This window comes from Protopterus annectens, chromosome 2.part0, assembly GCF_019279795.1.
Source record: "Protopterus annectens isolate FY-2018-M chromosome 2.part0, PAN1.0, whole genome shotgun sequence".
Classification (NCBI taxonomy): Eukaryota; Metazoa; Chordata; order Ceratodontiformes; family Protopteridae; genus Protopterus; species Protopterus annectens.
This window is the reverse complement of record NC_056728.1, coordinates 1,497,483,091-1,497,555,179: the sequence shown is the minus strand read 5'-3', so window position 1 is coordinate 1,497,555,179 and position 72,089 is coordinate 1,497,483,091.

The following is a 72,089-nucleotide window of genomic DNA, read 5'->3' as shown; positions in this document are numbered from 1 at the left end:
AGACTGGGAACATTACTCAAGCCCCAACACCCTAGCCCAAAGGTTCCTGGAGTTCATAAACTCAAATGCTATGGAACAACTAGTCACCATCCCCACAAGAGGAGAAAATATACTAGACCTGATCATCACAAACATGGGGACAAAATGCTCCACACCGGAAGTATATACCTCATTGGTGAGATCAGACCATAAATTAATCTCATTGGAGATCCACATCCCGCCCCCACCCCCAGCAAAAAAGACCACAGTGAAGAACTTCTCAAAAGCAAACTTTACACTTCTTAAGACTGGAGTGGTATCCTTCAAGGCCCCCCAGCCAGTGGAAACCACAACCCACACTGCTGAAACCCTTACGAATGCCTTCTACGAGCACCTCCAGGAATGTATGGATCAAGCAATCCCTAATAAAATCAAGACCCTTTCCACCAAAGGCAGGCGCCCGGTCTGGTGGACCCCAGCCATAAACAAACTCTACAACAAGAGGAGAAAGCTACTACATGACAGAGCAAAATCCCTAAAAGGGAAGGCATCTCTGATCAATACTAGCAAAAAACTACGATCACTCATAAAATCATCCAAGGCCAACTTTGAGAGAAAAATCGCTAATGACACAAAAGACAATCATAAGGCCTTCTTTAGCTATGTTGGAAACCTGGGTGGAAACTCCCAGATATGCTCAGAATTAGTCCAAAATGATAAAAAAATCACTGAACCCACAGACATTGCCAACATACTGGCAGACAGGTTCAGTGCAAATTTCTCCCTCCCTCCCCACAAAGGAGAAATATCTATCCCACGAGAGTCTAGCCTCCCAAACATGTCAGATGCCCAGGTGAGAGCTGCTCTCTCTAAAGCAAAAAACACAGCATCAATGGGACCGGACGGTGTCCCCGGCTGTGTGCTATGCGAACTCAATGAGGAACTAAACCCACACATAAGGCTGCTGTTTAATCTTAGCCTTACTACAGGATACGTACCCAAAGAATGGCGTACGGCAACTGTGGTCCCACTCCACAAAGGCGGTGCTTCTACGGACCCTGGAAATTACCGCCCCATAAGCTTGATGAGCCTTGTCTGCAAAGCTATGGAGAGGATCATAATGGAACTCATAAATAAAGACATTGGGGACCTACAGACACTGGATCCTACCCAATTTGGCTTTGTCAAGGGCAGATCCTGCCTCTTGAACTTGGTTGACTTTTTCGAAACAGTCACTAAGGCCATTGATGAGGGTAAGGCAGTACACACAGCCTACCTTGACCTAGCAAAAGCGTTCGACACAATACCCCACTTGGGCATCATAGAAAAGCTAACCAGCTTAGATGTAAACCCATATGTCACAAGATGGGTTGCAAACTGGCTCAAGGACAGAACACACCAGGTTAGAGTTGCTGGTGCCATGTCAGACTCTAAGCCGGTCATGAGCGGTGTCCCACAGGGCTCAGTCCTGGGCCCCCTCTTGTTCGGCATTTATTTTTCTGAAGTGCAGGCAAATATAGGGGGGTTGTGGCTGACAAAATTTACAGATGACTGCAAACTGGGCACCATAATTGACACTCCATCAGACACAGACATCCTCCAGAGAGGTCTCATAGAAATGGATAACTGGTGCCAGAGCCATGGCCTTAAGCTAAATGCCAAAAAATGTATAGTCATACCCTTTGGGAAAAACAAGGTAACCCCTAATTACCACATAGGTGGTAATCCATTAAACACGGAAGAAGTTATCAGGGACCTGGGGACCCAAGTTGACAGTAACCTCTCTTTTGACACTCACATTGCCAAAGTGGTTAGGAAGACCTTCTACATTGCCCACCTGATCATGAAGGGATTCACATCCAGATCAGGAGAGGTCATTGTACCCCTGTACTCTTCACTTATCAGACCAATGATTGAGTACAATGCCCCATTCGGAATGTACCTTACCCGACACCTGCAGCAGTTGGAAAGACCCCAAAAGTTCCTCACCAAAAGGATAAAGGGGCTCTATGTCATACAATGCCCGACTGAAGAAACTCCAGCTCTATTCAGTTGCATACCGTCTGCTCAGAGGTGATCTGTGCCTGACATACAAGGCCATGTCCAACCCGGAATTAATGGACATGCTCCACCTCAAAAAATCCAAATCCACCAGAGCCACGAGAGCAAGAGACTTAAACCTCAACACAGATATAAATAGGACGTGCTGGAGGGACAGATTCATCACCCAGAGACTCCCTACACTATGGAACAGAATCTCAGTCCATGTGAGGCAGAGCCCCTCACTGACTCTGTTCAAGAGAAATCTTGACGAGTGGATGGGAGATCGTAGGTTTACCCTGGGAATCATCTCTGTGTCACTGCTGAACAGAGGCACAGCAAACTAATGGGTATAGTATTCTCATCCTAAGGGGTGGTGAAAGCCACACACACTCTGGCTAGGCTTATAAATGCCCTAGGGCAGATAGCCTAGTATGAACCTATGAACCTATGAACCTATACAAATACATTTATATGTGCAGATATCCTTATGCTTTATTTTCTACTATTATAATAATTATACATGCATATTTGCAGTTACACATACTTCTTCTACCAAATAACTTCAATTATGCAACCTTATTTTAGTTTGCTTTACTAAACCTATGTTTAATACAAAAAAATAAAAAAAATAATAATGCGTAATATAAAACTCCAACCTTCTCGCTACTACCTGGTGAACTCACTCAGCCAGCTGATCTGGTCTACACTTCTGTAAGTTATTGCATCCAGCTCCTGCTAGATGTTGATGTTCTTCCAATCAGATGTTCTAACACACACCTGGATCTTATCTGGGTGTGAATTGCTCAGAAGGTAGAAAACTATTTTGGGCTTGTGCCTTCAGTGCACTGCCATCATTAAAAGAAACAGTACCAGAATGAAGAAAGCATGAACAGAGCTGTGGTTCCCAGGTTTAGAACCACCCACTGCAGGGTGAGACATTACTTTAACCAAACCCCAATTTAGCCCCATTACTGCTATTATTGGCAAGTCTGGTTTGACCAAAAATGCTTTGTCACCTACATATAAAAAATACATTCACGTTTAACTTATTTGATGGATAAAAGTAATTAATGAAATCAACATTTTTTATCTTATGTACAATTGCTTCTGTTGTTGTGTTTATGCTTTTGTCAACTTTTTGTAGTATTACACCTGAACATCATTTAAACATTCCTCATGCAATATAGCAGCTTATTTTTTTTTGGGGGGGGGGGTGCTTTCTGCAGTAATAAATATTCTTGTGAGTGTGAGTAATTACTTTTAATAAATATTGAGTGTTTTGAGGTGATAATGTGTGCAAAATGATGTTAGAGGGGCAGGAATGATATCTCATGGTTCTGCAAACTCACATGCATGACCCAATTTTAACTTTTCTATACTAATTTAGGACATTCACATTTCCCTGCAACATTTACAGGATTACCGGGGCTGCTGCAGATTCTGCCTGTCTGCAGAGGAGCATGTGAACCTGGGGTTGGGTTCATGAGTAGTCGAGACATAATTATGTGCATAAGTTGCCTATGATTCATAGAGATAAATATACCTGATCATATGTGAATAAGTTTAACACCACCAAATTAATTTGTAATTACTTGAGTTAGGCAGCAAATGACTTAGGAAACCACACACTTTTTAAAGTAAGAGAAAATAATGGAAATACTGCAAATTAATATGAAACGTTTCAAAATGACGTAAGATTAACTACAGTATTTATTTCAAGACAAATTTTCTTTACTGATATCATGGGATTATTACAATTGCTTAAGATAATATAATGAAGCTCTCATTCGTAAATGGAGAATCACTAGAACAACAGTGGAATTTATTAGTTATCACTAGGAAAAATCATTTACTTTGGTGTCTTTTAGTGATTTTGCATACACGCTAGAAATGCGGTAATTTAATTTTGAACTACTGAAGGGCAACGATGCTTTGTTGGCTCAACACACATGTCTTTAGTAGGAGATTTTTGAGTGCTAAATGAAAAATTACAATATTATGAATATAAGAAAGCGGTAGAGGCTAGGGGAATGATGGATATGGTCGATCTGCTAACAAACTGCTTGCTTTACTATTGTAAATGTAGTCATGACAGCACAAACATTACATTAGCGCAACTTTACTTGGCTGGACTGAGATTTTTCATGTGTGTATAATTATGGGGTCTGTGTCATCTACTTTTTTATGAGAATAGCAGGCATGCTTCATTGTTGTGTTGTTTGACTTATGATTGCATAAAAATGGTTTTGTGTATGACTGTGACATATTTTTTGCTGCGGAAATTATACAAATTAAGAGATCAAGACAGAGAAAGGACAATTTAAGCTATGAGGGAAACCACATACTCCTGGCATTCCTTAGGACACATGGTAAGTATCTGTTTGGTATAGGGACCCCATACAAGCTGAGAGGAAAAAAGCCAGATTCAAGTTTTAATGCACATTAAGGTAATTGGTGGTAGGAACTGCACATTAACACCATGCAAGAAAAAGACAAATTATACTGTAGGCTGTGCTAGAGCCAAGGCATAACATAATTCAGTTGCTTGTAACAATACTGGGGAGCTTCCAATACTTATACATTTAACACCAGATGAGGAATACCTCCTCTCCATTCATAGAGATGACTGTGACAGATAAGATGATGGTACTAAAATAATCAGAGGTTGTGTGGGCACTGGCTATTAGCAACATTTGCAGCAGCATCAGACATCTGCTCAGGAAGGTCATTTTAAAAAGATTAATATATATTTATATAGAGCATTAAATGCTGACATGTAATTATTATATTAAACACAAAACATTTACTATAAACAGGTAAACCCTCCATTTCTACACAGAATTACAAAGAAGGCATACTGCATAGCAAGTGTCCTCATACCTTCTTATGCAATAGTATATACTCCTTCTTTACTGTTAATGTTTTCAAATATTTTTATAGGGTAAGCAGCAGAAACAAACAGTTCTAATCTACCAATAAATTTGGAGGACATCAGCAGCAGAACAACTGTTGAGATTATGATGATAATGAAGATGGTCATGATGATAATGAAGATGACATAATTACATTTAAGAGGTTTCCTGAGGAAGGTGGCACAAAGTACCCAAGTTTAATGGCAAGATCTCACAGCAACATGTTAGTAACTGTGTAGAGAGTGACAGTGCATCACAAAGTCAAGAAAATGCTGAAGGGGACTGTGGCCAAGATGTCAAGAAGATAGCAGCAGTCTTTTGATACTCTGCCTTAAGACATTCTTTCTGACAGGATTTTATTATTTTGTTTTCAAAATATAACTAAGAATTATCTCTCAGTCAATTGTCTTAACACTGTGGATTACTTATACAAAATAAATTTTGATTTTATCGGTATTATATCAAGAAATGTACCAAGAAATTTCCTGTCAGAAGTTCTGGTTGTCTTTCATAGACTGAAACAACTATGAGCCACTCAAAAGCTTCTCTTCAGGATAGCTCCATGAAAAAGGAACTTCGGACCATAATTTCTAGTATTCAGGACCTTTCTATGAAAATGAATTATCTGGAGAAAAGTATGGAAAACATGAAGAAAGAAAGCAAGAAGCAAATAGATGACCTGAAAGAAATAATCACTAAACACTGACTAGATAGCAGCTATAGAAGAATCAGTGAATGAAATAGATGGAAGACAGATGGAAAATTACAGTCAGATAGATTTCTTATTAAAACAAAACAACCATCTCTTAGAAAAAAGTGGAAGACTTAGAATCCATGTCCAGAAGGAATAATATTAGACTTTTCGAGTTCCAGAAAAAATTGAAGTAATATGGTCCTTTTCTTAAATGAATGGTTACCAAAAATATTGAACTTACCCAAATCTCTGTCATTTTGGATCAAAAGAGCCCACATATCTCTTTCAGGTATATCTTTGTCAAAAAATCAAACATCACCGAGATCTATCATTGTAAAATTCTTGTCAACACAAGACAAAGACTTAATACTAAGAAGTGCATGGTCGGGGAATCCAATACAAGTTAATGGAAAAAAAACATAAGATTTGGCAATGATTACACATCTACAATAATAAAAAGAGAAAAACATGTGTCCCATTAATCAAAAACTTAAAGCAAGCCAACATTAAAGCCCAGATTATATTCCCAGCTAGGATAAAAAAAAACACTTACAGATGGCCAGAAAATGTTAATAACCTTGAAGATGCAACTGATTTTGTTAATAAAACTAATCTACTAGATACAGTTGAAGAAATGGACTTTTTCTTACCTAATCTGAAAAGACAAGCTACAAATGGTAAAATATTTACAAATGATAAAACTAACAAAAAGCTCAACAGCAAATAATATAGAAAATCTCAATATACTAAGAAGTCTCCGCCAGACATGGTCTCTGAACATCATGGGATTCAAACAAATAAATAAGGTGCACTTTTTCATTTTCTCTTAATATTTAAGCATATATATTTGTCTATATACATATTAACACATTTTCTTAGTTTTCTCCTTTTTGTTATATATTTCATTCTTATCTTCGTATTTCTTTCTTTCTCATTAACTTAAAGAATATGGTAGCATTCATGAATATTAATATATTAAAATATAACAACTGATATTTTGCTACACGTTTTCCTCTTTTTCTTGTCTCATGTCCTAGTGATTATTTAGAATTGCTAAGAGACAGAAATAGAACTTTCTAATAGAATAACACACAACTTCTATTTAATATAAACTCCTTTTTCTATACTTATTACTATTAAAATTTGGAATTGTACACTGAGAAACAAGCTGTGATGTTCATGAGACATGTCGTTCTTTGTTAAATATGACAGATATTCTTAACTAATTTTCAGAATGTTTTAATCGTGTCATGTTATAAAATGATACAGTTCTAACATAGATATGATCACATAGTATAATACTAATGATTTAGACCCGTGGTAGTGGTGCTGCATTAGCGTTGTCACCTCCCAGTAAGATGCTGTCTGGTTCGATTCTCAGCTAGAGCGTCTTCTGCGTGGAGACATGCATGAATGGGCGTACCTTCGTTGAAGGTTGTGCATCAGGGCTGGTAACTCGGCATGTAAAAATCAACTACCAATCATTAGTGGACTGGAATTCCGCTGTGGCAACCCCTAACCGGGAAAAGCCGAAAGACACAACAACAACTATAATACTAATGATTTATGAGGTGATATAAAAATATGGGAGTTGAGAGAGAAATTCTGAGTGCTTAGATGTTGAATTTGTAAATGGAAATAACATGGTGCTTGCATTAACATCTTTTCTGTTTTCTTTTGCTTACATGGTGACTAAGTGTATTGTTACACTTTTGCGATGTTCTTTGTGCAAGCTGAATAGTATGGTTACTTTTGTTAAATATTTTGCCACTGAAATTTCAAAAAAGCTTCACTAGAATGCTGTCTCGACTGCAGATTTCAGTTTTCCATGCTCACAGTAGTTAATCCAGTTAAACAGCAGTGCGAACGGATGCTCAGTATGACCTTTGAACTCTCACCATTCTAATATCAGCATTTGTGATAAAAACAACAAGGAAATACCTTCAGTAATGTTTCAGAATGGATTTAAAAGAAACCTGAAATTTTTTGCTACATGTAAGTCCCTTTATTTAGAGAATAAAGCTGCAAAAATGACGTTCGGCACTAAAATTGAACAAGTCTTTACTCAGGTGCAGTTTGTAAAGCAATTTAGAACAGAGTTATATTTGAATTATTAGTCAGCAAAGATCTGTTAAAGGTGCTTATAGAAGATGGTAGACAGTATCTTTATAATTTATTGGAGTCATTAGACAAGTAATATTTAGATAGAGATTATGCAATGTTTTGCTGATGCAGTGTGTTATGTTTAATCTTAGAGAATGAATATATGGAACTAGCATAATGTAGTAAGCAACATGTACACCTTTACATTGTCTGAAACAATACTTGATCTGTAAATATACCTCAAAATGTGGTTACACTTAAGATAAGGGATAGCAGCTATTTCTGAATATAGCAATAATAAGTTCTTTTTTTTCTCATAAAGTTTCTTGGAATGCTTCATAATACAAAGAGATTACATATAACATGTTATTTTAGTGAAAGTGATATTTACAAGAGAAGAACATAAGAAATATACTTATAACAAAAAGCACACAGTTTAGGCTTTGATTTATATGAAGAGAATGAGATGATACGTCCAATATGTCATCCTAAAAGTGATTTCTACAAGCAGCAGTTTTTATCAGAGACATTAAAATGATTTCACTTGTATTTCTTATAGTAAATTTAACATTTATCATCACTTGTTAATGGCATTTCAACTTGCATGTACAAAGGATACTAAAGAGTCATAAGTTATGTATAATTTAGCTGCTGGTACTTTTTATATTTATAGGTCTGTCTTACACATAGCAGTATACTTATCTTTATATTTTAATCCATAGTTATAAGTATGTAAACATATAAAGTATTGTTTAATAAATGTTGAAAAGATAAACCTTCTTACACAGCATTGCTAAGCAAGCACAAAATATTTTGATAATGCAATGACTTTAAAATAAGAATTACCATGGTAGTTAAAGATATTTTTAGGAGATCTATTTTGTGCATACCATATGCAGTCTTATATATTTACTCATATAAATAAGCTACAAATATAAATGCAAGCCCTATACTGCACATTTTTTTTTATGCATACAGAAAAGAAAAGGAATATTTTCTTCAAACAAGATTAAAATACATTGGCAGTGTTCATGATAGATGGAAAGGGCAGAAAGAGATAATAACATGGGGAGATGATATGGAATCATTTTATTATAGAGGAATTCAAAATAGTTTTCAATGATACCTCATAAAAAGTCATACTCTCCATGCCTTTTGTATATAATTATTTAACCGTAATACTGAACACATTCATGTTTGGTATAAATACAGATAATTTAATATATAGACGTTCTCATTATATATTAATATCTGAAGCATCTTTCTTTTGTTTCTCATGATGTTTATATAATGTTATATTGTTTTTAGTAAAAAATTATACAAAAAGTTGTTGGAAAATATATATTTTTTCAATGCTTTCATTTGAAATATGTATTTAATACTAGACAAGTTAAGGTTAGGAAGTAATTATACTTACTACTTTATTTGTAAGATCTTGATGTTAAGTACAATATATAGATAAATGAATATAAATATACTATGAAATTTGACAGAATCTATAATATAACATAAATGTAAATCTTTCTGGTTATTTCCTTACTAGTAATGAGTAACAAATGCTTATTAGTTAATAGATTTGGAACTCCTGTTATGTAAAAATGGAACAGCTTATATAATTGTTATTAGATACTTTGTTTGATGTTCATAGTTGTCTAACTCAAATTATTAATAGCTACTTTAATGATTCCCTAAGAGAAGGATTAGCTGTTTTATACATTTAAAGAGAACTGTCATATTTTGATTTATACTGTGCTATTCTTTAAACCTAGGCAGAAGCATTAGATGGATAATGTTTAATGACTGAGGATAGTAGAAGGTGGATTCAATGACTCGTTCATTGAACCAGGAATATCATATTCCATGTTTGGAATTGTATATAGTTATGAATGTATGTTAGTTATATTTAAAGTTATCCTTTTATCCATAACATAATTCATAATGCAAAAATGTGTCTTTAAAGATTTCTATTTATAAATGTGTTTCAATCAATTCTAATGGCCTTAATAATAACATAAAGAGATGACATTTATGTAAATTTCTCAAAACAAACAAAAGTGGACATTGCTTTTATACAAGAAACTCATTTAATAGAAAAAGATGTGAATAGAATGTCTTTTAATGGTTATGTAATACTTGCTAAATCTCATTACCAGACCAAGTGAAGTTGCACTATGATCTTGTGGAAAAAATCTCTACCTGTACCTAAAGTCATTGATTCATATTCAGACAAAAAGTGTATGTTGACTATGATAACACTGGAAATAAATGGAAAATATGTCACTTTAATTAATTTATATTGGATACCTGACATCAGTGCAGAAACAGCGAATAAATATTAAGAATTAATCTCAATTAAAGCGGAAGGCGACATTATTTGTGCAGGTGATTTCAATTGTATTCTTTCTAAGAATTATACTACTAAAAAGGGTAATTTTAGATTCTTGGCCACAGTCAAAAAGCTAATTAACTTTATTGATGCTTCAAATATGAGAGATATTTATGTCATAATAGAGTCAAACTTCCTCCAATATACAAATTACACTTATAGGTTTGGTACTCAAACTACCATAGATAAGATATATGTTACCAATGACTTAATATCCAAGATACAAGAGGTCATGATCAGTTCATGAATGCTATCTAACCACAACACTATTTTCTTTAAAGTACATATAACATCTAGGGACTTGATTTTCTGGCAGAGATTACCTGCATATATTACTAAGCTAAAGGATTTTAGAGAATGGCTATTAAAGGAAATTTATTTTTTTCTTGATACCAATGATAATAATGAAACTTCCAGTATCATACTCTGGGATACAATTAAATCATACTTATATGTTAAAATTAAAAGTTGATATCTAAATAAAAGGAAGGAATGGGACAAGGAGTTAATAAGAATACAATAATTAATTGATACATTAAAAAAGAACCTAGATATGAAAGACATTGCTAGAACTTCTGAAATTAAAAAACTGAATTTGATGTACATAGAGATTTTGAATCACAAAGTAGGAATAAGTCTAGAAAGAATAAAACTACAAACTTAGTCAACAAATTGTAAAAATGTGCTAGACTTGCAGTTAAATGCAAAAGTATAAACTCCATAATAAAGAAATTATAGATAACTCCAAGAAGAAACTAGAACATATAACTGATATAAAGAAATATTAGAGGTCTTTAGAACACATCATGAAAAAGTGAATAGGATTATCTCAGATAATATTGATAATACTCTAAAGGATAAAATTTTGAAATATAACATATACAAAACTTTCAAAAGAACAAAACACTAGACTACTTAAACCAATATCTCTAAAAGAACTTAAGGAAAGAATACAAAACATTAAGAGCAATAAGGCTCCAGGTCTTGACGGACTAATAGGAAAGATATATAAGATACTTCCAAATGGGACTCTACTGATTTGAATAGATGCTTTAGAAGAATTCAGAAAAAAGGCAGCAGTTTCCCTTCATGGAAGTATGCCATAAATTTCTCCCATTTTAAAGCATAGCAAAGATCCTAATCAAGTGACTTCTTATCACCCTATTTCTCTTTTGAATGCTGATTATAAGATTTTTACATCAATTTTGGCAGATAGGTTAAATCATTTTTTGCCAAAAATAATGTCCAATGACCAAACAGGGTTTATCTTGCATATAAAAGTCCATGATAACGTAATTAAACTTCTAACCCTATTAGACTATGCAAATAAAAAGAAAATAAATAACAATCATTAGTTTAGATCTGGATAAAGCTTTTGATTCAATAAGTTGACAATATTTATTTAAAGTATTAGAAATGTATAACTTTTCTTCAGATTTTATAAAATTGTTAAGTAAGTTACATACCTCATCTGTATCATAAGTTAAGATCGGAGCTTTTTTATCAGGACTGCTCAAAATAAGGAAAGGTACCAAGCAATGGTGTTCCCTGTCTCCTTTATTATTTGCTATATTTTGAACCCTTAGCTAATTATATTAGATATAATGATAAGATAAGTAGTTTTTACATTAATGCAAACTATAATTCCAAAATTCAGCTTTTTGCTCACGATATCTTATTAACAATTGGGGGCATGGATTCTTCAATCAAACATTATAAAATCTCTACATAATTTTGAAATTATTTCAGGCTTAAATTTTAATCATAACAAAACTGAAATTATCTTACTGAACAAAAAATAAACCCCATTTTGGAAAAATATACTAACTTTAACTGGGCGAATAATATGTCTATATATTTAGGAATATATATAAAAACAAATTGGAAAGATACTATACAAATAAATTACATAATGTTAATAAACACTGTCAAGGACCATTTAAAAAATGGAATAAAATGTTTTTTACTATGGAAGAAAGGTTGACTTTAGTTAAAATGATTATATTACCCAACATTTTGTATGTCTTCCAAACTATAATAGCTTCGCCTCCCAAAAAAATTAATGAAACAACTTAACTCCTTATTAATTAAATTCCTATGATTTTCAAAAAAACAAGAATTAGTCATGCTTGGCATTACAAAAACTGGGAAGGGGGTGGAATAGTGTTTCCACACTTAGAATTACATGCACAATAAATCATACTCAATGTCATAAGTCAATGGCTGAACTATAAATACGCATCTAATTGGAAAAATCTACATAGAATAATATTACTAGACAACAATGAGAAAATAAAAAGCAATGATATGTTTTCTGAAACAGAAACAAGTTTATTTGGTAATAAAATTGTTGTTATAATACAAATAAAAAGTACATTTCACTCCACTTGTTGTTTATATAGTCAAAAACTTTAAACAAATAATGAATAAGGACTACAGAACTAGAGATCTTCTATTTGTAATGTTACCTATACCATTTACAAATAAATGTCTGGACTCTTATAACATTAAAAAAATAGGAGAAATGAAAGAAAATGGATTAATATTTTGGTAGCAGTTTCTTGATTCTACCTATATTCAGGAAGCTAACTCCCTTATAGCAAAATTTAACATAAATCATAACAATTGACTAAACATACAAACATTTAGAAAATACATTGTAAATGAATTCACAATAAGTCAAATAGTGAAATCCACACCTAGACCCAAAATTCTATCACTTTTTTGTGAAATGAATTCACTATGTAATAATGATTGGTTCTCAGTATCAAGACTATATAGGACACTATGTATGAACATACGGATCACCTTTAAAATCCTGAAAGCTCAAAATCCTGAATCTCAAAATCCTGAACACAAAATCCTGAAAGCTCAAAATCCTGAAAACTCATAATCCTGAATCTCATAATACTGAAAAACATACAGGACACCAACACAGACTATATTGCAGCTACACTACACTGCACATACACTACTATCTATCCACTTACCCTAACCCAGACCCTAACCCTAAGGTCCGTCACTATCGCACACTCACCTCACCTGTGCCCTAACCCTAGCTCACTTAACCCGCCCCTAACCCCAAATTCTGTCACTATCGCACAATCACCTCACCCGCACCCTAACCCTAACTCACTTAACCCACCCCTAACCCTAACATCCATCGCACACTCACCTCACCTGTGCCCTAACCCTAACTCAGTTAACCCGCCCCTAACCCCAAATTCTGTCACTATCGCACAATCACCTCACCCGCACCCTAACCCTAACTCACTTAACCCGCCCCTAACCCTAACATCCATCACAATCGCACACTTACCTGACCTGCTCCCTACCCCGAATGTCTGCACAATCACACATCAGTGTTGGTGTCCTGCATGTTTTTCAGTATTATGAGATTCAGGATTATGAGTTTTCAGGATTTTGAGCTTTCAGGATTTTGTGTTCAGGATTTTGAGATTCAGGATTTTGAGCTTTCAGGATTTTAAAGGTGACCCATGAACATACACACCCCTAAAGAATCTCTATGGAATTATGCAGAAAAGGTTAATAAATCCAGATTTTCAGAAAAGGCGAAAATAATAATACTCAAATCAGTCAATAATGCTACATCATCTCTCTTTTGGAAAATCTACACATGGAAATTCATTCATGAATTTCTTTTTACTCCTCATAAAGTGTCATTAATGTCAGGAAAAACAATATCTAAATGCTGGAAATGTGAAGAAACTCTATGTGCAGACTGGGCACATATGTTTATAGAATAAAAAACTGTAATCCCTTTTTGGAAGGAATTTAAGTCTTTCATAAAAGTGTTGAGATTGGATAAATGTAAAATCACTAACTCACTGCTATTATTTAATGCTCCAATGCTAGTGTACATTCCAAGCACACAAATACACCTCCTCTGGTCCCTTCTTGATATAGCAAGAAAAAACATCACTTTGAATTGGAAAAGTAAAAAATCGTATCCTTTGTAGAATTTATATCAATGGCCAAAATTGTATGTAAAAGAGAAATGTTGATTATAACTACAAAAACTTCAGGAATAACACATAAGCAACTGGCTTGGTTAAACCTTAAAAAACTGTTAGCTAAAATGTGAATGCATTGACAAAAGCATATCTGTTATGGAATTTGTATATACTTAGATTTATTTTCATTGTTTAATACTTTTGTTACATTTTATTTATAATAATCAATAAAAATGATGTGGAAAAAAAAGAAAATGCTGATATTACACTCATGCTTTTACAGGAGCAAAAGCTGCGGACCACTACACAAGTATTTTCAAACCCAAACAAAGCCTTTCAAGATGATGGTAGAAATTCAGAGGGAACAGTGTCCACAGTGACACATTTACAAAGGTGTGATAGGCACAGTAATTTGTCACAGCTACCCCAGGAAACACATAAGGCACTGGCTGCCAAGCAGTAAATGCGCCATGGCATTGTTAGTACTCAGAGCACTGCCACAGAGAGTCAGCTGAAAATGGTCAGAGTTCTCAGGGTATACATGAGAATTTCCAGCACTACATGGGAATGGCACAGCGTAAGGATAATCCCATGATCACAAGGATGCATAACATGGCAGCCCACCAAGCATTCATGGTTGCCACAATTTCTACATTAGTTAGGACTTACCAGACTTGAGTAAGAGTCAGTTTTGTAGGGGAAGATGATAGGTTGCTGTCAGGATGCATGAAAACAGATCAAATGAGGCTACAAGTGGTTCTCATGAAAGTACTGCAATTAGTCAGGAAGAATAAGTATAAGAGATATCATGGAGGCCAAGTCATCGTTACACTACAACAAGTAGAACCTCTCATTCAAGAGGTCCTGATCAGGGTACTGTAGCACTGTCACATGATACATATACCTAGAAAAATGAGCTTCTGTCAGATCAGTGACTGCTGGATCACTTACATCAAATTGGTCATAACGTCAGACCAACTCACCATCCAGCTCTCATGACATTTCCTCTTCAAAAAAAAATTGCACCATCACCTAGTCTATATTTGGGAGATGTGTATGACACATTTGACCTTGATCTACTGTGGTTCAAATATAACATTTATGCTACTTACAATATCACCTTCACACACACATATCAATGTTTAGCTGTAAAGAGAATACATTATTTATTTATTTATTTTTGTTGTTGTTGGTGGTGGTGGTGTTGTTAAGCATGGGCTTAGGACACTCACCGTCTATATGCATTTGCTTCCTGTAATAGTACTGGTTAAAACCTCATCAAACTGTAAAATAAATCTGTATATTATAATATAAGATTTCAGTCAATAACATCATTAATAGTTACAGCTGGCAGTAACTTACAACTTAAAAGTAGTAATACACAAGTATTCAGGGACATGCCAATAAGAAATTTCCAGATTACAATGAATATCCAATTGGCTCCCTGTTGAAATGTTGGCATTTGAAATGCCAAGTGCTGAAATGCTGAAAAATAAAATGACAGAAAACAAAGGAGAAGAACAAATCTCAAAAATCACTCTTCTCCTTTAAACTTTTTTTTTCAGGGGGAGTAAGCCCCCCTTCACCAAATAGGGGAAAGCTCCCACACCCCTGAACTCCAAACCATATCGCTGTGAAAATTGAATATTTTGAGAAATGGCAATTTTTACTTAGTATATGTAAGTCCATTCTTTCAGACATTCAGTCCCTTTATTTTGGGACTCACTCTAACGGGTCCCAACATTTCAAATGGTTACCCTATCCTGCCATGTAAACAACCAATGCTACAACTTAACCCTCACCAATGCATAAATGATGATGATGTTTTTGTTTCTGAGGATACAAACTGTTCTGTATGACAAAATGAAATAGTAGGATTTGCAGTACCTTAAAAAAACAAAGTTTAAATTGAGGTAACATTGTATAATTAAAAAAAATTACACATTTTCATTCAATTGCAAGGAGTTGAACTCATGTTAAGTACTGAAGTAGCTCTTTTTACTAATTGTACAAGACCAGGACATTCATGCTTAGGTACACCACCTCAGCAGAATGTATTGTACAAATCAGTTAAAATATGATTATTCATTTTATGATGCCTTATGACTAAATAGGAGTCACTGACACTCAGGCATAACTTTTACAAACAATAATATGAATACCTGTTTTGAAATTAAAAACAAAAATAATAATTATTTAAAGATGGGCAGGAACAGGAATGTCAGATGAAGGGTGACACTAGACCATACTACATATAGAACAGCACACAGATATCACTGCATGCATTAGTTATATTATATGTAGCCCACAGATATCCCTGCATGCATCACTTATAGTCAGTGTGTTTTTTACAAGAAAGGAAACAATATCCTGAATGTCATGGGCCATAGTTTTAGACTCGACACCATTTCTTTACAACTATATGCAGTGCATGAGCCTGCCACACAGGTTTCCGTATTACTGCTTCAAGCCAGTCACCATTAGCCATTGTAGGGCCGGAACAGGGAGTCACAGTCACAGCAAAGGCCGCTTCACCAGCAGACCAGTGTATGATCATGTCATGCAGAATACAGTGTGCAGTAAACATCCTGCATGAAGTAACTGAGTCATAATGGAAGGGATCCCTCAGTCTCATCCAGATACCTAAAACAACTCTTCAAAAGGTCAAAGACCCTCTTGATGATGCTATGGTTCTGGGACAGGGCTATGTTGTAAGTCACTTTGGAAAGCTCCACTCGGATTTCTCACTGATGTCATGAGCCATGGCTGCAGTAGATGTCCAATATCACTGGAAAGAAAAAAGAAAGAGTGAGAAATAGAGAGAAGAGGAAGACACAAAAGAGGTTTAGTATTCAGCAGTACATTTTTCCATGAGTAGTTACTTAAAAAAAAAAAAAAAATATATATATATATATATATATATATTTTTTTTTTCCCACTTACAAACAAGGTATCCGCTAGACATGCTACAATGCAAGAAGAGGCAGAAGACTAAGCTAGTGTGCCAGATATGGGAATTGTGTGCACTGCTAGGATGCTGGGCAGAGACATTTGTGATGCATACCCTTGCATCACACACTTTGTGGCAACTGATGCAATGGTAGCCCTTTCTTTTGCTATACCACTCCCCCTATTTTCAGCATGGGTACAGTCTCTTAGACTGATTACCTCTTGGAAATGTAGTACCTAACTAAGGGATGTATAGTCTGGTCTTAGTCCTGAGCTGACACTGGGAACTAGATGCACTGATCCACAAGTGCCAAGAGTACATCACGGAACTACTGAAGTATCTTTGAAGTAGAAGTCTATGAGACATCCAACATGTCCCCAGTCTACCACTGAAGGTCCCTGTGGCAAGTGTATTGATGGCTATACATACCTTTTTATTCACAGGGATAAGAAGGTCACACATCCACCAAATGCCCTTGTGGAGGCCATGCATACTCACTAAGATCCTTACAATATCCCTCACCACTATAAACCTATCTTTCAAATGTCTTCTGATTGTCAAAATTATAGTTAGTTATTCTCTACCTAATATCTATGCTTTCTTGGTGGGTGCAAATGGTTTCAGCTTGGCCATGACTGGCAGCTCACACCTGGAAATAACAAGGCTAGCAACAAGTGACAGCATCACTGCAGATAGCAAAATAGATAGAAAAGATGTTACTCTGTCATTTATAATGAATCCACTGAAAGCAAGTATGGAAAACAGTGAAAATGTGACTATGAGTCACAAGTAGGTGGGAGAGTGCCTAATTAGCATACACTATTTTACAGCATTTCTCATTTGTATGCCATTATTCATTTATTTGCTTATGCTTATTTGTGGCCATTACACATTAGTATACATGGCCTCCATAAATCCCCATACTGCTGAACTCATTCACAGAAAGAGCAGATCAACTTTACATGTTTGCATAATAACTATGAATGTCATCCCTATATTAGAAAGCAAAGCAAATCATTGTTTTCCAAACTGCCATTTAAATATTGCTGTGGTTTATTTACAGGCAGACATTGTCTTAAAGCAAATATCAGCTCTCCTGTTGCCTGAAAATAAATGAATAAATGACTTCACTAAATGCAGATCTTTGTAATTTCTCTCTTTGATTTTTTTCTTTTATTGCTTTTACAATGTTTCTGTCAAGGTATTAAGTATCACAAAAGGACTTCTGAGGAGAAAAAGAGGCACTTACTTTACATTAACCTAAAAATGGTCAATGACAATCATGTGACAGCCAGCCTTTAAAGAAATATAAAGGCCACACTAGACAGAAAGGCACAAAATAGGAATACCATTAGTAGTACATAGTCAATGCAGGTAACTGACCACTGGACAGCCATAACAAATGTCTGCCTCTCTGCTATATATGAAAGTTTGACTATGCAGTATTTTGGAGAAATGTTTTTGCCATGGTTCAACAAGTGCACACCTGTTCATACCACTTGATACTGAGTTACAGCATCATGTGAATAACTAAACCAAAAAATAACTTATATTGAAAAATACATAATCAGACACAATTATTTCAAAATGTTTTACCTCACAGCTGTAGATTTCCAAGACTCAGTTTGAATAAACATGCATCTTTCAGGGTATGTTTTTGAAATGTCAGGACCTGCTAGAATGAGTCCCAAAACACAGAGATTGAATGGCTGAAAAAAATGGAATTATATATGCCAAGTTTAAGTCGGCTATTTCTCAGAATATTACCTTTTCTCCATTATATGTCAATCTCAGAAATTAGTATATATACGTTTGGTGTGTGTGTGTGTGTGTGTGTGTGTGTGTGTGTGTGTGTGTGTGTGTGTGTGTGTGTGTGTGTGTGTGTGTGTGTGGAGGGGGGTGCTCTCCTGCAAAAAAGAAGTTTAAAGGAGACGAGTGATGTATGACAGTTGGTTTTCTCCTGTATTTTTGATTCTTATTTTTAGCTTTGTTGGACTCAGCATTTTAAGTGCTGTCATTTCAATATTGAGCCCACGTTCAGTCTCTTTCTATTCTTTGTGATAATGATCTCCTGTGTACTGGACAAACCAGCAATTATTCAGATTTTCAATGCGAAGACAATGATACACTGGTATATAATAATCAACATATAATACATTAGGAAAAGTGTGTAGTGCTCGAGCTAATCTAAGATAAAAGCGGCAAGCAGGGCTAGCACAAAATATGTCAATAAGTGCTCCATATAGAACAGAAGACAAGAAGTACAAATTCTTCCATTCTAGTATACTTATACAACCAAGGGACACTCCATACACTACTTGGAAAATTAAAAATAGGGCAGTATATTTATTACGTGTACTTTTTATTTCAAAAAGGTGCTTGTGCTATTTATTCTTTTATGCTTTCAAGTCATAACCAACTCCTATAATGACCCTATAAACAGCCATTGCAAGCCACAGAGTTTACTAGGCAAAGGAGGAAACCAAAGTAGATTGAAGAGTCTTTCTTCTGTAGTAGACTACAGATTCTCCCTCTCAAAAATATTGTATTCTGGGGGCGTGGCCAAGATGGTAATCAGTTAGCAGCACTTTCTCTCAGCTCTCTTACCTCATTACTATTCCTGACAGGAATTTTATGAAATAAGGAACAATTTGAGGAAATTTCTACTATTAACTAATTCTTAATACTTTGGAGCATCTACAGAAGAAATTTTACTGTTTATTTTTGGAAAATTCCTGTCAAATAAACCACTGGAAAGACAGCACTACATTCAACTATACATCATGAGTCATCTCAAGAACTCAACTCAGGATTCTTCCATCAAAAAGGAACTGCATTCTCTTATTTCAAGTATACAGGAGCTTACAATTAAGATAGATAAGATGGATAACAAAATAGATACTTTTAAAGAAATGTGCTGTCAACAACTTGAACAACTTCAGGAAATGTTTATTCAACAGAAAGGGTAAATTTCACTTATGACATTGACTCTAGACTTCTAACAGAAGAACAACAAACAGAATTTTTGTTACAACAAAATACATACTTATTAGAAAAGCTTGATGATATGGAAAACCGAACAAGAAGAAACAACATCCAAATATATGGTTTACCAGAAAAAGCAGAAGGAGATAACATAATAAACTTTCTCACCACCTGGATACCAAACATAGTGAAATTACCTGAAGCCCTTTCATATGGTATAGAACAAGCACGCAGGTCATTAACAGCCTCTGGAAATACTTCTTCAGTCAAAAATAAGCCGAGATCCATAATTGTGAAACTTTTCTCTACACAGGACAAAGATCTTATCTTAAGAAATGCCTGGGCAAATTCACCCATCAAGTATAATGATGCTTTAATCAGATTTGATAATGACTATTCTGTTAAAGTAGTTTCCAAAAGAAAATAATTCCTACCAATAATAAAAGTTCTAAAAAAGAAGCAACTGAAAACTCATCTTCTGTTTCCAGCAAGACTGAGAATCTTCCTACCAGAGGGACTAAAATCTTTGAAACAGTGGGCTCAGCAATAAAGCATATTTCTAATAACATCTTGACACAAGAAGAATCTATGGAATGGTCAAACAGTACACCCAAAAGAAATGTAGAACCCAACAACTGGAAGACTGTTGAGCAAAAGAAGGAAAAACTAAAGGACAAATAAACATTCATATTTTACATAATCTAAATGTTCGAAAAAAAAAACAAAAAAAGAGAGTGTTTTCTTATCTTCAAACCAACATAAAACAGGTACTCCTTTACAGTTATTCATTTATTATTTTTAAAATTATTAAAATAGAACATTTTTTTTTGCTACAGTCATTTATCACTTTCATATTCATTTGGTTAAACTTATAAATAAATATATAAAGATTTCCATATAGTTAACATATAAAGCAATAACAAATAGAAATGTCCTTACATGAGCATCCACTGAAATGCAAATGTTTGATAAGTCCTTGATATGATAGATTAAATGGGTTGTAAAAAGTATTTGAACTTTTTTATTGGTTGTAATCTTAAACTAAATGATCAGTTCTGGATACTCTAAATTAATTGGATTATTTATAGAAACAGCTAGTAAATGTTGCTTTATCAATGAACATTCCTGATTATGAAATTGTCATAGAGACTGTTTCATTGCCATGTAAATGTTAGATTACTTCATGATAAAATGAACTAACATGCCCCCGGATTCACGAAACCTCCGTGTAAGACTTAATATGTCTTACTCGGAGGCTGCAGGTGAATGCTGCCCTCCCCAAAGTGTACATCACAGTATCAATGTGACCAGATGGTGTCCCAGCCTGCATCTTACACGAGCATAATGACAGACGCAACCCTCACATTACATCACTGTTCAATATTGGAGTTAACACAGGATAAGTACCCAAGGAATGGCATACAGTGACAGTGTTCCCACTCCACACAGTTGATGCCACAACGGACCACAGACAATATTGCCCTATAAGCCTAAGTAGCCTGTTCTGCAAAGCTATGGAACGTATTGTCATGGGACTCATACACATAGACATCGGGAACCTACAGACAACTGTGTCCTACACATTTCAGCGTTGATATGGGCAGATCTTGCCTCTTGAACCTGTTTGTATTCTTTAAATGGCTAACAGGTCCATCGACATAGGGACGGCTGTCCACACAGCCTACCTGAACCCTGCAAAACCCTTCAACACAATAACCCACTGGCCCATTATGCATAGGCTCACCAGCGTCGATATGGACACATATCTCACATGATGGATTGATACCCGGATCAGGGATAGCACCCACATGGTCAGAATTGCAGGTGCCATGTCTGACTATACACCAGTTACACATGGCATCCCACACGGCTCAGTCCTGGGACCTCTCTTGTTCAGTATATATTTGTCTGACGTACAGGCTACCACAGGAGGAAGATGGCTGAACATGTTTGCACTTGACTGCAAACTGGGTGGCATAATCAACTCTCCAGCTGCCACATGCATACTCAAACAGGGTCTCAAAGAGATGGATGACTGGTGCCTGAGTCATGGCCTACAGCTAAATGCCATTAGTTGCATAGTCATCCCCTTTGGGAATAACAACATGCCCACACATTACCACATAGGTAGTACTCCATTACATACGGTAGGAGTTGTTAGGGGTTTGGGGACATGACTTATTTGTACTGTCGCCTTTGACATTCACGTTGCCAAAGTGGTTGGACACACCTTCTATGTGGGCCACCTTATCCCATATGGTTTCACATCTAGATCGAGTGAGGTCATTGTGCCCCTATACTCATCACATCCATGCTTGGTTACAATGCCACATTTGGGCTGTACCTTACCCGACACCTGCAGCAACTGTACTGGCCATAGAAGTTCCTCACCAAGCAGATCTAGGGACTCACACAGATGCCCTGCACAGTTCAGATGCAGTCACTCCAGCTCTACTCAGTCGCTTACCACCTACTCAGATATGATGTGTGCCTGTTGTTTACAGATATACCCAACCCAGAATTACTGGACATGCTCCACCTCAGGATATCCGACTCCCTTGGAACTACATACTCCAGGGACGTATACCTCAGCACAGATGTTAATAGGACATTGTGGAGGGACAGATTCTTATCCCAGAGGCTGCACTGACTCCAGAATGTAATCCCAGTTTCACATAGGCAGAGCCACCCACTGACCACCTACTGGAGACATCTTGCGACTATATGGGTGATCGTATGTTTACCCCTGGGATATCTTCTGTGTCCCTGCTAGACAGAGGCACACTAGCCTAAACATACATAGGCTATCTTGTGTGACCTACTATTCACACACGCAGTGTAGTAATCTGACAGGGTTGTGAATGCCAAACACACTCTGGCTAGGCTTGTACATGCCCTAGGGCAGATAGCCTAGTATCAACCTCTGAACCTATGCTAATGTTCAAGATGCACAATGTTTATTGCTGATACTGTTTGCAGGTCTTTATCATCTTTGCTTTACCAGTTTCTATGAACAACTTCGGTATCTGTAGAACATATTTGATTATGACAGGGTTCCACTATATTATAGATGTGTCTGTTGTCATATGACTGTGTGCACAGGGTGGATTTCTGTATAGTGACAGGTTCCTGGGTTAACACATGCAACTGCCACATATGCATGGCCCACTGCTGTACTCAGACATGGCCTAAGTGTGTGAGCATGCCCAGTTCTGCCATTCCGTGTTTTGTTGCCTGACATTTGTCTAATTTATTCAAGTGTGTGAGCATGCCCAGTGTGAGCTTTCAGTATGTTGCTATCTGAGGTCCACTACATTGGTTGATGTGTGCGAACATGACCGATATTAACATTTATACTGTGTGTTGGAAGTCAGGTTCTGTTCTCACTGCAGGACTCACCTTTGTGTCATAACTCAACAAGGATTATGCTGTGCCTGCAGGGTTTCCATGAAATACTTTGCATAGACTTATCAACATTCCTTCATACAAGCTGACCACTGCAATACTGTCATGGTTTAGTGGTTCAGTACTTTGGCTATAGTGCACAGTATCCTGGGTTTGAGGCCCATCACTGCTTTATATTTTCATACTGAGCAGACCAGACTGCTGAAGGGCCCATTAAGCAAATATGAGCATGTTGGCTTTTGTTCAGCTATGCCCTACTTAGACCAGGCTTGTCCAACATTGCTCAATATTCACCAACATTGCTGGACGTTGCCCAATATTACTGAACATTGACCACAGTTATGCTAGTTGGTGTGTGCGATTTTGCTTGCATATACTACATGGTGGTAAATGCTGTTTAGCACTGCTTTATATTACTTAACACATGGCAATCATGCCTTAGGTGGTGCTGCAGGGCTGCCTATGTCGGATGCACATACTACACCCCCTGTACATATTTGAAAGCAAGTACTGTCAACTTAGGCATACTTTTTACTATATGTGCGAGTCGGAGAGAGGTATCATTTCCAGAGTTCCTACTGAGCCAGTGTATGTGCTATGCGTTGCCTCTTTGCCAATGCCAAAGCATACTGGGCATGCCTCCTTCTGCCTACTGGGGCAGGCTCAGGTTGTTCCTCCTCTGGGTCATGCTCTGCCTGTGATGGCTTTGGCAATGGGGGGGGGGGGCTGTTTGGCCCAGGCCTATGCTGGTCCTGCTGCAGCTGTTTTCACAGGATCATATTATGTAGCATAGCACATACCATGACAATTTGGGTACATGTAGTTGGTGAGTACTGCAAGGCTCTATCAGATGTGTCCAGGCACCGTAACCGTGACTTGAGCAGCCCAAACACATGCTCTATTACATTACGTGTTTGTGCGTGTGCCTCATTATGGCATTCTTGTTCAGGTGTGTGTGCGTTTCTGATAGGTGTCATTAGCCACGGCTCCAGTGCATAGCCAGCATCCCCCACTAGGTGACCATGTGGGATGTCCCCATTGGCAAGTGTCTGGTACAGCTGCATCAGATGCCAGATATTGGAATCATGGTAGCTTCCAGGGCAGCCTGCACACACATTCAGTATTATGCCTTGGGCATCACACACAACCTGGCAGTTGATGGAGGGGAAGCCCTTGCAGTTGAAGTAGACCCTACCCTGCTCACTGGCTGGTGCTTTGATCTGTATGTGCGTGCAGTCTATTGAACCCACTACCTCAGGGTATTCTGCTATTTGCTGGAAGAGACGCATATTGCTGGCCAATACCTCACGGAAATTGGGGATATATACATGATCACCGACATGTGCTGACATGGCATCCAGGAACTGGTGTAATACCCTGGATGCTGATGCCTGTGATATCCCCATCATATCACCAGTTGGTCTCTGGAAGGTACCTGTTGCTAATATTCTTAGGCCAACACATACCTTGGTTTCCACTGGGATGGGTTCCCCTCTGTTGTTTCTGTGTTTGAGGCGTGCCCTGCATAGCTCAACAATTTGCTGCAGGAGGTCTCTGTCCACTCTATAGCGCTCCACTATCTCCAGCTCATGTAGTCCCTGGTAGGTTACCCTGGGCCTGTACACTCTTCTCTCTCTCCTCACTGTTTGTTGTCCAGCAGCATTTCCATTGTCACCACCCTCAGCATGTTGCATATGTCACCTTATAACAGCAATGGCAGCCACTAACATTTCTTTGTCTCAGTAAAGCTTTTTCAGTTTTCACTCCTATTAGCTTACTGCAGTGTCTGTTGTGAGAAACATACTGGACTGTTGTTTGCAGAGTTTTAAGTGCTAGTCTGGGCTGGGCTAGTGTACTGCCTGTGTAATTACCTGATTCTGATTGTTTTCACCTGCTAGCTCTGCTAGTACTCCCTGGTAGCTTCCTACTATTTGTTGTGCTTCCTTTTCCTTTCTGTTTCCTCAGGGGGGGAGTGCCGTGCACACAAGCACAAACATGTGCGCAGCAGCTAACACATGCGCACACATGCTTACACGGACTAAGACTTGCTTATTCAGGTTAAACAACACGCACACCAGCGCAAACATGCTTACAACTCTTTAAACAGACTTATACATGCTTACTCCGGCTTAAACGTGCGCACTCATGCTTACACACGTGCACTCTGTCTTTCTCAGGTTTACACGCGCGCACATGCGCTCATACCCGTTCAGCAAGGAACTTTGGTGTTATCCACAGCATACACCTTCCATTTCTTGGCTTTCCCTAGCCTACCTGTTGACACACCTCTTTCCAAGATGTATAAATGACAGCTGACACATGCCACTCTGCTCCAATGAGCTTCACTTCTTTCATACATACCCCCCTCATGATGTCACCTACCTTCTACTCTGTTACTCCCCATATCCTACTCCTACAATCCAATGACTGTGCTCATTTGCTATGTAAACTTGCGATTCACTTTCCTAACACTCATTTACATATGATTGCCTACTGATGCTTGGTTACATCTCTGAGACTGAGCTTCCCCCCTTAGCAACCTCTACTCGGTGGCCATGTTGTCTTCAGCCTGCCATTCCCTTGTATTGTACATTAACAATTTCAATAAAATCCACATTTGTAGGTTTTAATTTTTAGTATTCTGGGTTTTAGAGCGAAGCCCGTTTGTGCGGCGCTGCGCTTTGCTTAAACATCGGAAATCGACGAAAAAATATTTTTATTTTCATATTGCATCAGGAAACATTTCACATGGCCGTATATTTGGCCATTGGCATGCTTCCTGCACTGGATGCAAACTTTATTTGGAGCTGTCACGGCTCCGTTTTGCTATTTGCAGAACAGTACTCAGTTATCAACTGAGTACATTTCTGCAAATAACACTGCTCTTACTCGGACAGGTTCGGGTTTCCTGAATCGCAAATCCACCTCATTTGCATGCCTTTCACCTGCAATTGAGGTAATTTGAATATCCCAGCCCTGTCCGTGTAAGAGCCATTTTAGGAGCTCTCTTACACGCCCCTACAGGCTGTTCCTGGATCGCTCATCGGACATGATGGCTGCATGGAGTCTTACTCTACTCTAAGACTCCATGCATGCCTTTGTGAATCCGGCCCAAGGATATTAAAATGTTTAGAATTTATTATTACTCATTTATTGCCCCCTTAAACTAGATGTTTAATTACAAGTATTGGCATTTTTTAAACTAAAACAGAACACTTGCAGGAGCGATTAATCAAACTTTCAGTTTGTGTTGTGCTTTGCAGCATTTTGTAGTTGATACAGGAGCAGTTACATTTACAAATTATACAACTCCGAACAATACATTTTAGTCGCGTGAACATTACCTTACTCAAGAAGGAGAAAAATCATATTTTCCTTCCCGCCTGTTCCTCGAGCTGTTTACATGAATTTTAAAGCATTATCCATACCAAGAACATTAAACTCGTTCTGCGACCGTTCTTTCTCCTGTGTACATCGTCTCTTAAAAGTATGTAATCACAACCTAATAATGCAGAGATGCAAAATACAGAAGCACACTTGCTTTTTACAATTTCAGTACTGCAAACCATAAGCACATGTAAATAAACACTCATTAAAACACAAATTCAGCTATTCAAATTACTTGACACATCAAATAAGAAATTGCACATTCCAGTCATCCTGTACATGTTATTAAAACAAAAAAAAATGCTAAATGAAGTGCTTTTCTGTTGAGCCCCTACCAGCTTGTCCTTCTGTAAGCAGAAATACAAAATGAGCACCTGTCACATATTACTGGAACACGTAAATAGCATTAAGTGAAATAGAAATGTTTAATGACAAGCAGCCTTTCTTGGGTATATCATATACATGGGTAAATCAGATATAAAAATAAGTAAATTCTCCCAACACAGAGACAGTTGATTGGTCTGAATACTAAAGAAGATACTATAACAGAAGTGCAGCAGAAACACTGTTAACAGATCCAATAAAACATTGCTACACCACTACATGTGTTTTGAAAATTATAGATCTGTGTACCAGCATTCTGAAATTAATGCAGATGCTGCATTTACAGTCAGGCTTACAACATTTCTTATGTGGTGAAATAGCTATAGCAGGCTGTTTGTCACATATGTAGCAAGAGGTTTGATATAGGTAAACTGAGTCACTGAATTGGGCGCTACATAAACTAGTTATGACTATACTCTAATTATAATTTTTCTTAACCTGATGTTTCAAGTCCCAGCCCTGTTTCTGATTCACTTTGACCAATATTTGACTTAGATTTTTATTTCATCTAAAAGTCATTATACAAGTATCGGTAAGGATGTCATGAACATCAGTTCCCAGAGAGTAGCGAACTGAATCTTAAGGTGTCATTTTTTGGTGGAAATCTTACTAGCAGCTGCAGCAGTCTTCAGATATCCTCTATGGTTGTTTTCAAAATTAGAAGGGCAGCTGCTGTATTCTGGTTAAGTATTTATTAGCAGCCACAGAAACATGAACTGCATTGTGACTTAGACACTTTTCCATTAAAAAAAAACTTGTTTATCACGTATATAGATATACTTGTCACACTGAAACTTGTGTCTGCTACTTAAGTACTAGCAAGATGTGGTGGCACGGACTGGTGATGGTATAAAGGAAAAGTGTCTTAAATAATTTAATATGTATGTAAACCTCAGAGGTTTAAACTCCTGTTCATTACACATTACAGCTGTGTATATGGTTACAACATTTTGTCAATCTTTCTCTATGTAGCACTTCATCATTAAACTATTTATATCTGTAATGTAATAGATGCTACTAGTTCCAGGAACATAGCCCCCTTTTCTGTAACAGACAGCTACTTGACATTTGGTTCGTGCAAACCCAGAAAGTCAGCCATTTCATTTTTTTTAACAAGCAATTATTATAGCTCTGCTTTCAGAATATACTCCATACTTATATACAAATGGAAATATTTATTCAGAAGTATATTATTATTATTAAGCTATCTTTAAAGTATAAGACAAGGCAGACACAATTAAATGTTGCTAAATGGTTTAGAAAAAATATAAAATAATGTGAAACCTGAACAAAGTACCTAATCTAAACTTCATATAAAGGTACCGGAACATCTTTAATAAGAACCAAAAACAACTTGATTGTATTAGAATGATATGTAAACGACTACATGATTTTGAAATAATACTGAATGTTAAGTTTGAAGTCTTACTTTTGAATCCTGATTGGAAACTTATATATAAAATAAGAGCATTGTTACTGTGTTAAGCATGTTATGAAATTTAGATGTGTAGATAACAATATTTTAATATACATTTTCACATATTTATTTTTACATTTTACTTTTTAGCTGATTATATTCTTCTTTTAAGCTATGTAAATAATGTTATACTGATTTAGAGGTTAAGAGAGTTTAGTCTAAACACTATTCACAAGGTTAGAAGGTTTGTCTGGGTAGTTGTACTAGTCAGGCAAAGAGGTATTTTACCTCATAGAGATAGGGATTATATTATACTATTTGAAATCATAAGATTAGCTGCTCATTTTTTCTGTTATGATGGTCTGGTGTCTACAGGAAATATACAGAATAAATATATGAAGAAAGAATCAAGCATTTCTATAAAACAAAACAAAGGTTCAAAATTGCTTCCATAAACTCTCATACAAATCAAAAATAAAGTAAAATATGAAATGTTTATCTATAAATGTCAATGGTCTGAACAATAGTAATAAGAGGAGAAGTTTATTCAAATATATAAACTTACATAAGCCACAAATACTATTTTTACTACAGACACACTTGTTAGACATAGATATAAACAATATTAATATTAACAACTACACAGTACTTGCAAGCTCTCAATATAAACAAAAGAAAAGAGGAGCAGCCATATTAATCCGTAGTGAAATCCTCTCTCCTAGAATAATTAACACCTATCATGATACAGCTGGTATGTTTTGTCTAGTGGAATTAAATAAGAAAATCTATACTTTAGTAAATTTATACTGGATACTAGGACTTGGACTAGAAACAGTTAAGCATCATTTTGAAGAAATAATCCGCTTAGCCAAAGGTAGCCTGATAATAGCAGGAGATTTTAACTGTATAATAGATGACAAGGACACAGATTCAAAAACTGCAAAAAGAAAACTACCTATTTCAAAGGCACTTTTAAAATTCAGACAAAATGTGCATAAAAGATATAAATGAATTTGCTGACTCAGACTCATTAATTTATTCCTTTTACTCACATAGGCATAGAACTAACTCTAGAATAGACAGGATATACATATCTAATGACTTAATAACAAAAACTGATAAAGTTAAAATAATACATTTTCCACTATCTGACCATAACGTGGTAGTTTTTGAGATAGAACTTAAGCATACAGATACAAACTCAACTCCATCACAAGAATGCCCTCTTACATCACAAAGCTAACAGAGTTTAAAGAATTCTTTGAAAAATAAATTAAAACATTTCTAGACTTGAACATAACAGAAGACATATATGAAATATATATTTGGGACTCATTAAAACTATATATATATATATATATATATATATATATATATATATACATACATATATATATATATATATATATATATATATATATATATATATATATAGGAAGGTTTTATCTTGGTACATTAACAAAAGGAAAACCTGGAATAAAGATTTGTTAGAATTACAAAAGAAAGCTGATAAACTGAAACTAGAAGTTCAAACATAAAATGCAGACTTAGTTCAGGAACTATTACAAATCAATATTAAATATGAAGAAATATTACATCATAAGATCATGATTATTCTGAGAAAATAAAGATAATTCTTATTCTGCAAATCCAAAGCACCAGAAACAATTAGCAAACAGAACAAAAAAAATCAAATTTAAACAAATTAAAGAAATGTATATACCTAATACTAAGAAAAAAGTAACATCTAAATAATATTTTGGAAATGTTTAGACAACAATACAACTCTGATAATTCTTTAAATTCTAAAGAAATGCCCACTAAAGATATAGAAAATTACCTTTAAAATAAAATTCTTACTAGGTTAACACAAGAACAAATAGACACTATAAGTAATTCAATTACTATGATGGAACTGAATTCACAAATTAAAAAATTTAAAGTAAATAAAGCAGCTGGCCCAGATAATATATTACCTGAAATGTATAAATTAATCCAGAATCAGGCTATATCCTTACTTTTGAAAGTATATAACATAGTAAAACAAGATATAAATATCCCACCCTCCTGGAAATATTCACTGATATCCCCTATACTTAAAGAAGGCAAACATGAGAAACAATGCCTATCATATAGACCAATATCATTAAACATAGATTATAAAATGTTCATGGCAATATATGCAGACAGAATAAAGCACTCTCTTCCCATGTTAATCCATGAAGACCAAACAGGCTTTATCAAAGGAAGAAATACATATGGCAACATTAAAAGAATTTTGACATTAATAGATTATACTAAACAAATAAATTTTGATTTAAACATAATTTCTCTAGACATTAATAAAGCCTTTGATTCTGTTAACTGGATTTTTCTAACATTAGTCTTAAAAGAATATAATTTTCCCACAAATTTTAACACTCTCATACAATCATTATATAAAGAATCTATAGCATATGTTAAATTAGGATCATATAGATCAGGCCATATACAAATTAAAAAGGGAACTAAACAAGGTTGCCCTTTATCACCACTGCTATTTGACTTAATAATAGAACTTTTTGCAAATCAAATTAGGTCAAACAATAATATTAAAGAAATATATGTTAACAAAACTTTGAATCTTAAACTGCAACTTTTTGCTGATGACATACTTCTAACCCTTTCAGACAGTAACAAATCTTTGCAGGCTTTATTTAATGACATAAAAGACTTTCAAAGTGTCTCAAGTTTACACTTTAATGACAGCAAAACAAAATTCATGTCAAGCAATACCAAAAAGAAACATATAAACAAAAAATATTCCAAATTCCTAGCAGAAGACAACAAAATATTATATTTAGGTATAGATCGGCTTGAAGATTTAACAGACTCACTTATATTTAATTATAAAAAATCATTAGATAAAATAGAGCAAACAATATCTAACTGGAACAAATATATATTCACAATGGGAGTCAGACTATATCTTATTAAGTCAGTCATTTTTCCCAAGATATTATATCTAATACAAAGTTTTTCATTGCCACCTCCCAAGTATATCATCCAAAGATTTAACAAATTAATACTAAACTTCTTGTGGTTCCAAAATAAACCTCAAATTGCTTTAAATAAACATCTACCACATTGGGAAGAAGGAGGAATTAATCTACCAGACATTGAGACATATATTATATCATCTGCGGTCAAAAATATAACCTTATGGTTAAATACTCATTATATGCCTATTTGGAAACAAATACATGAACAAATTTATATAGAATATAGTCAAAATCATATAAAAGACTGTTTAACTATCATACCATCACCACTAGTCTGGATGTTAAAAGACCACCTAGTAGGGAAAAATAAAAGCAATAAAATGCCTTCAAAATATATAAATATTACCTTAACAACTTTTAAATAATATATAAAGTCCCAAATATTAATTCTTGGTTTTTTTTCTGACCTTTCCAATAGCCTTTACACCTACTATTCTTGATACATCCCAAATTCAAAAAATAAATATACTAAAGAAAGGTACAATATACTATTAGCATCAACTGGTAGAACAAGGAAAATATTAACTAATGATCAAATAATTAACAAATATAAATAATGATTCATGGCTACTTATACAAAATCTAAGACAATACCATATAAATAGAACTGAAAATGCAAGTAACAGTCAGACAAACTGTTCCAGAATTTATTGAATATCTTATTATAATCACAAATAAACCTTATCAAGGTAATAGTTACCTGTCTAATATTTACAAACTTATTAAAAAACAAAAGTCTACTCTGTAGGTAACTACTGGGATTACTATACACAGATAAACAACCACCCTCATAATGAAGAAGAGAAAAAGATTATCTTTAAATCATCAAAACAATCAACTGTGTCAATATATTGGCAGTTATTTACTTGAAGATATTTAAACAGAAGTTTTTACACACCGCACAAGCTAGCCAAATTATTTGTTAGTGAAGATAAATGCTGGAGATGTCAAACTAAAATAAGAGCTGACTGTGATTGTAAGTGTCTCACATTGCATTAGAAAAATATTAATTATTTGTTTCAGATTGTCTTCAATGATAATTATCTATTTACAAAATCAATGATATTATTCAACACCCATATCCTGGATTGTGTGCCAAAAAAGATTTCAAGATACTATGGGCACTGATGGCAGTTGCACGTAAAATTATCACCATACACTGGAAAAGCACGTCTTCTCCCACGTTTAAGGAGTTTAAAAACTTATCCTTGATGGTTGGACATATAGAAATATCTACACTAAAGAACAGAACAATCATACCTACATTACTTTATAACTCTTGGATGAAAATACTGGAAATATTTGAGAAAATGGACAAAGATTTATGAAATGATTTATCATTCTTCACAATCTACTTAAATGTGTTATTGCTTTTTCCTATATAGACACTAATGTATATAGTTAAATAATGTTCTGATATTTATGGGTTTTAGAATTGTTTATATGTTTTTCATTTCGAATTTATGTAATGTCTGACAAAATATACTTCAAAATAAAAAAAAAAAATAAAGTAAAAAAAAAATATTGTATTCAGAAAACTATCTGTTACATATTACTAGCTATATCACTTTATTTAAGTGATATATATGCTGATAAAATAAAACCTCAGCAAACATAACTTTGTGTCTAGGTTCACCTTACCTCAACAATTTCAAAACAAATGCACTTCTGAAAGGGGTTTGAGTGGGGGAAATTGTTGCATTAAATTTATGCGTTCAAACCTTTGCATTTGCTTAAAATATTATTTCAGTTTACTGATGGTTTTAGACATCAAAAAATTGTTGCTGGATGCAAAGAAATGCAATATTTGTTGCTGAAAAGGTGGTGGGGAAAGGGACATGTCTGACCTACTTGTCTTTGAGTATAGCTGCATTAGTACAGTACAGAAGGTGCAATGATGAAATAAGATATCATTTAAGAGCTAAGAATGGAAGCCTCCTTGAACTTCGATTGCTTGCAATTGATTCAAAGGGCTCCCTCACAGTACATTCTAAACGGGTCAATTGTTATTTTCAATAACCGCAAAAACAGAAAGGCTGTCAGATGCAATGGATCAGCAGAGTATTATACTATACAACCTAAGCACAATAAGAATTAAAAGACACAAGCACTCAGATCACTCCAGAATAAGTACAAATACAAGTCTGTCATTGTCCATGTTGGTATGAATGACCTGAGCTGTACCTCCCTGGACTACATGAAAAGAGACATGGAAGAGCTCTCTGATCATGTAGCCTAGGTCGGTATGACCCTGACCCTGAGTAGCATCCTGTCCTCACCAAGAATGATACCACCGTATAAAGAAAAACATTATTGATTTCAACAAATGGCTGTTTCTGGTGTCATTCAAATGGGATCCAGTGTCTGTCCACCTGGAATGACATGCTCGACAAGCCATGCTGCTTTGCTAGAGATAGCTTGCACCTGTCACCCTTAGGCTTTCGAACGCTGGCCAGGGCTCTTGCCACCCCCATAGTGCCTTTTGTAGACAAGGCTCAAAAGACAAACCCACCACCATAAATGGCACAAGTAACAAAAAACTGAGGGTAATCCTACTCAATGCCATAAGTCTAAACCTCAAAATGCACACACTTGAGGCACTCCTCAGTATGGAGAAAATTGATATATGTGCAGTAACAGAAACCTGGTTTAAAGCTCCAGACAGCACCCCGGCACTACCAGGCTACAACTCATACCATACATTTCGGCCTCAAAACCCAGACCAAAATACAAAAGGCGGGGGTGTATCGATATTCATCAAGGATACCCACACCTCCAGGTTTGTGGCACAGCACGATGCTTCAGAGATCATCCACGTGCAACTAAAAATGGACAAAACTGCAATTCAAATTGTAGCTTGCTACAGATCACCCACCATGTCCCAGGAACCCCATTCCATATTTCTGGAAACACTGGGAAACACAAAGGTCCTAGCAAACATCCTAGTATTGGGTGATTTCAATTACCCAAACATCAACTGGGAGAACTGCTCAAGTGCTAACTCCCTTGCCCAACATTTCCTAGAATGCATAAACTCAAACACCCTGGATCAACTGGTCAACACTCCCACCAAAAGTAACAACATTTTGGACCTAGCCATCACCAACATGGGTGACCAGTGTTCCACATTGGAGGTCAACCTGTCGCTGGTTAGATCTGAACATAAACAAATCACTTTGGATATCCACATTCCGCCCCCACCCCCGGACAAGAAAACCACCATGAAAAACTTTTCAAAAGCAAACATCACATTACTTAAGACCAAGGTGGAAAGTCTCAAAGCCCCCATGCTAAAGGATAACGCTATCCAAGCTGTAAAATTCTTTACTAATGCATTCTATGGGCACCTACAAGAATACATGGATCATGCTATCCCAAGCAAAACCAAGACTCACTCCTGCAAGAAAAGAAAACCAGTCTGGTGGACTCCTGCCATAAATAAGCAATACAATAAAAGGAGGAAATTAGTACAGAAAAGAGGAACATCCCAAGAAGGGAACACATCCCTGATCAGTATCAGCAAGAAACTACGATACCTCATAAAATCATCCAAGGCGAGCTTCGAAAGAAAAATTGCCAAGGACTCCAAAGATAAACACAAGGCATTCTTTAGGTATGTCATGAATCTAAGTGGTAATGCTCAGATCTGTTCAGAGTTAGTGCAGAATGGCACAAAATACACTGAATCGACCGATATCATCAACATCCTGGCAGACAGACTCAGTGCGAATTTCACTCCCCTCTCACCCCTGAAAGGGCCGATAACCATACCAGAAGAATGTAGAGGCCCTGAAATCACAGACACTCAGGTTAAAACAGCCCTATCCAATGCCAAAAACACAGCATCAATGGGACTGGATGGTGTCCCAGGCTGCATCCTACACGAGCTCAAAGGCAAATTAACCCCTCACCAAAACTCACTGTTCAGAGTCAGCCTCTCCACAGGTTATGTACCCATAGAGTGGTGCACAGCAATGGTTATTCTGCTCCACAAAGGTTGAGCCACAACAGACCCCGGGAGCTATTGCCCTATAAGCCTGACTAGCTTGTTCTGCAAGACTATGGAGCGCATCATCATGGAACTCATTAACAGAGACATTGGGAACCTCCAACCACTGGACTCTACCCAGTTTGGCATTGTTAAGGGCAGATTATGCTTCCTAAACCTGGTGGACTTTTTTGAGACAGTTACCAAGGCTATAGACGAGGGAAAGGTGGTACACACAGCCTGCCTAGACCTCGCAAAGGCCTTTGACACCATTCCCCATTCTGGTATTATAGACAAGCTCACCAGACTGAGCATAAACCTCTACATCACAAGATGGGATGCCAACTGGCTCACGGACAGAATCCACATAGTAAGAGTTGCAGAAGCTAGGTCCGACTCTAAACTGGTTACAAGTGGCTGGCCAAGGCTCAGTCCTAGGACCCCTCCTGTTCGGCATATACTTCTCAGAAGTACCGGCAAGCACAGTAGGACTATGGCTGACCAAGTTTGCAGATGACTGCAAACTAGGGGCTATAATTGACCCTTCAGCTGACATGGGCATCTTCCAAAAGGGTCTCACTGAGACAGGTACCTGGTGTCAAAATCATAGCCTCCAGCTAAATGCCAAAAAGTGCATAGTCATCCCCTTTGGAATAAACCAATACCCATAAACTACCACATAGGTGGTAGTCCCCTAAATAAGTAAGACATAATAAGGGATCTGGGGACCCAAGTAGACAATAATCTCTCCTTTGATAATCACATTGCTAAAGTGATTAGAAAATCCTTCGATGTGGCCCACCTAATCACAAAAGGGTTCACATCCAGATCAAAAGAGGTCATTGTGCCCCTCTACGCATCACTCATCAGACCCATTATAGAGTACAACGCCCCATTTGGGATGTACCTTACAAGACACCTGCAACAGCTGAAAAGACCACAGAAGTACCTCACCAAGAGGATCACTGGCCTCAAACAGATGCCCTATGCAGCTCGACTGAAGAAACTCCAGCTGTACTCGGTTGCATACCACCTATTTAGAGTTGATCTCTGCCTGACATACAAGGCCATGTCCAACCCAGAATTGATGGACGTGCTCCACCTAAAGAAAACCTTATCCCCTTGAGCCACATGCTCTAGGGATCTAAACCTCACCACAACAACAAATAGGACATCCTGGAGGGATATATTCCCATGCTTTGGAACAAGATTCCAATCTACTAACACTCCAAGAGAAACCTTGACGAGTGGACGGGAAACAGAAAGTTTACCCCGGGGATCACTTCAGTGGCTCTGCTGGACAGAGGCACAGGGAACTAATCTAAGGAGGCGGCAAAAGCTAACACATTCTGACTGGGTTTATAAATGCCTTCGGGCAGATAGCCTAGTACTTACCTATGAACCTATAAATAAATAAAATAACAAGATGCATAAAATAACAAGATGCAGGGAGTGAGAAAACAAAAAGATCAAAAAGGGAAAATAAATGTTTTAATTTTATGGGACAGTTGTATACTAAGGGTCGAATCTGGAGGCCAAATAAGAACTCTAACATTGAAATGGATAGATAAGGGGGGGTAGGGATTTAGCATTAACTGTGCACTTTGACAAGTTCAGCTAAACTGAGAGATCATTTAACTGAAAAATTTTCTTTTTACATGACTTTGTATGAATTCTGACCAAGTTATATTAAGGAGCATGGCACAAAGGGTAAAAGTACCCTATAGGATCATAGGTGGTTACTAGGCCTGCAGAGAATAGGCCAAATTCCCAGCTGTCCTCAAGTAGTGTCTTTTTAAGGAAGGAAAGGTTAGTTTGCTGTTATTTTTTGTATTTCTGTATTGCCTTTCTATATTTTGAATACTGTAGTTTTCTTTATCTTGTGTTTTGCTTGCATTCTGTTTTAAACAGCATATTAAAACTTCAAAAGAGACCACAGCTCTCTCTGTTCTGAGTCAAGCAGAATTTTTCCCTCCCTCCCACCCATTTAAGTTGTCTTGTTAGATACCACTGTCTTTCTAGTTGCCCGCCTCTTATGTTAATCTGACCATATATCTCATTTCTCTCTACTTTCACTGGCTTATGTGAGTAATCACAAAACCATCACTTTTGAAATCCACCCTTCAGTTATTTAAATTTATTGGCCATCCTACAGTATTTCATAGTACCAAAATACAAAAGTAACCACCCCTTTCAGTCCATCTTGCTGTTTTAAAAATAGTAACTCTCCACTAAACCTTAACTTTTTAAACAGGTAAAACTCAAGTTACCTACTTTCATATCTAACTTCTCTAGTGCACACTGCAGAGTGCATTCTTTTCAATCTTACCTTTAAGCATCCCTGTTACTAGCACTTTCTCTAATACCTAAAAGATCATCTCTACTTGACTCCAAGTAGACTTTTCTCTATCTGTTAAACCTAGCACTTGCTCCTACAGTACTTATTACCTTGATACGGCACTCTTATAGATAGCACCCCAAAAAGGCAAAACCCCATTTCTCGGTCACCCACATCCCCGGAATCTCTTTTAAAGTTTTTTTGTCTAGTCCTTCTAGCATGTCGAGGGATCAGTTGCTAGTGTCCTCTCCTGCTCAGCTGGTGAACCTGGGAATATTGAGGCAATGTTACAATTGCCTCATGTACACAGACAACCCTCTCCTCCTCCCACAAAACACAAATACATGCGAGAGATGCAACTATACGGCCAAACTGGAGGCTGAGCTCTCTCAACATAGGACTGGCAAGACCAGTCAGGAGGAGAAGGTTACCACACACACTATAGACCCAGTCTCACATAGTACCATCACAACCTCAAATCATACACATAAACACACAAAGACATACTCGCGGCTCTGATCAAAAATCTACCAAAACAGCAGAGGCCACCAAAGCAGACACCCAAACAACCACCACCTCAGAACACAACACCTGCAACACATAGACCTCACAGTCAGAGTGTCAAACAGTCACAGCCCTTAAGGCCAAACACAATGCCAGACACACTAGTCATTGGTGACTCCATAGTCAGACACACTGGCGTCCGCTCACCAGACTGAGTAAGGAGAAGGTCACAGTAAGCTGCCTGTCGGTGCTAGAATCCGCCACATAACGCAAGCACTCAGGTCTCTCAACAGCAGGTACAAGTAGGACTCGGGCATTGCCCACGTTGGTGTAAGCGGCCTGAGGCGTACCTGCTTGGACTACATGAAAAGAGACATTGAGGAGCTCTCTGATTATGTAGCCCAGGCAGGTATGACCCTGACCTTGAGCAGTATCCTACCTTCACCAAGAATGATGCCACAATACAGAGATAAGATGATCAGCTTTAACAATTGGCTTAAACTCTGGTGTCATTCAAAGGGGATCCAATGTCTGTCTGCCTGGGATGACATGCTGGACAAGCCACGCTGCCAAGGGCGGCTTGCACCTGTCACCCTGGGATTCGGATATTGGCAAAGGCTCTTGCCACCCCATAGTGCCTTTTTAGGCAAGGCTCAAATTCTAAACCTACCACCCTAGAACACAAAAAGGAAAAAACTAAGGGTAATGCTGCTCAATGCCAGAAGTCTAAATCTCAAAATGCACGCACTCGAGGCCCTTCTCAGTATGGAGAACATCGATGTCTGTGCAGTGACAGAAACCTGGTTCAAGGCTCCTGAGAGCACCCCAGCACTATCAGGTTTTACCTCTTATCATGCGTTCGGCCCCAAAATCCGGACAATACCAAGAAAGGAGGGGTATCCATATTCATCAAAGACACCCACACCTCAAGACTGGTGGCAACGCACGATGCATCGGAGACCATCCAGGTGCAATTAACCATAGGCAAGACTGCTCTGCAAATTGTAGCATGTTACAGGCCACCCTCACAAACTCAGGAACCTCACATGGCCTTCCTGAAAACACTAGAGGGATAAATGTATCACCAAACACCATCATACTAGGTGACTTCAATTACCCTAATATAGACTGGGAACACTACTCAAGCCCAAACACCCTAGCCCAAAAGTTCCTGGAATTCATAAACTCAAATGCCATGGAACAACTAGTCACCATCCCCACAAGAGGAGAAAACATACTTGATCTCATCATCACGAACATGGGAGCACAATGTTCAACACGGAAGTATACCCCTCACTGGTGAGATCAGATCACAAACTAATCTCGCTGGAGGTCCTCATCCCACCCCACCTGAAATAAAAAGACCACAGTAAAGAACTTCTCAAGCCGACTTCACACTTCTAAAGACTAGTGTGGTCTCCTTTAAGGCCCCCGAGCTGGCGGAAAACAGTACTCAAGCCGCTGAATCACTTACAAATGCCTTCTACCAGCACCTGCAGGACTGCCTGGATAAGGCAATCCCAAGCAAAACAAAGACTCTTTGTACCAAAGGCAAGCGTCCAGTCTGGTGGACCCCAGCCATAAACAAACTCTACAACAAAAGGAGGAAGCTACTACAAGATAGAGCAAAATCCTTAAAAGGTAAGACACCCTTGATCACTATAAGTAAAAAACTAAGAGCTCTCATAAAATCATCCAAAGCAAATTTTGAGAGAAAAATAGCTAAAGACTCAAAAGACAATCATAAGGCCTTCTTTAGCTATGTTAGAAACCTGGGAGGAACCTCCCAGATATGCTCAGAACTAGTTCAAAATGATGTGAAGATTACTGATCCTACAGACATTGCCAACATACTGGCTGACAGGTTCAGTGCAAACTTCTCCCCTCCCCAAAAGGAGAGATATCTATACCAAGCGATTGCAGCCCCCCAAACATCTCCAACGCCCAAGTGAGAACTGCTCTCTCCAAAGCAAAAAACACAGCATCCATGGGACCTGATGGTGTCCCCGGCTGTGTGCTCCACGAACTCAATGAGGAATTAAACCCACAGCTAGGACAGCTGTTTAATCATAGTCTTACCTCTGGATACGTACCCAGGGAGTGGCGCACTGCAACTGTGTTCCCACTTCACAAAGGCGGTGCCTCCACCGACCCTGGAAATTACTGGCCCATTAGCTTGACAAGCCTTATCTGCAAAGCCATGGAGAGGATCATAATGGACCTCATAAATAAAGACATAGGGAATTTGCAGACTTTGGATCCATCCCAGTTTGGCTTTGTCAAAGGCAGATCATGCCTTCTAAACTTGGTTGACTTTTTCGAAACAGTCACCAAAGCCATTGATGAGGGAAAGGCAGTCCATACAGCCTACCTCGATCTGGCGAAGGCCTTCGATACAATACCCCACTCGGGTATCATTGAAAAACTCATCAGCTTAAATGTTAACCCATACATCACAAGATGGATTGCAAACTGGCTGAGTGACAGAACCCACAGGGTCAGAGTTGCTGGCGCCATGTCAGACTCAAAGCCTGTCACAAGTGGTGTACCACAGGGCTCAGTCCTGGGCCCACTCTTGTTTGGCATCTACTTTTCCGAAGTACAAGCAAACACAGGAGGGTTATGGCTGACAAAGTTTGCAGATGACTGCAAACTGGGCGCCATAGTAGAAAACACATCTGACACAGATATCCTTCAGAAGGGTCTCACAGAAACGGATAACTGGTGCCAGAGCCATGGCCTAAAGTTAAATGCCAAAAAATGCATAGTCATACCCTTCGGGAAAAACAAGGTTACCCCTAGCTACCAAATAGGTGGCAATCCACTGAGCATAGAAGAAGTTATCAGGGACCTGGGGACCCAGGTTGATAGTAGTCTGTCATTCGACACCCATGTAGCTAAAGTAGTTAGGAAGACCTTCTACATTGCCCACCTTATCATGAAGGGATTCTCATCTAGATCAAGGGAGGTCATAGTCTCCCTATACTCATCACTCATCAGACCAATGATTGAGTACAATGCCCCATTCGGAATGTATCTGACCCGACACTTGCAGCAGCTGGAGAGGCCACAAAGTTCCTCACCAAAAGGATAAAGGGTCTCAAACATCTGTCCTATGCTGCCCGACTGAAAGAACTCCAGCTCTATTCAGTCGCTTACCGCTGGCTCAGAGGTGACCTTTGCCTAACATACAAGGCCATGTCAAACCCAGATTTGATGAATATGCTTCACCTCAAAAATCTAGATCCGTCAGAGCCACAAGGGCGGAGACTTAAACCTCGACACGGCTATTAATAGGACGCGCTGGAGGGATAGATTCATCACCCAAAGACTCCCTATGCTGTGGAATAAAATCCCGGTATATGTGAGGCAGAGCACCTCGCTGGCCTTGTTCAAGAGAAATCTTGACCAATGGATGGGAGATCGCAGATATACCCCAGGGATTACCTCAGTGTCACTGCTCAACAGAGGCACAGCAAAATAATGGGTATAGTTCCCCATACTAAAGGGGTGGCGTAAGCCACAAAACTATGGGCTAGGCTTGTAAATGCCCTCGGGCAGATAGCCTAGTATGAACCTATGAACCTATGAACCTATTAAGTGACTTGTTGAAGATCAGACAGTAAGCAAATGAGAGATGAGGAAATCAAACTCTGTGCCACATTTCACAGCCTTAGACCTCTGTGCCAACTGACAGACTTATAGAAGTCGGAAGGCTTCCTCCACTACAGTCACAGATACCATTAATCTGGTATTTACAGCCATGATTCAATGATATGCTCTGCAAATTAATTCTGCTTCTGTTAAATGCACCATAGAGAGGCTTATGATCAGGTCTCTGATTGCAACTTGCTTATTATGTGTTTGAGACATTGATGCCAAGAAACTAACTTTGAGAGCAAAACTCAAAAGGTGAATCTTGGCATTCATGTCAAGAACACATAATAATAAGTTACAATCAAAGATCCTATCATAATTCTTTGTATTCATTGTAAATTTATCTGCTTCATATACTACTAGTTAGAGAAAAATAAAATAAAAAAAAAAAAAAAAGTGAAGTAGTATGCCCGCTTTGGAAGCTGATAATTGAGTGAGGAAGTGGTTTATGTCCTTTCATATTCCTTGTATAAGGGAAGCATTTTGTTCTGAATATATATTTTTCCTGGCTGTAATGTAATAAACAGTAGGCAGAAATGGAGTTCAAACAAATCCATTTCTTGTTTTGCTACTTCTGTTTACTACCTGACACTGTCAGCTTTTAGTGCCAAGCCAAATGCTATCTTTATAGCTCATAGCAGGTGCTTAACAACTGTTAAGCACCCTTCTAACTATTGCTAAGATTGAGACTTGTGCTAGAGTAACACTGAATCAGGATGTCATTTAAGTAATATCTCAGTGAAATCATGATGTGCCATGTACTACAACCATTTGAATGTTATGTGGTGAGCATGTGGCAGCATTGAGGATTACAGTAGTAAACAGTAATGAAAGATAAGCTTTTGTTCAGTGAGATATTTTAATTGTTGGATAGGGGAGAAGAGCATGACAGCGTATGCTGCTGGAGATGATATTTCTACAAGAATTGGCAATTCTAGCATGGCTTTGTGACTGTGAGTGTTCTTTGAACGGGTATGTAGTCTAAATTTGATGTGAGAAATAACAATAAAGATATATAAATAACAAAAACATTTATTTCTGCAAGAATTGCAATACTAATCAAGATGAGGAAAAAGCTAAGTAGGACGTTTCTTCAAGCAATAATTGCAAGAACTGAGTTCTATAACATATGAGACTGGTAGTGATAATGTTACTTCATAGAGATCACTAATTCAGCTGTACCTATTACTTTAAAATAGAATGCACTCCATCTGATAAATTCTACCATAAAATAAAAAATACAAAAAGCTGAAACAATGATATTCTTCCACTTAATTCTTCAGTGGGCAGTGAGAAAATTGCTACAGATATTTAAGCTAATGGTGTAGCAAATAATTTGCCTTAGTCACTACCTATTAACTTGTCATTAAAGCTGTAATTTCTGTTTTGTGTCACAATCATGTATTATTACTTACAGTAACTCAGTCCATAAATGAATAAGACAGCTCAATTAATGAGGTACAAGAATAGAGCACAACTTTAGGAAAGAATATGGTTTTGAATGTGTTATAAATTATAACAAAAAAAGGAAGCAATACCATGTTTAAAGGACTTGATACATAACCAAGTCACTGTTAAGATAAAAAATGAAACAAATACTAGGCAATATGTGGCAGACTGTCAAATTTGTGTTAAGATGTTATAGTATTCTCTCCGGCTGAATGACCTTTGAGAAATTACATATAGTGGACTTACAATGACTGCAGAGAAATAAGGACTATAGCTATGCAAGAACATGCAGTTACATTCCTTCTGTATTACAGTTTGCTCACGGGAGTTCATGGCTGACATAAAAAAAAAGTCCATCGATCATGAAGTAAATCACCTTCTTTGACACAAGAGGCTGTCTTAAGAAGTGTATCAAAAACTGTGACTATACATAAACAAATTTCATAAGAAAAATGCATCAAATTTGGACATTCTGTTCAAAATTTTCAAGGTCCGACTAAAGGTTTTGTTCAATCATTTAACAAAGGGTTGGTTTTAGTCCAAGATTTATCTAACTTTGATTATTTCTATATTTTGTATTCCTTCTTGATAAGAACAAGTTTATTTTAGATTCCATTTTTGACACATGGAGTGAAGTGTAACTGAAATATAGTATGGTGTAATATGCAATGGAAGAGGGAACTTCAGAATGCAGTATGTCGCATACTAATCCGTGGTATGTTTCAGGTCTTCCACCTTAGATGGCTTTTACTTTTGTGTTTTGCATCTAATAAATGAGCCTTGCTCATACAAAAGGATGCAGACATCGGCACAATTGGTAAGGAACACATACAACTCCTCTGTATTCTACAGTCATGTAGTAATCAATCAAAACTTCCACTTCCTGCCTACCAAAACATTGCCTTTTTATGCATTCCTAAATGCTTTGACATGTTTGAAAAATGAAGTCCTCAACTCCAAAAGGTTATTTATTATTAGAGAGGAGGAAGTATACTGTGTGTTCATGCCAGAATGGCGAATTAAGACAGTAAAGATGATAAATCTTTCATCTGCTGCTTATATTACAAGGATACCCCATCATCAGCCTGTTCTGATCCAGGAATATGCTAGAAAATGTCAAGGTAAGCTATGTACTAGGTACTGCAAGAATGCAAAATGCATTGCAGCTTGTCTGCATCAAGGAGCACAGCTGTGATGAAAACTGCTCTTCTTTTAAGATAAAGAACAATGTCTAAGCAGTGTGTGCAGAAGGCTATTATCATCAATAGGCCTTACACCATCCCATTTCACCCACAATTACTTAAGCTGCATAATACATAGCAATTGCATACATATATCTGAAGAGTATTTATCTTAAGTTCAAAACAAGTGAAGGAGAACACTGTATATTTACTTGAGTCAGATTAATTTTATAATATCCTAAGAAAGTCTTTTTTCTGACAACCTGTAATTTTATTCTGTGGGTGTACATTCCAAAACTCATCTGTGCAGAGCTTAGTAAGCCTGTTAAGAACATTTAAGAACATTTGAATAGATTTTATTTGAAATTCCTCTTCACTCCCCTAACACAGTACTATTCAGAATGTACCAGCTTATAATTCTCTAGCTGTGTTTTATGTAAACGTGTTATGTACAAAATGCACCTATTGATTCTGTACAAACATGCAGTAAGAAATAATGAAAACCACAAAATGTGAGAAAATTGGAAACAAACTAAGGCTGTCAGTTCCTGACGTTTTGGTGAACACTGTGCATGGTGCTTCTCTGGGGGAAGGAGTGCTGATTTAAATAAAACTATCATGCATTAATAACAGCACCTTCTGCTCGCAGAGGCAAAGGGACAGCTGTCCTTCATATTACATGCCGGTTTTAATGAGGAGCATAAAACCAATCATTGTGAGTGTGTAAATTGCCACCAAGTCCCTAATTTTCATAATCTTATCACTCATGGCAATTTAGGCACTGTGTTAAATATGACGGTATGTTCAACCAAGTTTGGCCTGCAGCGGTTAATCCCACTAACTTACTTGTGCTAAGCAGAAGAGTTACTGAACAGGTTGTCTGTTATGTAATCAGGACCTAGCATGCTTTGTTGATAAAGAAACTGATGCTTGAAAAGGTAAAAAGTGGGTCAGGATAAGTAGAGTCAAGCACGTAAATCTTATTAAGAAAAAAAAATATTTCTTTTCCAAACATTTTAAGGTTTTCACTCTCAGTATTTGGTGCATCATCAAAACTGTGCATATAAATGCAGAAATTGCACAGTTTTTGAAAAAAAGAATTATATCCACACGCATTGTAACGGATCATAAAATTGGTTGCTCATACAGGAGTTTTAGAAAAGTTATTATTAAACTGAAATTTGTAAGAGATAATCAAAATATTTGAACCTAACAAGAGCAGTGTTCACAACGGCAGGATAACTGTGGAGTTGTCCTAAGGACATTTTTTGGGCTAATTTTGTATTTGGCATGCGCATATGTATAAACATATAGACACAAACACACACATACACAGATACACACACACACACACATATTAAATATCATAAATAAATATTTTTCCTGAAATATGCAGCTTCAGTAAAGACAGGTACAAAACAGAGATAGACCATGCTTTTGAATGGATGCAGAATAAGGAAAAATATTCTTATTTTAATATTATCTAGATTGATTGCCAAATGCCTTCCTACAATGTTTTGCTTCTTAATTCCATACAGATCAGTGATTTTTCAGATGACTTTATTTCTTGACACCTGATATGGAAATCTATGCCTCGCTCATTAACGTATTACAAAATATCTCACAAAATAATTCTAATATCTACTGGTACATTTATCAGTAATATCTTTTTTTACAACTCTAATAAAATTAAATATATTTATTTAAGAGTATCACTTGAGCTTGCATGCATGCCTTAGTGCACAAATGTGTTAAACATATCACCACTCCAACATCAAAGCAAAAAAACAGATCCTGCCCATGTCTATGTTGCATGGATACTTTTGGCATGTGATCCTCGCCATCCAAATCTGCAGTATTATATCTTCCTACTTTTAAAAAGTTCATACATGGTTGGATATTTTGTCATACAGCACCATGTGAAGATTTAACTCTTTCTACATTCTGGAAATCTAGTATACATACTGGCTTTTCCATTCAACCATCTCTAGAAACTAAAGTCTTTGTTGAATGTATTTTATGGTAAGTCTTTAACAGCAATTTTATAGAATGTATGAACTTTTTGGAATTTGAGAATTTTCTGAAAAAGGATGGAATATGTTTTTAAAAATATGAAACATCACAACTAACTACTACAGGACGATCATTAGGAGTGATGATTAAATGTCAGCACTTTCAAAGCCTTAGCTCGATCGCGGAAATCATTTGTTTATAATAATAACATTTCTACAGTATGAAAGAATCAACAATGTGACTTCTGATTTCTCCTGTGATGACAGGGTACTGAATGTTATCAAAACTAAAGCTTTGATTTCATATTAAGAGAAACTGCCATTAACCCGAAAGTAATCGTTCTGCTCGGGTCTGAACTAACTTGGAAAAGGAGATCTAAATTGTTTGGAAGCTGATTGCATTATCGGTTATGTGCAGGAATGCAATATTTTTAACTTAATTATAAGCTTGTGATGTAAATCTGGATTTACAGACTGTAAAAAGAATGTGTATCTAAAGCAGTTATGTGCTTTTTTTATTTTGATAAAGTAAGTTATTTACGTGTCTCCTGGATGTGGTTGTTGTATTCATTTGTTTTGCAGAACTAAAGCATACATTTGAAGGACATGCTAGTCATAGGTAGAGTGGATTTCTATGGATCGGTCAGTAACCTAACAGTCCTAGCTGAATAAGAATATGTTAGAAAGTATGAAGAAAAATGAGAACACGATGAATTCAGACACATCCCATATCCATACAGTAGCATGGTATGACTCTAAGATATGAAAGAAAATATTTGCAAAGTAGGTACTGGCAATGTCTTATAAAGCCAACAGGACCAAAGAGCAAATTATGAATTACTGGGCTACCTGGACTGGTGGAAGGGAATGACCAAGTATGAGTATAGGACAGCATTTTTGTGTTCTCACAGTGAATAGATCAGTATCTGTTATACAGTGTGAACAGATAATCACTTAAAAAACTGAAACTTAGTCAGATGAGACATTTAATTATAGCAGAATGTTCAGTTTTAAGGAGAAATTCTTAATTCTGACAGCAACTTGATGTGGGATAGATTAAGCTTGAGCATTATCTGGATAGAGGTGCAAAGACTAATTGCTTCTGTTAAATTGCAAAGAGGAGATGGTTCACTAGCCAAGGGGATATCTAAACTTGTACTAGTCTACACAAGATCATTTTGTTACAGTACTTGCAATAAGAGGGGGAACACTGCACTCGGTATATTCTCATGAAAAGCAAAACATCATAAAATACAATCACAGGCCTTAAACAGAAGCATATAAAACCTGCAACTAGATACAACAACCTGTGCCTCAAAACGGACATTGGATTCCCACCTGTCAGCAGTATATGCAGGTCATGGCTCTTTGTAGGTGCCAGGGAGATCTCAGAAAGCTCTATCACTATCTATTGTCATGGACCCCACCATAAAAAATGAAATCATCGAAGCAGGTAAATGCACTAGAAACATGAATAGAAATGTTCCATGTCTTACAGCCAAAATATCACATGGCATTAGAAATTTTAATGTTTTCCATTTACCCTTAAAATGCAAAGTTGCTATTTGACAACTAAAGTGAAATAGCCAGAAAAAGTTGCTACAGTAGCTGTTGGGGGTACCTTAGTGAAATGATCAAAGGTGACTTGAGTAATACTACTGCAGTACACGACAGAATACTGTTATAAAAATGGACTCAGCTTTATAGCTATAGATATAGATTTACTTTTTGCTAACTGAATAAGTCAAGAGAAGAATAAAAAAAAATATAGCAACACAAAAAGCCAGTAAGGTAGTTAACAAAGACTGCATGTAGGAAGTGGCACAGATATGAAAATGAAAAAGGAAAACATTGCAAGATGTATTACAAGAACCTATATATTAGAAATGAATGAATACACAATCTAGAGGACTTAAATTTCAGTATAAACTCAGAGTTGTATGTAAACTTATTGCACAGTTCATAACAATGTATGATGTTACTACAGTGTAATGGGAATGCACTATAAAATAATAAAGGTTGGGATTTGCTTGTAAATGCTGCATAGCTGTACACATTAACAGTTATTAAAGGTTAAGCAGCAGACTGCAAAATGAGAAACATTTATTTTATACTCCATGCCATTTCTTTTCCTTGGAACTTTCTATAATATTAGCTCTGTCATTTCAGTATTATAAGATATTATCACAAAATTAGATCCTATTGCATTGTTGTATTAAAACTGTATTGTATGATATTATATAATACATCATCCTTTCTTTTACGCTACACAGTGTTATCCTTTATGACTTTATATTGTATAATTCTTAACACATGTAATCAATTGTAAATTATATTTTTGTACAGGAGCTTTTTTCCTTAGACCACCTCAGAAAAAGTGTCTTATTAGGCCGAATTGGACTAACCAGGTAAATAAATGACAATGACTCAATAAGTATGTAAGTAAGTAAGTAAATAAATAAATACATATTTGAATCATTCTTGTTACTCTAAAGTTGGATGAAACAAACTAAATCTTTGCATTTCCTTATGGAACCACTAGTTGTGTGGAAGAAAACTTTTTCTAATCCATCTGTTGAGCAGACCACACATCCAAAAAAGTAGGTGGGGTAACTTCATATTCTCAAAACACATGAACATATCCCTTTGTCAGAAAAAGCAACCCTAATTCAATAATGGCAGAGATTCTTATTGCCTAGCTCAAGCTAAACTGCTTTAATCAACTCTTTCCAGCTGCTTCACAATATAGTAAGCATACTGAGCACATAGTATCCCTGACAATTCCTGCTGCAAAGTAAGACAAACTCGCTGCAAAGAGAACTTCCATAGCTGAACTTCCCTCCAGCTGTAAAAAACAATTGTACTGGGCACTTAATATCCCTGATAAAGTACTTTCAGTTAAAATTAATGCAGGGACATTTTCAAGAATCAAATTACACTGTTGAAATATCTTTGTTTCTCCAGTTTTGTGTCAATGTGTTCTAGTCTGTACTGTGAATCTGCTGAAAGAGCTCCCCTACCCAGAGGCCTTATACTGCTAAAGTTAAAGTTAAATTAACACTTTACCATATTTTACTTTATCATTGGAAAATTTCAATGAAGAAAGCAAATAAAGCCAATAACAATAAATGTAAATGGTGTGACTCATCTCAAATAGTTAAAAGACCCTGTCTTTGTATCCACCAACATTATAGCTCATTCCAAAAACTATATATGGGGGAAGTAACAGCATTCCATTGAAGTGCATGATTGGTTGAGCCCATTTCATTCACTCTTGCTATGTTCGGGCTCACTCTGCTTCCCTACCATACCCCCATTTCCCACTCACCCTCATATGCATGATCTCTAATCACAAAAGCAGCCATTAACCACTACCTACCTTTCTTTGTTCTTTCATCTGGCTTTCCTTCTACATTGTAACTCAACAATCCCTCCCACATCACATAATCCACAACTGCTCAAACCTTATCCAGATTACAGTCACTGTCCTGTTTACATGTTCACCAAATGAACACACACATGATAATTAACATGCTATTTGCAATACTACAAGTCACTTTCCTCCTCTTTCTAGCACACATATAGCCAACTATCATACACCTCTCAACACCAGTCTTATGTCCAATGCTCAGTCCGCTGCTCTCAATGGCAATTACTCCAACATTTCATTCAGTGTGGCCCACAACCTTTACAACCTATCCCACATCCATCTTTTCAAGCAAATGTATAAAGACATAAGTAATCTAACCCACAAATTGGTGAAAAAGAACAAATTTAAAACCATGTGGCATTTTATATTTCAGCTTTTACAACCTTGTCTGCAACTATGTTGTGACATTCACTCCAACCCAGATCCAACCACAACAGCCTCTACCATAATGGACTACACAACCATTAATAGTGTAGCTCCTCACTCCTGGATCTCAAGCAAAACAAATCTAAAATTTATAAACATTAATCTTTGAAGCATCTTTAACAAAGTAACTGAACACTGAACTGCATGTTTTCATATCTCCTTACAACCCTGACATCATATGTATCACATAAACAAGTCTAAAACACGCAGTCAAAATTCAAAGACACTAAAGTCCTCCAACCGGGATGTAGTATCTTTTGAGCAGACCACACATCCAAAAAAGTAGGTGGGGTAGCTATTATATTCTCAAAACTTCTGAACATATCCCTTTGTAGGAAAAAGCAACCCTAATTCAATAATGTCAGAGATTCTTATTGCCTCGCTCAAGCTAAACTGCTAAAAGACCATGTGTTTCATAGCCATATATACTCCTCCTGGCAATAACACCAGCAGATAAGAAGACATACTATCCAAGGCATCTACCAATATACCCCAAGAAACCATCATCCTTGGGGAACTTAACATAGTTAAGATACAAATTGTATCTGATATCCTCATAGGTTCATAGGTAAGTACTAGGCTAACTGCCCAAGGGCATTTATAAGCCTAGCCAAAGTGTGTTGGCTTTCGCCACCCCCTTATATTAGATCCCTGTGCCTCTGACCAGCAGAGCCATTAGTTCCCTGTGCCTCTGTCCAGCAGAGCCACTGCAGTGATCCCTGGGGTATATTTTTCTGTTTCCTATCCACCTGTCAAGGTTTCTCTTGAAGAGTGCTAGTGAGGGGCTCTGCCTGATGTATTTTGGAATCTTGTTCTATAGCATGGGGAGTCTCTGGATCAGGAATCTATCCCTCTAGCACATCCTATTTATTGTTGTGGTAAGGTTTACATCCCTAGAGCATGTGGCTCTCAGGGATTTGTTTTTTTTTAGGTGGAGCATATTCATCAATTCTGGGTTGGACATGACATTGTATGTCATAGCAGAGATCACCTCTGAGTAAGCGGTATGCAACCGAGTACAGCTGGAGTTCTTTAGTCAGACTGCATAGGTCATCTGTTTGAGGCCAGTACTCCTCTTGGTGAGATACTTTTGTGGTCTTTCCAGATGTTGCAGGTGTCTTGTAAGGCATTGTATTTTATGATGGGTCTAATAAGTGATGAGTAGAGACGCACAATAACCTCCTTTTTTCTGGATGAGAACCCTTTTGAGATTAGGTGGGCCATGTAGAAGGATTTTCTAACCACCTTGGCAATATGATTATCAAAGGAGAGATTGCTATCTACTTGGGTCCCCAGATCCCTTATTACTTTTTCTGTATTTAGGGGACTACCACCTATGTGGTAGTTCAAGGGTACTTTGTTTTTTCCAAAGGGGATGACTATGCACTTTTTGGCATTCAGATTGAGGCCATAATTTTGACACCAGGTATCCGTCTCAGTGAGACTCTTCTGGAGGGTGTCTGTATCATCCAGAGAATAAATTATGGCACCTTATTTGCAGTTGTCTGTGAACTTGGCCAGCCAAAGTCCTCCTGTGCTTGCCTGTACCTCTGAGAAGTATATGCTGAACAGGAGGGGTCCTAGGACTGAGCCCAGGGGGATGCCACTTGTAAATGGTTTAGAGTCGGACCTAGAGTCTGCTACACTCACCATGTGGGATTTGTTGGGGAGCCAATGTGCAACCCATCTTGTGAAGCAGGGGTTAATGTTCAGCTTGGTGAGTTTGTCTATAATATCAGAATGGGGAATGGTGTTGAAAGCCTTTGCAAGGTCTAGGTAGAGTGTGTGGACCTCCTTACCCTCATCTAATGCCTTGGTAACTGTCTCAAAGAAGTCAACCAGCTTTAGGAGGCATGATCTGCCCTTAACAAAACCAAACTGGGTGGAGTCAAAAGTTTGGAGGTTGCCAATGTCTCTGTTAATGAGTTCCATGATGATGCGCTCCATAGCCTTGCAGACCAGGCTAGTCAGGCTTATAGGCGATAGCTCCCGGGGCCTGTTGTGGTGCCACCTTTGTGGAGTGGGATAACTGTTGCTGTGCGCCACTCTGTGGGTATATAGCCTGTAGAGAGGCTGAGTTTGAACAGTGTGTTTAGGTGAGGGTTTAGTTCATTTTGGAGCTCTTGTAAGACACAGCCTGGGACACCATCTAGTCCCATTGAGGCTGTGTTTTTGGCTTTGGATTGGGCTGTTTTAATCTGTGTGTCAGTGATTGCCGGGGCCTTGCATTCTTCTGGTATGTTTATGGGCCCTTTAGGGGTGAGACAGGTGTGAAGTTTGCTCTGAACCTGTCTGCCAAAATGTTGACAATATCAGTCGGTTCAGTGTATTTTGTGTCATTCTGCACTAACTCAGAGCAGATATGAGAGTTTCCACTTAGGTTCCTGACATAGCTAAAGAACGCTTTGTGGTTATCTTTGGAGTCCTTGGCAATTTTTCTTTCAAAGCTAGCCTTGGATGATTTAATGAGGGATCATAGTTTCTTGCTGATACTGATCAGGGATGTCTTTCCTTCTAGGGATTTTCCTCTTATCTGTACTAGTTTCCTCCTTTTATTGTAGAGCCTGTTTATGGCAGGGGTCCATCAGACTGGTTTCCTTTTCTTGGAGGAGTGAGTCTTGGTTTTACTTGAGATAGCATGATCCATGCATTCCTGCAGATGATCATATAGTGCCTTTGTATAGGTTTCAGCAGCTTGGACAGCATTGTCCATTGGCGTGGGGGCTGTGAACCTTTCCACCTCGGTCTAAAGCAATGTGAAGTTTGCTTTTGAAAAGTTTTTCACTGTGGTTTCCTTGATTGGGTTGGGGGTGGAATGTGAATATCCAGAGTGATTAGTCTATGGTCTGATCTAACCAGTGAGGGGTTGAAGTCAGGTGAGGAACAATGGTCGCCCATGTTAATAATGTCCAGGTCCAATATGTTGTTCCCTCTGGTGGGGATGTTAACCAGTTGATCCAGGTTGTTTGAGTTTATAAATTCTAGGAAGCATTGGGCAAGGGAGTTAGTACTTGAGTAGTTCTCCCATTTAACGTTTGGGTAGTTGAAATCACCCAGTATTAGGATGTTTGGTAGGACCTTCATATTTCCCAGTGTTTCCAGAAATGCGAAATGGGGGTCCTGGGTCATGGTGGGTGATATGTAGCAAGCTGCAATTTGGATTGCAGTTTTGCCCATTGTTAGTTGCACTTGTATGATTTCTGATGCATTGTGCTGTGCCACTAACCTGGAGGTGTGACTATCCTTGATGAATATGGGTACACCCCTGCCTTTTGTGTTTTTGGTCCTGTTTCTGTGGCCAAAATATATGGTATGAGTTATAGGTAGTGCTGGGGTGCTCTCTGGAGCCTTAAACCAGGTTTCTGTTACTGCACAGATATTGATGTTCTCCATACTGAGGAGTGCCTCGAGTGCATGCATTTTGAGGTTTAGACTTCTGGTGTTGAGTAGCATTACCCTCAGTTTTTGGTTACTTGTGCTATTTACGGTGGTGGGTTTGTCTTTTGAGCCTTGCCTAAAAAAGGCACTATGGGGACAGCAAGAGCCTTTGCCAGTATTCAAAAGCCTAAGGGTGACAGGTGCAAGCCATCTCTTGCGAAGCATTGTGGCTTGTCGAGCATGTCATCCCAGGCAGACAGATACTGGATCCCCTTTGAATGACACCAGAAACTTAGCCAATTGTTGAAGTTGATCATTTTTTCTTTATACTGTGGCATCATTCTTGGTGAGGGTAGGATGCTACTCAGGGTCAGGGTCATACCTGCCTGGGCTATATGATCAGAGAGCTCTTCTATGTCTCTTTTCATATAGTCCAAGGAGGTACGTCTCAGGTCATTCACACCAACATGTACAATGACAGAGTCATATTTGTACTTGTTCTGGAGTGACCTGACTGCTTTTGTTATGTGGCGGATCCTGATGCCTGACAGGCAGCTAACTGTAACCTTCTCCTTGTCCAGCCTAGTTAGTGGGACATCAGTGTGCCTGACTATAGAGTCACCTATCACTAGTGTGTTGGGTATGTTATTTTGCCTTAAGGGCTGTGATTGTGTGGCACACTGATTATGTGAAGTATGTGTTTCATGGTTGGTGATGGGTTATGGAGGTTGCTTGGATGTCTGCTTTGCTGGTCTCTGTTGCTTTTGCAGATTTTTATTTAGAGCCTCCGAGTATGTTTTCGTGTATTTATGTGTGTTATTTGCCTGTGCTGGTTTGTTAGGTCTATGTGAGACTGGTGGTGTGTTGCACTTATTACCCTTCTCCTCTTGGCAGTCAGTTACAGTCTGGAGTTGACAGAGCTTTGCCTCCAGTCTGGCTATATAATTGCATCTCTCGCATATATTAGTGTTTGGTGGTAGGAGGAGAGGGTTGTCTGTGTACATGAGGCAGTTGTAACATTGCCTCAAAATGCCCAGATTCACCAGTTAGACTGGAGAGTAAACTGCCCTTTGGACATGCCTGAATAGGTAGAGTGAGCTGTTTTTCTGATTGACTGGTGTGGACGAATAGAGAGCCTTGTCCTTCTGGACAGTATAAGGGGGGGCTAGTGCTAGGGGTATTTAGTGCTTGTTATGAGTTTTAAGCAAGTGCTGGGCTGTAAAATAAATGGTTTGAGTGTTAAAGTTGAAGGTTTGTCTAGTTCCTAGGGGAAAACTGAAGAGTAGACTTTGTGGAGTCGGGAATAGTTTAACCCTAGCTAACCGGCACTGCCCGGCATGCAAAACCGTGCAAATGTGGTTTTTATATCAGAAAGATTAAAGAGATAGAAATTAGCCCAAAATGACCAATAAAACTACCATTTCTGGGCAGAAACCATTCCTCCAAGGGCAGGAAGGTTGTTCAGAGCTCCCCACTCTCTTTGGTGAACAACAAAACTTCTTTTTTGCCCAAGTAAGGTATGGCCAAACACAGAAGCTTAAACACAGTCCAGGTATCAGCAGGTATCTGAAACTGGACTTTTCTAACTTAGTAAGGTGGGAAAATAGCAAGTGTTTTTGTTTTTTCCTTTTTGTTTTTAAGAAAACAGTAGAAACAAATGCAAAAACAGTTTTATAGTGCAGTAATGGCTGTCGCACTTCAGTGGGAAGCCAGTAACAGTTAAAAATACACTTTACAACAAAAAACAAATTTTAAAGTGCAGGCACAAATCAATGCAATTTCAGTGTAAAATGAGCACTCTGAGAAGCAATAAATGCCAGAAAATGGGCATTTTGGCAGAAATAGCAATAAGCAACAAGAAAAACCAAAAAAAATGGTACTTAAACACTCCAAAGTCTCTCTTTTTTTTTCTCTTAGCATTATAGTTCTCTGCATTACCATTATTAACCTGTATGGTTTCTCTTTGCTAATGAGTATACCAACGGGATATAATAAGCCATCCTGTAAGGCCTCTAGACTGGATTCTCTCAACTAAACCCAGTAATATCTGTAAGCATGGTACATTATATGAAAACTTAATTGACCAGATGCTCAGTTTTGCTAACAGGTTTGTATGTAGCCCAATAAAACATCACTCATACAAGAATGTGCATAACCTATCCAGTTTTAATGTAGACAATTTCCTCTCCACTCTCAACCAATACAATTGGAATATGTTAAAAAAAATCTTCCTTTAGATGACACACTCTTGAATTCAACAAAACCTTTACCAAAAAACTGAATGAACATACTTCCATAAGGAGAAAAATAGTTAAACTTAATCCAACAACATGGCTATCTAGAAACATTAGGGAAGTTATAGCACTTAGAGACAAGGCCTGGAAGGCACGGCATGCCAAGACTTCCAGAGGATAATGTCTACACTACATACATATATACAGACAGACAGATAAGAAATAAAACTAAACACAGTACACGTTTTGGCAGAAACACTACTTTAATTTACAACAGGCACACCAAATTAATCCTAAAAAAGTTGTAGTCATTGCTTCAAAATCTACAAATTCCAGGCAAAAGTCAACAACCCACTCCCATCCCAAAAGACACTTCTTCACCTAACTCAAGACAACCCCACCATCAAACCAAGCCCCCACCAACAAAAACCCAATGGAACCTCACGTTTTACACTAACCTGTCCCTAACTTCACTATAAGAAAATATCTCCTAAAACTAAAAACTACAAGCTCTGCTGCAGACAAACTTCCTCCTGAATTGCTAAGAGTTGCAGCTGAAGTTCTGTTATATCCAATATCTAAAGTAATAAACAGATCCATTCTAGAATCTCATGTCCCAGCCATTTGTAAGAAGGCCTACATACTTCTTCTTCACAAAGAAGTATCCTCTGCTGACTCCTCCAACTTCAGACCAATTGCCATTCTGTCACCATTATCAAAAATATTAGAAAAATCTATCTATTCCCAATTGCCACTATACCTTACCATAAACAGCTTTCTCTCCCCTACACATCACAGTTTTCATCCCAACCATACTGCCCTACTTCACTTTGTTGATACCAGAAATACTGGAACCCTAGTATCTTCTTTATTACTAGTCCTGCCCAAAGCATTCAACACCGTATCTCACCATAAACAATCATTAAAACTCTCCTCCTTAGGTTTCTCCCCTCCTCCCTCTCCTGGTTTGTCAGCTACCTAAGAGTTAGAGTCCAATCAACCAAATGGCAGCAAGAATATTCATCATTTCTACCTGTTACTGCAGGAGTGCCACAAGGTTCCATACTTGGACTCTCCTGTTTAACATATCTATAAATGATCTACACACTGCTTCCAAGTACACCACTCTTGAAATTTGACCTTTGCTTCCAAACTTATTATTAAAAAAAAATCATCAAAACTCTGACCTCTTAAATAGAACAAAACCCTACTTAACAGACAGAGCCAAGGAAATATAGGTAAAGACTACCTCCTACCTATTCTACTGCATGCCTCCCCACTCTTTACTAACCTACAAATGTCCACACAAACAGCTACAATAAAATCATTTGCTTTTCTACAATTTTGTCATGGAATACATTTAGGCTGGGCATGAATATTATGCATTATTAAAGAAGAATTTTGAATGTAATAATTCAGTGCTATATTAGTGTAGCACTGTTACAAATAACTAAACTAGTAGTGTCAGTTTCCAAAACAGAGAGAGACAGAGAGAGTGAGAGAGAATAATATAAGCAAGCAAGTAGTAAAATAACAAATGCAAAAAAAAAAAAAAAAAACAACAAAATAAGGAAATGGGCAGTGTGGGATGGGTATACAATTGCATACCCAGTTCTAAAGGTGAAGTGCTAACACTGATCATGGTAGTGATATGAGCAGGTGAGAGACACGTAGGATCAAGTAATACAGTGGCTCATTTAAAAGATTTGCTACTCACTTTTTGGAGTGATGAATTTCTAACTAGATTTATTTGGAGGAAAAATGCCCTCTTATGGAGGCTGAAGTGATGTCAAAATCAGAAGAGTGGGGGATTTGGCCTTTCAGATGTTATACTTTATATGAAAGGTGTGCAACAAAGATGAAGTTAAGAATTTATTGTATACCTTTGCTTCTGGAGAGCTATTGGAAAACTGGAATGATTATGGCCAGTACAATGGTAACAAAGTAGGCTGATTTGGCAGCCTGAGATCAAGCGGTATCCCTCAAAAGATTTGTAAAACTAATGACCAAGGCAAACAGAAGAGTGATTCCTGAAATTATAATAGGAATACAGTGGAGAAAATAAAACAGAAACGGGTAACTGACATGTATTCTGGAAAGAATTCTTTAAGTATGGCAAATCTGAAAGACAAGAGTAAGCATGCGATAATGACAGAATATGGTACAAAAATGAAGTTTGATTCTTCCTTGTGATGAACAAATGGTAATATATGTTGTTGAAGATTGGAGTCTTACAAGAATGGAATGCAGAAATGGGAGTCTTCGGATTAAAGGCATACTTCCCAGACAGTAAGATTCCTTTATTTTTAAGGATATTGTGAAGGATTTGATTTAGAAATGTACAAAGAGTGCAAGATGATGTTTTAAGAGCAGTGTTAAAGACCATAGCAAAATTGCAGTATATATGTACAGGGATGTTGCAAAAATATGCTAGGAATTGCCACAGCATTTGTAAACTTGTAAATGTGGCAAACTATATGAGCCATAGTGGTGCATTTCTTTGCCCTCAAAGGTGCTGTGTGATCTGAGCGCTTGCTTTATTTCATCACCTTCTTGACATGCACATGGATGGAGACACAGTGCAGGAACTAAGAAATGTGTTTCATCTTTATCTGCAGGCTCATGGGAGTCTTGGCTTACATATCTTCCTAGTGGATACTAAGGTATAAGTAACTTAACATATACCAACTACAGAGACCTTTCAGTAACCAGCGGTGTGTGTGTGTGTGTGTGTGTGTGTGTGTGTGTGTGTGTGTGTGTGTGTGTGTGTGTGTGTGGTGAGGTTGGCATATGTGGCCCCCAAGTATCACAGAGAGGAGAGCTAACACCATGTGGGATTTCTATGATATGGCTCATTCCCTGAAGTGCTGGATGCCATAGACTGCAAATACATTGACCCAAAGGCCTCACCTGATGACTTCGAAGATGGTATGTGAACACTAAATGGTGTCACTCCATCATTTGTCTGGTAGTCCATAAAATGCATGGCATCATCTCCAGTGTGTCTACTGGCAAATCAAGCACACTGCAAATACATGATACACATATGACCAATATCAATGGTTTGTGAGTGGTGGCTTTCCTCCAAGGGCATCTATTTGCTGATGCTGAATATGCCCCAATAGCCTAGTTGTTGACACACATCTTAAATCTGCACACTGTGGCAGACTACGGATACAACTATGCTTTCTTACAAATCCAGGTAATTTGGAGTGTATGTCTGGGCTGCTAAAGACAAGCTTTTGCTGCTTGAATGTATCTGGTGGTGTCCTGCAGATGATTCTAGCACATGTGCTAAGATACACTGAGTGTGTGACATCTTACACAACATGATAGGCAGCAGTTGTATCAGGGAGTCCAACTGCAGAATGAACATCTCTCAGCACATGAGGCAGTAGAGGGTGAGGCAGATGAGGAGTCGGTATAGGATACAGCAGCAAGGGATAACCATGGTGCACTACAATGATACTAGGAAAGAAGCATCAGCTTACACATAGCTTCATAATGAAACACATACACTACAGTTGAAGTGATGTATGTAAACCCTATACTGGACTGTGCTTAACAATACATAGGCTAACCACACTGTGCATCAGACATAGGCTTCCCTAGTACCAAAGTACAAAGAGCTGGACACAGTTATTGTCAGTTAAACATGCGGTAGAGGTATAGAGAGTATTTAATGTCTTCTACAGAAAAATGATTGAGGGACATTTGGAGTTTACATGCTGGTTTGATAGGGGTATGGATGGGATTACTGTAAAGTGCTTTGGGAGGTGCCACTAGTGCAGTGCATTTAAGCATGCTGGGACACAGCCTCAGCACTAGGTGATCCACTGTAGCTTGATGCAATGGACAGGTCAAGGGCATGAATGGGAGATGTGTAGGCAGGCACAGTCCTATCCCTGGAAGCTGCCTTTACTAGGAGTTTCAGTGGTAGGTGTGCTGCTTCACCATGAGCAATGCCTGGTACCAGACATCTCACTGGTGTAATACACTGACCTTGGAGTTGCTCAATCCTTTCCATACATAACTCTTCCCTGAAACTGATGGTGAACAGCTGGTGCTGTATTACAATGACCTTGGCCTTGCATGTCCATGATGGCTACTTTCTACAGAGGCAGAGTTGACTTCTCACTTTGAAACATACCTTGCACGTGACATGCAATCATTCAAGGACCTGCCTTATGACAGTAGGTGATTGAGACAGTCAAAATGTCACTTATATGAGGCATACATTACAACAGGCCATCTCACATACCCTGCAGTACCCACATCATACTTGTAAATTCTGAACTTTTGCTAACCTGTGCCTCCATGATGACCCTACCCATATGCAGCGTTGTACCCCTGGACACACGTAGATCTTGGGAAATCAGTATCCATGTCATCAATTGTCACCAGTACACACACTACATGGTCAGTGTGACTCTGTAGAGTATGTGTCAAACATTGTTGGCCTGACCATAGATGGTGACAGACTGTCATGACTGCATCATCTGCACCAACATGTCCATCATGCATGGTTCACATTTCTTGGGTGGTGTCTGCACACACAGAGGATGTGTCCATGATCTGGGCAGTGGATCTCTATGCCCACTCTCTGTGTTCAACACTGACACTGTACTCCATGGTCTTGTCAGCTGTTCACTGCCATCATTATGACAGCTAGAGCTCTTTCCAACATGAGGTATTAGAAGCTCTATGATGGTAGATTCAGACAGAGCATTAATTGTGAAGGCACCAAAGTGCAAGACCCAGTGAAACTGTAACCCAACACCTCTATGTCACACCTACTTCACTATATAGTAGTAGTACTCTGTAATCTAATTTTACCTTATGTAGGTACACTTGAAGCTGGTATTTCTTATGTACCTAATATACAGGAAGCATAGAACATCAGTGTTATATTTAATGTTAAAGTGATGCAACCAAATCATGCATGCCATAAAAGAGAGATCACACTATATGTCTGGGCCATTTTCAGCTGCCACTGGAGGGGCACACTACACATCCAGACCAAGATCTAGCATTCCACCATGGGAACATGATGACTTCAATGTTCTTTCCAGAAAAGTAAGAAATTCATCCATCTCTGCCTGTGGTAACTTGTCCAATGGGCCATTACCTGTTGCCCAACCTTCTTGTACAAGGGGGATATCATGTTTTTATGTTTCACTTATCATGTCAGTGGCCCTACATCTGACCTGGTCATAGGTATGGTCTTGGCCACCAACATCATTAACGTCTGCTTGAATATCTTGCCAAGCACCATTATGATAGGTCTAGACACAGTTTATTGCATGAGCAGTCATTGGCCATGAAGATAAAAGGCCTGCAGCAACACTTCATTCTCCATGCAGGAAAACTTGGTCTTACTTGCATTTCACTTACCAGGCATATTCTTGTGGGTAAAAAGAATAAAACGTGTAGGTATGCCAGTAAGGATGTTTTTGTGAAGCTACATAATTTATGCTGTACTCATCCTATACACTCTAAAATGTAGACATAGGAGAAATCTGTACGTTTCCATACTAAAAGACCCAGAAACACTTCCACCTACCTCCCCCAAACACGTTCACCCAAAACTAACCAAGAAAGTTAACCATACTGCTATATGTAACCTTCCAACATCATTTTGCAGTGGAGTATACAGTCTGCAATGTGCACTCTTCTTTAGGTACACTCCAGTGTTATATCAGTATTGGTCACATTCCACAGGGGCAAAGCCACCCACAATCACAACTGGACATAGGCTGAGGCTGCACTGGTGTAATGTTACTGTTATACTGCTGTGTTCATGCTATGTGTGTCCCAAGGTAATACAGAGCTGGATCATGGTCAAATGGGGCCTTAGGCAGGGTAATGGATCAGGTCCCCCACTAGGTGCCTGCCCCCCAGCATCCCCACCCCACAGCCATTCCAGTGCTCCATTACTTGCCTCTCTTTAATCAGTTACCATAAAACACAGTTTAAACATGTCAGTGCACGTAATATTTTCATCTTTACTTCTACTATGATTACAGCTATAAGGATTTAATTTAAAATGTTTAGTTTAAATTTTATAGCACAAACACTGATAGCAACTTGCCAAAACAAAACAATACAGTGTCAAAATAAAAAAAAATGACTTGGCATAAGCAGCATTAAGCTTCTCTGCTCTTGAAACTCAAAGTCATTAAAACCCACATTCACAGGAAATGCATCTGGCCAGTAGCAGGTTAAGTGTACCTTTGATTTTTTTTTTCAAACCTAGGGCCCACTGCACATGTTTTTAGGACTAAGCATAAGCAAACAATTTTGCATTTCAGTGAATCATCTACAAATTCAGAGTTTGCTGCCCGAGAAGAATAAAATTCCTATGTTACTTTAAAAAATCGGTGTGCTGGTTATGTGCAATAAGGAATGACTGGCAAACAGCCAACAGGATCATAGTTAGAAGGCATCTCATCCAAAAGAATCAGAAGGGCAGTGCTCCTCCTTTTCTTTCATAGTGCACTCAGTAGTTGCTTTGGCTATTACCATGCTGACTCATGACTTTTAACGCAGTGTTTATGCAAATGAGGGCTCATTACACGAATCTCTGAATCATTCATTTTATATGTCGTGCTTTGAAGCACAGTTGCAAGCAAAAATCTACATGGCATTATGCACCTGTCTGAATAGCTCTGAGGTGCATTCAGCATGAGTAGTCATATTCATGTAATAGGGATGGTCCCTGTACTACCCTTGTTTAGTCTGTTAGCAATGGGGTCACTAAGTAACATTTGCTTTGTACTAGCTGAAGTCCATAGTTTAATGCAGAACTGTGATTGATGTATTTCACACCTTCCATTCTCTTAGGACATGTCCAAAATGACATTTTCCATGCTGAATCCTGCCACTGCCCGCACTAAAGTGTTACTCCATGTGGTGCACCAATTCTTAGAACTGGAAAGAGAGTCTTGACCATGAGATAATAGCATTATTTGTCTGGTCTTATGCCTAGTACACATGCACACACACACACACACATATATATATATATATATATATATATATATATATATATGTATATATATATATATATATATATATATATATGTATATATATATATATATATATATATATATATATATATGTATATATCTATATATATATATATATATATATATATATATATATATATATATATATATATATATATATATATATCTCCATGGCAAGTTTAGGCTAGCTTCTTTAGTGCTTAGGGGATGACATTAGTAAATTTTCTTAAGTATTCGCTGGGCAACTAGAGGCATACGTTTGTATACAGCTGCACATACAACTTGTTCACGTTACAGAAGGTGCACATATCAGGTTATGTGTCTCTGCATTTTTAGTAGGCCCCTATTATTTTCTCTGATGTTTCCTCATGACAGTATTCTCACTGTATCTGTATTACCATATTATAATCTATGACTTTTTTTTATAATATGCTTGAAATTGTTTCCTCCACTCTCTTTTTTGCTGTCTTTTCATTTAAACAACTTTTCAGTTTATGTTGTTAGTTTCTATTTATTTACCTTTTGCATGCAACAATATCTGTAATGGTGCATGTAGCTGCACTGCAGACCACCTGCTGCTAATCCCCAATGCCCCTGGGCACATCTGATGCTCAGCCTGCCGGTTTTCCTCCTGAGAGCCATCTGCAGTGTATAATGATAAGCCTTCTAGTGTCACCCAGGAGAAGCTGACACAAATTGAGGGTGAGCTAGTGGACAGATATCTTGATGCCTGCATCAGCAATAAAAAAACTCTTCTTGCAGAGTCTTGTCCCTATCTGTCTGCCACTGGCCACTCCATCAGAGGCAGGACCCAGTAGTGAGGGTACAAAAGATAGTCCCCGGGATTCATAAAGCTTGTGCCAGGTGCAGGCATAGCACTGGCATTCTAACACCAAATATGGCCGCCGAGCGATCCAGGTATGAGCTGTTCCCATGTGCACTATCTGCGTACACTACGCCCACACAACTCCCGGGCCCTGTATGCTAATTAACCCATGCGCAGCAGTGTAGCATGCAAATGAAGGTATGTAGCGATCCAGGAAGTGGTGCAGGCATAGTGTAAGCATGCAGAAATGTAAACCATAGAAAACGGTTTACATTTTGCAAACATAAAATCGGAGCAATGACAGCCGACCAAACACATGTATTATATTGTTAATATACGCCAATGGCTAAATATATAGCCATTGGCATAAAAAAATGTACAAAATATAAAATTAACATTTAATATATATATATAGTCGCACTTTCGCGATGTGGAAGTGCAGGGCAGCGGAGCGTAAAAGGGATCACAAGGAAAATATAAAAATATAGAATAAAACTGCAATGTAACACATATCATGATACCCCATAATAGTCAATGACAGGCATGCTACACCATACTATGGCACAAGGGTTGCTAAGGGGCTGTGATGCATGTTATGCATGGTAACTAGAAATTAGTAGGCAATGCCATGCAAATGAGAGGAGTAATAGTGAAGCACAGATTCCCCACTGGTGTAAGGATGCACCTCACAGCGTAGCATTATAACACCAAGGTATGCCCTTGAGATAAAGATGACATCAAGAGAGGGGTATGTCGCCATTGCTGTAAACACATTGGAGCATTACTAAACTGGTTTGCCCCAAGCTAGGCAAAGCTGCACAATAGGGGTGTGTTGAACTGGCCATAGCTATGCTTAGCTGGGAGTACACAAGGTAACTGAGTATGCATGTGAACGGAGATGAAAATGTGCGTAAACCCTGTAAACGGATTTGCGCGGCATGCACTGCAGCTGAAGCAGGAAGGATATAGGAAAGAAATAAGGAAATGCTGCAGCAGGGAAATTGGAGTACAAATGACTAATTAACACCTAGGAGCCTACAGTGGGCAATTGACAACAGATAACAAGGCTACTAGCAGCTACCTGCAGAACAGGAAAGGGGAGGGGTTGTACTGCAAAGGAAACAATAAAGTGTCAAATCAGAACAAAGCCGATTTGCAGTATATCAGCTACAAGGCACATTTTGCCATGACTGGGTAGGGAAAGTACAAAACAAGAAAGACGGCAGGTGGATGCATGCCTGATAATGGGAGGGAATCCAGGTTTAATAATGAATTAAAGGGCAACAAATTAATCAAGGCAGGCAAGCATAACTCCACAGTAAAGGCCCCGCACTTGCAGTACTCATTGTAAAACCCATAATTAAGACACTCTGCAGATGGAATAGCTCACACATACCCAATGACATCAGCAGCATCCATAGCACAATAGTAAAAAGTGTGAAAGCACCTCACACACATTTGTGTCTTCCCATACACTCTGCACCAGTGATGTATACAGATGGAGAACTTTTAGTATGTACATGTTAGGGGCTGCCATAGCTTTGATCCACCAGCGTGTGTTAGAGACTGAAGGTGGTGTGGAGGATGATGCACATGACCTCCTCAGGCACCAGAGAAGAAGGAGAGTGTTCAGACCCAGGGTAACCTACCAGGGGCTACATGATTTGGAGATAGTAGAGCATTACAGGGTGGACAGGGACACCCTACAGCAACTTGTGAAGCTGTGCCGGCCATGCTTCAGAGCCAGAACAAACAGAGGGGAACCCAGTACAGTGGATACAATGGTATGTGTAAGCCTGAGAATACTAGCTACAGGTACCTTTCAAAGACCAACTGGGGATATCATGGGGATCTCACAGGCATCAGCATCCAGGGTACTACACCAGTTCCTGTATGCCATTTTACCACATGCCAATGAGCACATATACTTCCCCTGAACACAGGAGGAGTTGGCCAGCAATATGTGTCTCTTCCATGGTGTGGCAGAATACCTGGAGGTACTGGGTGCAATAGACTACACACACATACACATCAAGTCACCAACTGGTGAGCAGGGTAGACACTACATAAACCATAAGGGATCCCCTTCCATCAACTGCCAGGTCGAGTGCAATGCCCAGGGCATTATCATGGATGTGTGTGCTGGCAGCCCTGGAAGCTATCATGACTCCCACATCTGGCATGCCTCACAGCTGTATCAGTTATTTGCCAGGGGGAACATCCCAAATGGCCACCTTGTGGGGGATGCTGGCTATGCACTGGAACCATGGATGATGACTTCCATCAGAAATGCACACACACCCATGCAGGAACACCATAATGAGGCACATGCACAAACCAGAATCATCATAGAGCATGTGTTTGGGATGTGGAAATCATGGTTCCATTGCTTGGACATATCTGGTGGGGCCTTGCAGTACTCTCCAGGAAAGTGTGCCCACATCTTCATAGTATGTACCATGCTACACAATATGATCCTGCGGAAACAGCTGCAGCAGGGACAGAATGGTGAAGGCCCTCACAGCCCACCAACATTGCAAAGGGTCTTACAGGCACAGAGGTACTCAGACCACGAACACCCTGAGCCAGCCCCAGTAGGCAGACAGAGGCATGCCCAGTATGCCCATGCCTTGGTAAGGAGGAAACGTATAGCACACACACTGACAGTGTAGGCACCTAGGGACTGACACTTTTCTCCACCTGCGCACAGTAAAAATGGATGGCACACACACAAGACTACCTGTAAATTATCATGTATAGGCAGTCTACTGTGTGCATCCAACATAGGCAGCCCTCAACTATTGCACGCATAACTGCCATTGGCACAAGGTAAGTCAACACCTGAACAGTAAATTAAGCTATCAGCATGTGCTGATACTGTATGTATAGGTTCATAGGTAGGTACTTGGCCAACTGCCAAAGGCCATTCATACGCCTAGCCAAAATGTGTCAGGTTTTGCCATCCCATTGATTCATTAACTGTCCTTCTGTGGAGCAGAGACAATGGCGGGATCCCTGGGGTGCATCTACTGTTCCCCATCCCCTCTTCAAGGTTTCTCTTGCAGAGTTTTAGTGAGGGGCTCTGTATAATGTAGTTAGGGATGTTGCTAAAAAGTATGGGGAGTGTCTGTGACAGGAATCTGTCCCTCCAGCATCTTCCAGTTATTGTTGTGGCAAGGTTCAGCTCACTTCAGTGTGTGGCTCACTGTCACATGGATTCCCATAGGTGGAGCATATCCATTAAGCCTGAGTTCGACATGGCAGTGTTGGCCAGCAGAGATCATCTCTGGGTAAACGAGATGCCACTGAGTAAAGCAGGAGTTTATTCAGTCTGGCTGCATAGGGCATATGTTTGAAGTCAGTAATCCCCTTGGTGAGGTACATTCGTGGACCTTCCAGCTGTTGGAAGTGTCTTCTGAGGTACATCCCAAATGGGGTATTATACCTTATGATGGGACTGATGAGTGATGAGTAAAGGGGCACTGTAACCCCAGTATGTCTAGATGGAAACCCTTTAGTAATCAACTGGCCTACATAGAATGATGTCCTAACTACTTTGGAGATATGATTGTCAAAGGGGAGATTGCTATCTACCTTAGTCCCCAGATACCCGATTACCTCGTCCATATTAAAGTGGCTGCCACTTATGTGTTAATATGTGGGTGCTTAATATTCCACAATGGAATGACCGTGCAGTTAGTGGCACTTGTGTCGGTCTCTGTGAGGCCCCTTGAGGAAGGTCTGTGTCAGCTGGACTATCAATCATGACTCCCAGTTCGCAGTTTTGCCAAACATGATCTGCCGTAGTCCACCTGTGTTTGCCTGTACCTCTGAGAAGTATATGCCAAACAGTAGTACTCCCAGGACTAAGTCCTGTGGTAAACCAGTTGTGACTGGTCAAGAGTTGGACCTGGAGACCACTAGTCGTACCATGTGGGTTCTGTGTGTAAGCCCGTTGGCAACCCAACCTGTGATATATGGGTGTATGTATAGGGTGGTGTGTTTATCAATAATACCTGAGTGGGGCATGGTGTCAAAAGCCTTGTTGAGGTTCAGGTAGTAGGTGTGAACCACCTCTCCCATCATCTAATGTCTTTGTGACTGTATGTAAGACGTCAAACAGGTTCAGTAGGCATGGACTGCACTCTACCAAGCTGACCTGGGTTGGGTCACATGTTTGGAGGTTACAAATGTCTTTGTTAATGAGTCCCATGAGGATGTGATCCATACCATTGCAGACCAGGCTAGTCAGGCTTATGGGGTGGTAGTTACCATGGTCAGTTGTGATTCCACCTTGATGGAGTGGAATAACCATTGCCACATGCCATTGTATGGGCATGTAGCCTGTGGAGAGGCTGAGGTTGAAAAGCTAAATTAGGTGAGGGGTCAGGTTGTCTTGTACAGTTTGCAAGATGCAGTCTGGGACAACATAAACCTCCATTGACACTGTGTTCTGCTGTTAGAGAGGGGCATTTCTACCTGTGTGTCTCTGATATGTGGGATACTGTACCTTTTGGGTAGTGTTGTGGGCTCTTTAGGGGGTGAAGTATGCACTAAATGTATCTGCAAGGATGTTGCCAATATCAGTAGGGTCAGCATATTTTGTGCTATATTTCACCGGCACAGTGCAAATCTGTGTGTCACCACTTAGATCCTTGCCATAGCCAAAGAAGGCTTTGTGGTTATCTTTTGAATCCTTGCATATTTTCCTGCTGATGTTAGCCTTGGATGATGTCATGAGGGACCTACGTATCATACTAATAGTGGTCACGGATGTCTGCCCTTCGTGGGATTTGCTGTTTGTCTGGAACACTGTCCTACTTCTGTAGTATAGCCTATTTATTGCAGGGGTCCACCAGACTGGTGTCCTTGTCTAGGAGGAGTGAGTCTTGGTTTACCAGTGATGGCACGATCCATACATCCATGTAGGTGCTTATAGATTGCATTTGTAAATCTGTCTGTATCTTGAGTAGTGTTTCCCCTTGGTGTGGGGGCTGCGAAACCCCTCAACCTTGTCACTAGTAGTGTAAATTTAGCTGTAGGAAAGGTATACACTGTGGTTTCTGTGGGTGGGGGAGATGTTTGGGTGTGGAAACAGTGAATAGTTCATGGTCAGATCTAACCAGTGACCGGTTAACCTCTGCTGTGGTGCACCTGTTGCTCATGTTGGTGATGACCACTTCTAGTATGTTTCCACCACTTGTTAGGGAGGTTACCACCTGATACAGGGCATATGAGGTGATAAATTCCAAGATGTGCTGGGCCTGGAAGTGAGTACTTGAGTAAGTTTCCCAGTTAATGGTGTGGTAGTTGACATCAACCAATGCCAGGGTGTGCGTTAGGAATGTTATGTTCTCCACTGTCTCCAGGTAGGTGGAGTGGTGGTTCTGGGTCATGGAGGGTGATCTGTAGCAGGCTACAGTTTACATTGCAGTTGTGGCTGATGTTAGCTGCACATGGACGATCTCAGAGGTATCATGCTGCCCCACTAACGTGGAGGTGTTGGTATCTGTGATGAATATTGATACACCCCCTCCATGACTGTGTCAGTCCATGTTCTGCGGCTGAAATGTGTGGTATGGGTTGTAGTCTAGTAGTGCTGGTGTGCTTTCAGGAGCCTTAAGACAAGTCTCAGTTACTTAACAATTCTTTTCAGGCTTGTTGGCTGTTGGTGAAGCACCCACCAAGAGGAGAAAACGCTGAGAGAAGAAAGGAGCCACTTTTGAGACTTTAAGTATTTTTCCTCTGTTTATTTGCTAAGTTTTTCTGCATAGCCGCCTATTTTGAGCATTTTCTGGCTTGTTAAATTTGATTTCTGCATTAGTAACTGTATTTAGAGCACAACCTAGAGCTGTTTACTGAATTTCCTGTTTGCACTTATTTTTAAAATATTTTTTTTCTCAAAACTTGCATTTTATCTGTCTTTGGCCTAGCACTCTTGTGTGGGGTCATTTACTGCACTGTTATAACTTGTTGATACTTGTTAACCTCTGCTATCTCTGAAAAAAAAAAACAAAAAAAAAAATCTTGCTTTTTTCCCACTTTTCTGAGATTTAAAAAAGTTCAGTTACAGGTTTGCTGTTCTTGAACTGTTTGCAAGTTTCTGTGAGGCCATTTTTTGCTTGGGCTAAAGGAAAGTCTCTCTGTTGATCAGTGGCAGTGAAAAACATTGAGCAGCCTGCCTGCCCCTGTGGGGAGTGGTTACTGAATTGAAACTGTAGTTTTATTGGCCATTTTGAGTCAATTCCAAAACTCCTTCATCTTCCTCTCTTAAAACCCTATTTTGTGCAGTTTTGTGTGTTTTTGAGCATAGCGCAACAGCGGGCAGCGCCGCCTAATTGGGTTTAAACTATTCCTGGATCCACAAAGTCTGCTCTTCACTTTTTCCCTTAGAACTGCTCTATCTCTCAATTTAAACACCATATTCTCATTCTAAGGCCCTTCACTGGTCCAATTAAGTAATCCTACAAGTTATCACTATTAAACCATAAGCACTACTTACTCTTACCCTGTCCTCTATTGGTCCATCTTAAACTCAGTTTCCCTGTTACTCTAGCATGACCAAAGGTCAGTCAATGGTTTCCTCTCCAGTCCAGCTGGTGAATCTGGGAATTTTGAGGCAATGTTACAACTGTCTCATGTACACGGACAACCCTCTCCTCCTCCAAACAGGTTCAAATATATGTGAGAGATGCAACTATTTAGCCAAACTGGAGGCTGAGCTCTCTCATCTCAAAACTGGTGTAACCAGTCAGGAGGAGAAGGTAACCTCACACAACACAATTCCAGTATCACATAGTCCCACTACATCAGCGAACCAAACACATAAATACACAAAACATACTGGGCTCTAAATAAAAATCTACCTAAGCAACAGAGACCTCCAAAGCAGACATCCAAGCAAACGCTACCTCAAAACAAAACACACACAACACATAACGCACAAAGTAAGTGTGCCAAGCAGCCACAGCCCTTAAGGCTGAATAACACACCTGATACTCTTGTTATAGGTGACTCTATTGTCAGACACACTGACGTCCTGCTCACCAGGCTGAATAAAGAGAAGGTCACGGTGAGCTGCCTGTCGGGTGCTAGGATCCGACACATAACGCAAGCACTCAGGTCACTCCAAAGCAAATACAAATATGACTCAGTCATTGTACATGCTGGTGTGAATGACTTGAGACGCACTCCCTGGACTACATGAAAAGAGACATAGAGGAGCTCTCTGATTATGTAGCCCAGGCTGGTATGACCCTGACCTTGAGCAGCATCTTACCCTCACCTAGAATGATGCCACAGTACAAAGACAAAATGATCGATTTTAACAATTGGCTAAAATTTTGGTGTCATTCAAAGGGGATCCAGTGTCTGTCAGCCTGGGATGACATGCTCGACAAGCCACGTTGCTTCGCTAGGAATGGCTTGCACCTGTCACCACTGGGCTTTCGGATATTGGCAAAGGCTCTTGCCACCCCCATAGTGCCTTTTTAGGCAAGGCTCAAAAGTCAAACCCACCCCCATAGACAGCACAAGGAACAAGAAACTAAGGGCAATGCTGCTAAATACAATGCCCCTTTTGGGATGTACCTTACCCGACACCTGCAGCAATTAGAAAGACCCCAAAAGTTTCTCACCAAGAGGATCAAGGGTCTCAAACAGATGCCATATGCTGCTCGGTTAAAAAAACTCCAGCTCTACTCAGTTGCATACCGCCTACTTTGAGGCGATCTATGCCTGACATACAAAGCTATGTCAAATCCAGAATTAATGGACATGCTCCACCTCAGTAAATCTAAATCACTTAGAGCCACACGCTCTGGGGACTTGAACCTCAGCACAGAAATAAATAGAACTTGCTGGAGGGACAGGTTCATAACCCAGAGGCTCCCTTCGCTCTGGAATAGAATTCCAGTTCATGTGAGGCTGAGCACCTCACTGAATCTCTTCAAGAAGAATCTCGATAAGTGGATGGGG